The 69,802-nt window shown below is 39.4% G+C and overlaps 16 protein-coding genes across 16 annotated transcripts; 6 read left to right on the forward strand and 10 right to left on the reverse strand.

The window, feature by feature from the left end:
- Positions 1-800: 800 nt before the first annotated feature.
- Positions 801-3,454, reverse strand: MELLADRAFT_115570 (uncharacterized protein; the record flags this gene model as incomplete). The annotated part of the gene is made up of 8 exons (XM_007406536.1): positions 801-2,141; positions 2,225-2,250; positions 2,336-2,469; positions 2,545-2,588; positions 2,661-2,702; positions 2,807-2,833; positions 2,918-3,153; positions 3,238-3,454. 8 exons carry the CDS (start codon positions 3,317-3,319, stop codon positions 1,197-1,199), a joined length of 1,536 nt encoding a protein of 511 aa, XP_007406598.1.
- A 463-nt stretch (positions 3,455-3,917) lies between these two features.
- On the reverse strand, positions 3,918-6,344 carry MELLADRAFT_115571 (uncharacterized protein; the record flags this gene model as incomplete). Its single annotated transcript, XM_007406535.1, has 4 exons — positions 3,918-3,968; positions 4,226-4,671; positions 4,987-5,378; positions 5,474-6,344. 4 exons carry the CDS (start codon positions 6,331-6,333, stop codon positions 3,918-3,920), a joined length of 1,749 nt encoding a protein of 582 aa, XP_007406597.1.
- A 5,898-nt stretch (positions 6,345-12,242) lies between these two features.
- Positions 12,243-14,027, reverse strand: MELLADRAFT_103559 (uncharacterized protein; the record flags this gene model as incomplete). Its single annotated transcript, XM_007406534.1, has 5 exons — positions 12,243-12,266; positions 12,795-12,922; positions 13,003-13,065; positions 13,197-13,298; positions 13,997-14,027. The coding sequence occupies 5 exons, from the start codon at positions 14,025-14,027 to the stop codon at positions 12,243-12,245; spliced, it is 348 nt and encodes a 115-aa protein (XP_007406596.1).
- A 2,547-nt stretch (positions 14,028-16,574) lies between these two features.
- Positions 16,575-18,251, reverse strand: MELLADRAFT_94526 (uncharacterized protein; the record flags this gene model as incomplete). Its single annotated transcript, XM_007406533.1, has 6 exons — positions 16,575-16,591; positions 16,649-16,705; positions 16,770-16,839; positions 16,889-17,999; positions 18,070-18,127; positions 18,200-18,251. 6 exons carry the CDS (start codon positions 18,249-18,251, stop codon positions 16,575-16,577), a joined length of 1,365 nt encoding a protein of 454 aa, XP_007406595.1.
- A 1,932-nt stretch (positions 18,252-20,183) lies between these two features.
- MELLADRAFT_94527 (uncharacterized protein) lies at positions 20,184-21,570 on the reverse strand (the record flags this gene model as incomplete). The annotated part of the gene is made up of 4 exons (XM_007406532.1): positions 20,184-20,450; positions 20,549-20,668; positions 20,770-21,468; positions 21,553-21,570. The coding sequence occupies 4 exons, from the start codon at positions 21,568-21,570 to the stop codon at positions 20,184-20,186; spliced, it is 1,104 nt and encodes a 367-aa protein (XP_007406594.1).
- A 213-nt stretch (positions 21,571-21,783) lies between these two features.
- MELLADRAFT_103562 (uncharacterized protein) lies at positions 21,784-22,900 on the forward strand (the record flags this gene model as incomplete). The annotated part of the gene is made up of 6 exons (XM_007406386.1): positions 21,784-21,870; positions 21,942-22,077; positions 22,150-22,211; positions 22,318-22,450; positions 22,536-22,773; positions 22,846-22,900. The coding sequence occupies 6 exons, from the start codon at positions 21,784-21,786 to the stop codon at positions 22,898-22,900; spliced, it is 711 nt and encodes a 236-aa protein (XP_007406448.1).
- Positions 22,901-25,646: 2,746 nt separating this feature from the next.
- Positions 25,647-28,227, forward strand: MELLADRAFT_115572 (putative Lipase, class 3; the record flags this gene model as incomplete). Its single annotated transcript, XM_007406387.1, has 10 exons — positions 25,647-25,802; positions 25,886-26,168; positions 26,251-26,337; positions 26,412-26,741; positions 26,854-27,102; positions 27,171-27,258; positions 27,327-27,559; positions 27,632-27,732; positions 27,804-27,999; positions 28,070-28,227. 10 exons carry the CDS (start codon positions 25,647-25,649, stop codon positions 28,225-28,227), a joined length of 1,881 nt encoding a protein of 626 aa, XP_007406449.1.
- A 312-nt stretch (positions 28,228-28,539) lies between these two features.
- Positions 28,540-29,090, forward strand: MELLADRAFT_94530 (uncharacterized protein; the record flags this gene model as incomplete). The annotated part of the gene is made up of 3 exons (XM_007406388.1): positions 28,540-28,561; positions 28,612-28,751; positions 29,079-29,090. 3 exons carry the CDS (start codon positions 28,540-28,542, stop codon positions 29,088-29,090), a joined length of 174 nt encoding a protein of 57 aa, XP_007406450.1.
- A 441-nt stretch (positions 29,091-29,531) lies between these two features.
- On the reverse strand, positions 29,532-30,857 carry MELLADRAFT_94531 (uncharacterized protein; the record flags this gene model as incomplete). Its single annotated transcript, XM_007406531.1, has 4 exons — positions 29,532-29,562; positions 29,610-29,740; positions 30,227-30,231; positions 30,836-30,857. 4 exons carry the CDS (start codon positions 30,855-30,857, stop codon positions 29,532-29,534), a joined length of 189 nt encoding a protein of 62 aa, XP_007406593.1.
- Positions 30,858-31,763: 906 nt separating this feature from the next.
- Positions 31,764-34,939, forward strand: MELLADRAFT_94532 (uncharacterized protein; the record flags this gene model as incomplete). Its single annotated transcript, XM_007406389.1, has 12 exons — positions 31,764-31,803; positions 32,677-32,725; positions 33,059-33,066; positions 33,250-33,330; positions 33,494-33,566; positions 34,014-34,022; positions 34,152-34,230; positions 34,313-34,354; positions 34,423-34,460; positions 34,525-34,555; positions 34,773-34,829; positions 34,919-34,939. The coding sequence occupies 12 exons, from the start codon at positions 31,764-31,766 to the stop codon at positions 34,937-34,939; spliced, it is 528 nt and encodes a 175-aa protein (XP_007406451.1).
- A 1,841-nt stretch (positions 34,940-36,780) lies between these two features.
- On the reverse strand, positions 36,781-38,249 carry MELLADRAFT_103564 (uncharacterized protein; the record flags this gene model as incomplete). Its single annotated transcript, XM_007406530.1, has 3 exons — positions 36,781-37,357; positions 37,465-37,523; positions 37,974-38,249. The coding sequence occupies 3 exons, from the start codon at positions 38,247-38,249 to the stop codon at positions 36,781-36,783; spliced, it is 912 nt and encodes a 303-aa protein (XP_007406592.1).
- Positions 38,250-41,077: 2,828 nt separating this feature from the next.
- Positions 41,078-44,329, reverse strand: MELLADRAFT_71067 (putative Lipase, class 3; the record flags this gene model as incomplete). The annotated part of the gene is made up of 11 exons (XM_007406529.1): positions 41,078-41,729; positions 41,800-41,995; positions 42,067-42,167; positions 42,240-42,472; positions 42,541-42,628; positions 42,697-42,945; positions 43,058-43,387; positions 43,462-43,548; positions 43,631-43,913; positions 44,005-44,166; positions 44,234-44,329. 10 exons carry the CDS (start codon positions 44,155-44,157, stop codon positions 41,560-41,562), a joined length of 1,890 nt encoding a protein of 629 aa, XP_007406591.1.
- Positions 44,330-46,037: 1,708 nt separating this feature from the next.
- On the reverse strand, positions 46,038-50,711 carry MELLADRAFT_76966 (uncharacterized protein; the record flags this gene model as incomplete). The annotated part of the gene is made up of 10 exons (XM_007406528.1): positions 46,038-46,148; positions 46,217-46,348; positions 46,457-46,579; positions 46,663-46,766; positions 46,861-48,304; positions 48,370-48,911; positions 49,178-49,182; positions 49,345-49,603; positions 49,677-50,501; positions 50,576-50,711. 10 exons carry the CDS (start codon positions 50,709-50,711, stop codon positions 46,038-46,040), a joined length of 3,681 nt encoding a protein of 1,226 aa, XP_007406590.1.
- Positions 50,712-52,391: 1,680 nt separating this feature from the next.
- Positions 52,392-53,753, forward strand: MELLADRAFT_60626 (uncharacterized protein; the record flags this gene model as incomplete). The annotated part of the gene is made up of 3 exons (XM_007406390.1): positions 52,392-52,527; positions 52,602-53,426; positions 53,500-53,753. The coding sequence occupies 3 exons, from the start codon at positions 52,392-52,394 to the stop codon at positions 53,751-53,753; spliced, it is 1,215 nt and encodes a 404-aa protein (XP_007406452.1).
- Positions 53,754-55,801: 2,048 nt separating this feature from the next.
- MELLADRAFT_123537 (uncharacterized protein) lies at positions 55,802-56,268 on the forward strand (the record flags this gene model as incomplete). Its single annotated transcript, XM_007406391.1, has 3 exons — positions 55,802-55,970; positions 56,062-56,168; positions 56,197-56,268. 3 exons carry the CDS (start codon positions 55,802-55,804, stop codon positions 56,266-56,268), a joined length of 348 nt encoding a protein of 115 aa, XP_007406453.1.
- Positions 56,269-65,811: 9,543 nt separating this feature from the next.
- On the reverse strand, positions 65,812-67,071 carry MELLADRAFT_103569 (uncharacterized protein; the record flags this gene model as incomplete). Its single annotated transcript, XM_007406527.1, has 4 exons — positions 65,812-65,967; positions 66,052-66,136; positions 66,665-66,830; positions 66,918-67,071. 4 exons carry the CDS (start codon positions 67,069-67,071, stop codon positions 65,812-65,814), a joined length of 561 nt encoding a protein of 186 aa, XP_007406589.1.
- Between the last annotated feature and the right edge of the window lie 2,731 nt (positions 67,072-69,802).

Consider the following 69,802-nt stretch of genomic DNA (forward strand, 5'->3'; position numbering starts at 1 on the left):
GTCAAAAAAAAAACCAATTCTTTTTACTTTTGATCAATTTTTCATCGGATTTTTATGTGATATTTGGGTAATTGAATGTGATTAGTTAATCTGATTTATCAACTTCAAAAATCAACAAGAAGTTCTCTCTATATATCTTTTCTTATTCTACAAGAGATTCAACTTTCAACCTTCAATGGTTTTTTGGTTTTTTTTCAATTAATCTATGAGGATTTCTTATTTTTTTAAGAAATCCATGAAAGAAAATGGATTTGAAATCCAGGTATATATATCCAAGTTTTTTTGATTTTATGTACTAGGAAAAAACTCTCCTGAAAACTTTCTTTTTAGAATTTGATTTGAACTTTAAAATAGTTAACATGAGTTTTTCTTCTTAAAAGAATACTGGTCAAGATATAAACCAAAGAGAGGTTAAAAAAAGTCAAGTTTTTTTTTCAATTTTCAAATGGGATTCATCATTCATAAAACCAGAATGATTTCTTTTGTTTTTTTTTTCTTTCCTTCAATTGATAAAGAAAATCTTAATCCTTACCAAAATATCAAAAGAAATCTATAATCCCAACCTTGATTTAAATTCATTTTAGTTCAGATAAATTAAATAGTATATACTTCTCCTCTTACACTTACACACTTTTCATACTTTCTCTCTCTAACAACTTTTATTTTTCCAAACAAATTTATAATCATTAAAATGATTGTCTTTTTATCTTCACTGCACATTTTGTTATGCATCTCCAAGCCATTCAAAACACACACTCAAAACCTTTATAAAAATAATCATAATTTCAAAAAAAAAAGATATCACAGAAAACCCTTTTTCTTTTTTTATAAAAGCATTCAATTCCAAATTGAAATCATCAAGAATCAAACCAAAACCAAAAACCAAAACCACAACACCCAATCAACATCAACATTAAAATCACACACACACAACTTTTTTTCTCTCTCTTTCTCATTCTCTTTTTGTTTCCACATCAAAAACTCATTCAATTTTATCTAATTACTTTTAAACAGAAACAACACAATAATAAAATATATAAAAAAACCCTTTCATCATCAAACGCTTTTTGGTTTTCTTCTTCTTTGATTTGATTTGGTTTTTTTTTAAAAAAATTTCTAAACTTTTTCTTTGAATTCTAAACTTTTTTCATAGTTTTTCTTTCAACTTTTTCCTTTTCACAAATTTAATTTTTTTTTTATTCAGCTCCACTATACATTCCTCTTTTCCTAAATCCACCTCTAACAAACCCACCTCGACCACCTCCAAATCCGTTACCTCTGCTATTAAACCTTCCTCTAAAGCTTCCTCTCATATATCCACCTCTTCCTGCTCCTGTTCCTCCTCTCAATGGTCCACCAAACGTTCGTTTAGATTCCACTCTGACCCTAATGCCACTAGCTAATTCTAATCCGAGTCCTCCTTCACCTGATCTACTAGCCTTAATCGCTTCTCTAGCTCCATTCAAATGTTCAAATTCAAGTTCGACTTCTGTTCTCTCTTCTGTTCCTGTCTCATCTCGTCTCACAAACCAATGTTTCAATGGTCCAAACTCATGTTCGATCGTAGCCTTCACATCTGATAATTCTTGATGATTCAACGTCGTTCGAATATAACATCTCGGATTCGTAATCAATTCTGGATTAAACGATCTTTGTTCTTCTCCACTTCTTCTTCTTTCAATTCCAATCACCACTTCTGTACCATCTTCTAAATTCACAATAAACCCATCCGGTCCACGACCAGCTTCGAGTGCTGCATCTGCACTAGCTGGTTCCATAAAACGTGCAAATCCAATATGACGAGCTCGATCAAGTGTAAGTCTACGTAAGGCTCCATATTCTCTTAAAGCAGCCTTAAGTTCGACTGGACGTAGACGAGTGGGGATATTAGCCAAGAAACACTCAGTAGTCGGATCAATCGGTTCTTCCTCGGAAGAATGAGTGGCTGTTGGACTTTGAGCTCGATCGGTAGGTGGTCCACCACCTCGTTTAGAATTACGAGAAGATGGACGACTAGGTCTAGATTGTTTTGGTTGAGAAAAATTCGGATTCGATCGATCTTTCGGTTTAGATTCTAATCGCTTTAAGATCCTAGCTGGGATTCCTCCCATCAACACGTTTGCTGGCACATGACCTCTGACCTAATGATTTCCAAAAAAAAAACAAAAGATACATCAGTCAAGACTTTCAAGAGAAAAGGATAATGTGGTCAGAGTGTGCTCACCACTGCTCCAGCGGCAATTGTTGTACCTGTTGAATCCGTCAAATCGAGTGAACAGATCAATCAGTCTAGAGTTCTTGAGGAAGACTCAAGTTAAGATGATGAGATACATACCATTACCGATCGTGCAGGGTCCTAGTATGATAGCACCACCACCGATCCACACGTCATCTCCTACAGTCACAGGATAAGCTCTCTCTAAGCCTTGTTTACGTTCAGCTACGTCGGTAGAGTGAGTACCGGCATATCTATGAAAAAGGTAAGATCCGATTCCATAAGGTTCAGATGAACGAAAAGAGAAGTAGAAGTGATCGAAAGCTTACATTTGAACATTGGGTCCTACAATCACTCGACTACCGAAAGTGACCTTTGAAAGGATCAAAACAGAATCAGATCTTGAAAGATAGAATGAAACCAAAGAAGAGATGAGAGATCTTACAGCCGCACAATCCAAAATGTGACAATTGAAGTTTGAGTAAAACTAGTGCATTGAAAGTCGAAATGTCAAGAAATCAGTCAATCATCAGTAAGCCACATAAGCTAAAGTTTCAAATAGATTGATCAGATCGATGATTTCAAACTTACAGGACCTTTGAAAGTGATATTAGTACCCTATTTTCGCATTCCCAACCCGAAAAAAAAAGTAAATAAACCATCGGTGAAATCAAGATGACCAAAAGGGAATCAAAAACATACATAATCACAATAAAACGGAGGTTCGATCTCAATAGGTTTATTTTTAATATCATCTAATTGGATTCCAAACAATTCAGCCAAATAAACTCTTCTTTCATCTGGTCCAAAGTAATCGGGTTCAGGATCATCTACTTCATTTGATGACCATGGAAATTGATTATAACGTTGTAAAAGATTTCGGGCACGTAATCTATCTTTAACTAATTGAACATCACTGACTGCTAAATATGGTTGACCTATTGTTTTTGTTTTTAAGAAAAAAGAATCAGAATCAGTTCATTATTTAGTTCATTAGGTTTCGAATGTGATGATCGATTTACCTGATAACATTTTTTCTTTTTCGGTTAATGAATCTGATTGAGGAGTACTGATAGAACCAGCAATAGTATATTTACTTGACATGATGGTTCTGGTTGATTTCCTTTTGAGAGAACTTTTTTGGTTTTTTGGTTTTTAGGTCAAGTTGAAGTTGAAAATTGAAAGTTTTTGAATTCAAAGGGATTGAACTTGGGTTGATTACATAATCCTCACTCGATCGTCGGTCGATCATCGAGTATGTATCATCAGTATATCCACCCTCTTGTTACTGAAACTTTAGTACACTATGTAAGCTGTATGACCTTTACATATACGTACAGTCAACTCTCTCTAATGGCATACAGTTTGGCGGGCAGTTTTCTTATGCATTTAGAGGAATATGCCTTTACAAATCTTGTTTTGGCTGGCAAATCCCATTTTGGCGGGGAAAACCCCCGTAAAAACCTATGCATTTAGAGGGATTATGCCCATAAAAGGTATGCCTTTATGGAGAGTTGACCTGAGTTGACTGTATCTCCTGTAATATTTACACGTCTCATTGTAAGATCAAAACAATCGAATGAATCTTCATTCTGCTGCCTTCGCATCGTAAAAGAACAAGCACCTTGGAGAAAAGCAAGCACGCATCACACATGAACACAGTACACTCCCTAGATTAAAATACCAAGCTCAACCTCAAGAATCACAAGTAACACTGAATCTTACACAAAACACTGTCCTCAACTCCAACCATCTTTCAATTGTTAAAAAGAACTCAAAACCGAAGAAAAAACACACACACACTACACAAACATAACTGATTTCTGATTTCTGATTCTATTGTTGTATACAAATCTATGTAAATTGGTTTTCTATTGTTCTACTTAACATAATCCAAACTCACTCAAATTATACAAATTCTCAATCCAATGAATCCTTACAGAAGATTTTTTTTTGGCTGGCTTGCTTGATGGGTTTTGATTTTCTTCAAAGAAGATTATGTCGACTTACAAGAATTAAAGATTCGTCTAATTCGATCCTATCTTCTTTCCTATCCTGAAGTTCATTTTCATTCTTTCCAATTCCAATTCCAATCCCAACCCCACTTCCACTTCCGATTCCATTTCCGATTCCAAACTGTTGATCCGGATGAATTCCTCTCTTATTTCCCAACCCAACTTCTTCATCCAAACCTTCCTCAAGATCTTCATCCATCAACCCATCAAGCCCCACTCCCAATCCTCGATCCTCTTCTTCTTCTTCCGCTTGCAATCCTGTTTCCGATCCTTGATCTAATTTAATCTGTTTGATCCATTCAGTTTCTAATCTTAAAAAACACCAACCCGAACGTCTAAAGATCTCAAAGACTTCTAATCCAAACCCGATCCATTCTGATGGTTCTCTTAATGGTCCGATCAACCTGATCAACCATGTGAACCTTAGCATCAAATTCAATCCTATCAAGATGGGGTAGATCATCATCGGTTTCATCATCAGTTCTGGACGAAGAAATCGGGTGCTGAAGTGATGGGTTGGGTGATGGAGGGTCCAATTCGAAGTTGAATAATTCATCACCGATGATGGTACATTAAGAAACCGATGATTGGAACTTTCTTGAGGATGATGATGATGATGATGATGATGATGAAGAGTATGATCAGGTGTGAGAGGTACATAACTAGGTGAATGGGTTCGTACTCGACTCGCATTCGATAGTTGAAGTCCAGCAGGTGAATTCCGTCTAGGTAATCGTTCAGGTTCAAATGTCGTACCTGTGATCGATGGTGGTGGTGGTGATCTTGATCCATTGATCGATAACTTGAGTGATGGACTTGACCAGGCTGTTGGTCTGAGTAATGCAAATGACCAATCATTCGTGACATCCCACCAAAATGAATAAAGTGAATTGATCAAGATTGATAGTAGCCAAAATTGATAACTTGCTGGGATGCTGGTCATTGAAGGTTTCATGGATCTAGAACTTTCTTGATCAAGTTCAGGTGCATCATCTGATGCTGGTGAATTGACCATAAAGACTGATAAACCAATCATAGGGAAAGCTGTAGCGTATTTTAATGCATTCAGTAATGATCGACGTGGGTTTGGACTAGTACGTGAATAGTATTCAGCAAGACATTGTCGAAGTCGAAACGCGTATGGTAAACTGTCGATCACCAAAATTGTCAAACATCATGATGAAAAAAGATTGAGAGATCAGTTTGTTTTAAAGATTATAGATGATTTAAATTCAAAACATACCTAGTGATGAGTGGTACCATTAAATTCTTATAACACCTCACTTGATTACTTTGAGTAGCCAGTCCATGTTTAGCGACCGTGGAAAGACAAACCGAAAGCCAAAGATCACCCAAGACTCTAGCATAACTAATCAAGACATCAGCCAGCAAGATATCCTGAAAGACAGGAGGATCGTTTAAAGTACCAAAGATGATTCGATAGAGTGATTGACGAAATTGACGACGTTGTGATTTGAATTTAGCTTGAAATGGTAAACAAGATGAAACTAAAAGACCACTGTTTGATGAAATTGATAAGATCATCATCAATGTTAACCATAGTAATGGTATTGATGATAGATTTGATACTAGGATTGGATTATTCCCATTAGTTAGAAATCTAAATAAAATTAAACCAATCAAAGTGAGTAAACCGATTGAAAGAGCTGAATAATAAATAGGTGTATAAAGTTTTGTTGATGATGTTGTTGTTGATGATAATGATAAAGTTGAATGATTAGATGAGATAGTTGATAGTTTTGAGAATAAGTGTCTGTTTCTTTCAGGTGAAGATGAAGATGATTTTAAATGAAATGGTTTTGGAAATTGATTGATTTGTGAATGAGATTGAGATGATTGAGGATTGAAAGTTAATGGTAAATGTGATTCGTCTTGTTGTGGTGGTGGTGGTTGTTGTGGTTGTTGATCGATTGTATTTTCGAATAATAAATCGAATTGAAGATTAAATGAATCTAAAGAATGTAAGACTAATCCATAAAGTAATAAACCAATAAAAATCAAAAATAAAATTCTAAATGGTAATGGAAAGATTAAGGAAAATGAATCGGATTGAAGATATTCGATTGACTCTGATTTGGACATTGCTGGCTGAGTTTCTTGCTGAGTTTCTTGATTTGAACTTCTTGAAATGATAATCAGGAAGCATTTCAACTGAACCTTCTTAATTGTAACTTAACTTTTGGCTTAAGTCACTTAATCAATTAACTTCTTCATCTCCAATCTCGCAACTCTTTTGGGAACAGATTTCTTCAAGTGACTCCTGAGCTCAGGCCTATCAGACACAAAGACTATGGTCCAGTAAAAAACTCTTGCTCTTCATGCCCAAAAGGGAACATGTATGGTTTGGGTACATTTAACAGTCAAAGCTTCCTTGTCTGCGATTGTGGCCCATACATATTTACCCAGCTCTCACATTATACACAGGAGCTTTGAGTTTTCTTTATTCCTCAAAAAATATGTTGGATAACTCTTTAAGTCAAGTTCACCCTGACATTTATTTTCTACCAATTGTTATACGTTTGATGATCTATCATATCATTATCAAGGGTATTCAATTTGATCATAACCTCATCTTGCCTATTCAAGAAATCCACACTGCTAGAATGTTTGGTCACTTGTTCAGGCGGCAGATGTCTGCAATGACTGCAGGTTCAGGTGCGCTTTGTGGCTCTGAAGTATGAACTTAAAACACATCACATCCCAACTGATTGGAACTTCATAAAATGAAACTTATCATTTTCAACTTATATCTTTGAGATAGCCGCACATTTTGATGTGTTCTTTTGGATACCTGTTGCTGGGAGTTGAGTCAGCTGTTCACTTGTGACTATTTTTAAAAAAACAATGAGTATATTAACAGTGCAATGCTGTAGTAGATATAGTCTCTGCTACTCTGCAGAAGATTCCACATCATCATCTGTTTTGGAAGCCAACTCCTCTGGAACTGAGGTACCTGTTGTCCTATTTGGAAATATCACATTGCACTTATGGGTAATCAAACAGACAACTCAGAAATCACTAGGCCTAAACTTTTTGTAATTCAACACATCTCAAACAAACAACCACCTCATGAAAAAGAGCATAGTCTAAAGAATGGTGAAGCAGGGAGGAAGATGAGTAAAAAATGAACAAACAAGAAAGAACCCAGGTGAGCATTAGGAATTGAAAAATCCAAAAAAGTACCATATATATGATCAAAAGCATTTCTAACACCCTTTCCATATTTGAAGAAAAAACAAGAGAAAGAAATTGATTCTTAAAAAAACCCACAATTACGGAAATATAGCAAAGCCACAACATAAGAAGATAGCTGTCCAATAAGGTGATTCTAGGAATCTGATGCCCCCTGATTTAGATCTGAAAAGCCTCAGATGAACAATGGCCAGCTGATTAAATAAATTCCAAAGAAACTGCTGGTTGAGCAAGTACTGTTGTTGCTCCCCCAGATCTGAGTCTGAGAGAATGTCTGGAGAATCTTTTGTCAAACAAAACATGAAACCTAGACAAAAACCACAACCTTGATGGATTGGAGATACCACTTCAGATGTAATAATAATTCAGGGTGAGAAAGAAAGATTAAGTCTCTTGAAATAAGGTAAGACTTTGTAAGATTAATAGGATATGCCGGAGAATTTTTGAAATGTTGAAATATTTCTGGAACTCCAGCAAGTACTGAATCACTTTTTGAATATAAAGGGAGAATATATTGAATGTTCTTTGAAAAAAACAGAGAATTTAGATGAAGCATGTCAAATAAATTTTCTTGAGTCATATAACCTTGCTGAATCTGGAACTGTAATTTCACCTAAACAATGCAATTCACCAAACCCAACACTTAACAAAACTAACAATAACCTGTCATTGTGAGAACCACCAGATTTAGGAACTGGCAGTTCAAATTGGCCAACAGTGAGATGTTCTTTGCTTTTAACCGGTTGAGAGTACCTTTTTAAACAAACGCTCCCATTTCAGGATATTCCCATTGGTAAGTGAGGAATGACCTACTAGGATTCTAGCAACAGAGGCACAGGATAATTTTATTGTTTGCATGGCATGTGTGGTAATACACCCATCATGGATCCAGTTTCTGTTCTTTCTAAGATCATGATGTCACTTATTCTGTTGGATGATCACATCATACATAAAACCAACTCTTTCTCTTTTGATGTTCTTTTCTTCATTGAGCTTGATCATTGGTTTTCACAATCTCATCTTTTAGATTGTGTTTTGTTTGAGCAACCATCAGTCTCTTGTCAAGACTCAAGTCTGATCTTCATGATAGTCAGATGCACGAATTGCTCTGGTTATGAACCCAGGGCTTTGCTAGTGTATCATCACTAACAATGCTTCAAACAATATCTACATTTCATCATTCATTGATCATTGATCATTGATCACCTTATCATCAAAAAGTTTGAACATTATCAATATTTTCAAACCTCAAAAATGCCTATCTACTGAATCTGGCCAATTTTGTGTCCAAAGCTAGCCAAGATCAACCATGTTGAGGGCTCTGGTGATGTTTTGTCTCACCTTACAACTTTGAGTCTCACAGAGTTCATGGATCAGTATCAAACATCCTTCAGTCGTGCCTTTCGAGGCTCCTGATTCTGCAGCACCAATCACCAAATTTATTTTCAAAAAAAAGTGCCAGTATTCTCTATGGCTGAATCAATTGAGACAATCAAATTTTCATTGTTTCCAAGGAGGCTTTGAAAAAATTCAATCAAAATCTGGAAGACTTTGAATGACCATTGATAATTGTCTTCCAACAAAAATCAACTAAGAGCTTACCTGAAGTTCACCAATCTCACCTTCTCATGCCAATCTCAAGACTTGATCACAACATGATGGTATCTGAAAATCTTGTTTCCTTGGTATGATCACTCAGCACTTTCCTGGGGTCTGCTGGTACAACCTGATTGGGAGCCTTGGTGAGAGTTTTTCAACTTTTCAACTTTTCAAACTTGATTCCCCATCATCCTTGAAGTTGATCTTCTCTGTGAATGGCAAGTCATTTTCTTATATGACTTCATCTGACTGTGTCCCCATCCAAATTTTGCAATAAAATTCACGTCTTCAAGAACACTTTGAGAAAGTACCAGCCAATGAGTACAGCCTATCCTGAGTGGTTAGTAAGATCCAACAATTTGTATCCCTAAGGCAAAAATACACAAGGTCACTTCCACACTATTGGTGGCATATGCTACTGAAATAAGAAGTTTTGAGTTGGCTTTTTTATGTTGTCAAATTGTCTGTTGTTGTAAAATATGTATTGTTTTTTAAAATAGGACACATTGTTAGGTGTCCCAAATTACAAATATGTTGGTCTTAGATAGGTTCCTTTTTGAACAACTTCTCCAATTTTTTTTTCAAAAGTATGTAAAAAATAATCAAACTTAACACCCCTTACTGTACAACTTCAAATTAGCATATTTTGATAAAAAGTATCTCATCAAATTTTATAAAAAAAACTCACATAATTCATCTTTAAATCCACCTTGAGAATTTGTTTTTTTGTCCTGTCATAGACAAAATCTAATAAATATTGACCTGCATCACCTTTGCACATGAACAAAAGTGTATTTGATCCAATTCTCATGGAAACTATACCAAACAAAGAACATCAAATAACTATTGAATGATTCTGGTGAGTTTGAGTACTCATTCAATTTCTGGGCTTACATGTTTCTAATTCTTTCCAACCCCAGTTGTAGTATAAGCCTCGGTGAGCCATACGCACAAAGTCTATCCATTGATGATAAATGTTGCACAAATTCAATGTGGAGGTGATATAATTGAATCATCAGCTTTCACAGCACCCATGAATTGGTTTAAATGAGAATGTAATCATTTTTGGGCATTGAGAAAAGCACACTTTCATAATTCACCAGATCTCCATTTGAATAGATGATTGCCTCTTCAGAAAGAACACCCTTCAGGGCTCTTATGTCATGCATGTCAGGAGTAGCAATAAGGTCTGCTAAGAATATGTTAGCAGCATCAAAGGCATCCCGGCACCATGGTTCTAGATTTCACAGTAAGTTACTGAACCCAATAGTTTCAAGTCTACCACAAAACTCACCAATGTGGGTTTCAGGGTTGTATATAAATGAGCCAACAACCATTGATAAATGGATAAAACCCCAGAGCATTCTCTTCAACATATTTAGGTGTAAAGCACAAGCTATTTTGTGTTGGTTGATCAGAATGAAATGAAGTGGAAACCAAGTTAAACTGAAGTGACTTACAAATGGCCTTCCTTTATAATGTAGGCTCTTTTCAAGACTCCACTTGAAACCCTTCTTCATCAATTTTGCTTTTGAGGTTGTAATTCATTTTGATAAGGATTTTTGTATAGAAATACTCTGTGAAAATTGACAGATTGATATTCAAGAAGCTAAACAAGCCAGAAAGCACTAATTTTAAATTGTGGAAAGGTTATTACATGTCTTATCTTGAAAAGTCTTAGATGAAGGTCGCATCCATCGCATACAAAGTGGGACCACATGAGGGATTCCCATGATGTGAGATCTTGATGTATTCATGATTCACTACTTCAAGCTTGACAAATTACTTGAGAGATAAGGATTTCCATATAAAGAACACTTGATCCGAGTCAAAAGAGTGATACACAAAGAACTAAACAAGTCAGAACTCACTTGATTGAAATGTTTGGGATGTACATCTCATCTTCAAAGTCTATAGATTAGGATCCCTTGAATCACATAGAAATCTGGCCTGTATAGAGGTTCCCAGTTGTGTGAGATAAAGCTGTGATGTACTGCCTCAACGAACTATACAAGATAAGGCTTTTCATATAACCAATACTGAATTGAATTCACCAAATCTATGGCAAAAAGGACTCACAAAAAGCTAAACTACTCAGAACACTGTCAATTAAATTCTTGAAAAGTTACTGCAACTCACTTGCTGAATGTGTGGGATGAATCACCTCTCAACTAAATTATACAGTGGCAACCATCAAGAGGCAAGAAGCCATGAAACAGGTAATTTTTAATTACAACAAACAATCTGATTTTCATTTGGTGTGCCCTTGACCGTCGAAAATCAAAAAAACAAGAACTTTAAAAATCAGTCTTCTGAGGATATTTTTGAATAGCCCTAAAGGAGAGGAGCCCAAAAATATCTTCATTGTGAATTGAGTGATATTTGTGATGTGAGCCATCTTTTTTGAAAAGTTACTCAATTAAGTGGGGCTTGATGGTTGCCACAGGACCCCGGATAGCTCCTATAAAGCATACCGACAAAAAAACACCAAATATTCAGTCCTTCAAACCTGAATTTGAGGGTCTGGAGGGCCAAGAATACCTCTTTTGCTGGTAACATTTCGAATGAAAACTACCAAAATTTGCCAAAAAAAATCCTTGCAAGTCCTTAACACTCAAAAATAGCCTAGGCAGGTCTAGAAAAGCTACAAGATTTCCCATTCATTCCTCTGACGTTGCTATGATCCAATGCCAACGTGGTCAAAACATACTTATTTTGTTGCTTACATCGCCGAAATTTCAAACCAAAAAGATACCTTTTTGGTCGGTACCTTTAATAGAAGCTATCCGGGGTCCTGTTGCCACTATACAATACAACTTGATTAACCTTTCACAAGGTTTCTTTTTTCTGTGAATAAAAAGCCGTACATGGCTAATCTGCTCTCGGCCTGTGCAGTACTAGTAGGTTCAGGGTGGAGCTTAATTGGGGGAGCTTATGCGTGACTTGGCGGCCTTTCTTTGTGAGTCCCAACCAAGGTACAACTTGATGTATAAGTCTAAGGCTGAGTGGTTTTGTACCAATGTGGAAGTTTTGTAAGGGATTTATTCAAAATATTATCATATAAACATTTCCATACTTAGAAATTGCCAAAAGAAAATTAAATCCAGTAATAGGTACATCCCAGGACAAAGCTAAAGTCATTGTCATCAACAATGTAGATGATGCCATTGTCATTGAAAGTGACTCTGAAACCACCAAAATCATGGAACTCTCTGGCAGCACCACTACAAAACAACCAAAATAACATGTAGGGGAGACACCTCAACAGGATGTGATTACATCTTGTCCCTTGTCTAAGGCAGGTAACCTTTGCACACTTTGTAAAATAAATCAAACAGTTTCACACACCATGTTTTTGTCATTGTGGAAACCAGGTTAAGATGACACCTGAGTGTTTGATAAGATATGACAATTTGTATCCCTTGAAGGCAGAAATACACAAGGTTTCACACTATTGGTGTCAAATGCCAATGAAATAAGACGTTTCAAGTTTGCTTGTTTATGTTGTCATACACTACAACAACTTGTCTGTGGTTGTAGAATATTTGTCATTGTTTTCAAACAGAATACCTTGTTGGGGGTCCCAGATTATAAATATGTTGGTCTTACAAAGCTTCTTTTTTGGATAATTTACCCCATTTTCTCAAAAGTATGTCAAAAATAATCAAACTCAAGACCCCTTGATGTACAAATTCAAATCAGCATATATTGATAAAAAGTAAGTCATCAAATTTTGCATGAAAAAAACTCACATAATTCATTGTTAAATCCACCTTGAGAATTTGTTGTTTTGTCCTGTCATAGACAAAATCCAATAAATATCGACCTGCATCGCCTTTGCACATGACCAAAAGTGCATTTCCTCCCTCATTCTTGGAAACTATATCAAGCAAAGAACCTCACATAACTATTGAATGATTCTGGTGAGATTGTGAGTACCCATTCAATTTCTGGGCTTACATGTTTCTAATTCATTCCAACCCCAGTTGTAGTATAAGCCTTGTTGAGCCATATGCACAAAGTCTATCCATTGATGATAAATGTTGCACAAATTAAATGTGGAGGTGATAGCATTTACTCATCAGCTTTCACAAGACCTATGAATTGATTGAAATGAGAATGTAATCATTTTTGGTCATTACAAAAAAACTCACTTTCATAATTCACCAGTTCTCCATTTGAATAGATGATTGCCTCTTCAGAAAGAATACCCTTCAGGGCTCTTATGTCATGCGTGCCAGGAACAGCAACAAGTTCTGTTAAGAATATGTTAGCAGCATTAGAGGCATCCTGGGTCCATGATGCTAGATTTCACAGTAAGTTACTGAACCCAATAGTTTTAAGTCTACCACAAAACTCACCGCTGTGGGTTGCAGGGTTGTATATAAATGAGCCGACAACCATTGATAAATGGATCAAACCCCAGAGCATTCTCTTAATCATATTTAGATGTAAAGCACAAGCTATTTTGTGTTGGTTGACCAGAATGAAAACAAGTGGAAACTAAGTTAAACTGAAGCAATTTACAAATGGCCTTCCTTTATAATGTAGGATCTTGTCGGGAATCCACTTGAAACCCTTCTTCATCAATTTTGCTTTTGAGGTTTTAATTCATTTTGATAAGGATTTTTCACCGGGGGAATTTTTGTATAGAAATAATCTATCAAAATCAACAGATTGATATTCAAGAAGCTAAACAAGTCAGAAAGCACCAACTTTGAATTGTGGAAAGGTTATGACCCGCCTTATCTTCAAAAGTCTTAGATGAAGGTCGCATTCATTGCATACAAAGTGGGACCACATGAGGGATTCATATGATGTGAGATCTTGATGTATTCATGCCTCACTACTTCAAGCTCGACAAATTAGTGGAGAGATAATGATTTCCATATAAAAAACACTTGATCCGAGTCAAAAGAGTGATACACAAAGAACTAAACAAGTCAGAACTCACTTGATTGAAATGCTTGGGATGTACATCTCATCTTCAAAGTCTATAGATTAGGATCCCTTGAATCACATAGAAAGCTGGGTTGCATAGAGGTTCCCTGTTGTGTAAGATAAAGCTGTGATGTACTGCCTCAACAAACTATACAAGATAAGGCTTTTCATACAACCAATACTGAATTCAATTCACCAAATCGATGTCAAAAAGGACTCAAAAAGCTAAACTAGTCAGAACACCGTCAATTAAATTCTTGAAAATTTACTGCAATCTCACTTGCTGAACATGTGGGCTGATTTACCATTCAACTGAATCATACAATACAAGTTGATTACCTTTTCACAAGGTTTTTTTTTCTGCGGATCAAAAGTCGTATATGGCTTCTCTGCTCTTGGCCTGCACAGTACTAGCAACACCGAGACAGCTAATCTACCCGTAGCTGATAGCGCAAGATAGTGTAGCTAGAAACATGCCGCAAAGCTACAGCTAGCAGGAATTAGCATGAATGAATCCCAGCTACCCTACGCAGAGTCCCAGAAAATCTCCAGCTAACCAAATTTTGGCCCTGTAGCGTAGTGTAGAGGCACAAAACTCAGCTACAGTAGCTTGTAGTGTAGTGTAACTTGACAAGTTACACTATCATAAAGGTCAGATCTGTGTTAACTGCATACAGTTACGCTACATACAAAATGCATGGTAGCGTGTTGTAGCGTAGCTGTCTCAGCGTTGGTACTAGTAGGCTCAGGGTGGAGCTTAATTGGGGGAGCTTATGCGTGACTCGGCGGCCTTTCTTTGTGAGAACCAACCAACGTACGGCTTGATGTATAATCCAAGGCTGAGCGGTTTTGTACCAATGTGGAAGTGTTGTAAGGGATTTGTTCAAGATATCATCATATAAACATTTGTATATTTAGAAATGGCCAAAAGAACATTGGACTCAGTAATAGGTATATCTTACAACAAAGCCAAAGTCATTGTCATTGTCATCAACAATGTAGATGATGCCATTGTCATTGAAATTGACTCTGAAACCAACAAAATCATGGGACTTTCTGGCAGCACCACTGCAAAACAACCAAAATAACATGCAGGGAAGAATATCAGCGTCAAAGAAAGCCTTACTGATATCATGAATGACGATGATTTGAACATCAGGTGAACTATCACCAAACACAACTGATTTAATGATGATTAGATCTAGGAATGAAGGTAAAGGGACTGAAGGTAGTACTTATTTGATTAAGTTGATCAGTCAAAGTCTTGAATAATGAAAGTGAAAGTGATGACCAATCTATCATTCTCATCTTTTACAATCAAGGATTCGGTCCGAGCTCAGCCTCTGTACCGCTTCTCTCTTGTCCATTTCACAACAACACATCTCTTTGTCACCAATGAGAGACTCATTCACTGTTTGATTTTGACCTAATATATCTGAGGACATTACTCTTAAACCTCATCGTGTTGTTCTCTGACTCTCTTTCATGCTATCTTCAAGTGATACATTCACATACCAGTAAAATATTGGTGATGGCTAACACTCTGATAGGCGTTTGATCAACATAATCCACAAGTTATGATGCCTCGTGCAGGTTATAGATTTCCTAAATCATCTTGAGGCAGTTTTTATCTGACAAAAAGTTAGTGGATTGTAAGGTATAAGTAGCAATAAGACAACAGTGTATTGTATCAAACTACCTCCTGTGCTGCGCAACAAGCATGGTGAGGTCGAGCCAAATTGAAACTAAAGAGAATTAATCAGAGACTCCTGTTGATCAAGGGCATAAGTATGCTGAATCATGTGAGAAATGGAAATGTTGAAATGCTGGGTTTATGTGAAGTGGTGATAAGGCTAAATTTGTTGCAGAGGTTTGTACAAAATATTTGTATTGAGAGTAAGTTATACATAAATATCAGTAAGATTTACAAGTCACATTGACAGTTTAGCTGATAGATAATGGAAAATACATTTGAAAACAATTTATACGGCTTGATGTTTAGAATACCGCACCTGCATGTTGCTGAGCACCAGCATGGAACCCAGCACCAGCTCCAACACCTGCGCCAGCACCAACTCCAGCACCAGCTCCAACACCTGCGCGAGCACCAACTCCAGCTCCAGCGCCAACACCGGCACCAGCTCCAACACCAGCATCAGCTCCAAAGCCCGCACCAACATGTTGACGGGCATTGAATCCAGCGTCGTGGAAGCCACCTAGACCAGCACCGGCTCCAACATCAGCATCAGCTCCAAAACCGGCACCAACATGCTGCCGAGCGTTGAATCCTGCGCCTTGGAAGCCACCTAGACCAGCGCCTGCACCTACTCCAGCACCGACACCAGCACCAAATCCTGCACCAGCACCTAAACCGGCGCCAGCGTTAAATCCAGCGTCTAAACCGGCACCAGTGTTGAAGCCAACACCTGGGAAGCCGCCTAACCCAGCGCCACCGCCAACACCTACACCAGCGTTGAATCCAGCACCTAATCCAGCACCAGGTGCAACACCTAATCCAGAACCAGCACCTAGGCCTGCACCAGCGTTGAATCCAGCACCGACACCTTGGAAGAGACCAGCGCCAGGGATACCTAGGCCTTGACCGACACTATAGAAAAAGCATCAGTCTCATGATTTGATATGAATACAATATACAATTACTCACCCAAAGTCAGCTCCAACACCAAAGCCTGCACCAGCTCCAACACCTGCTGGACCAAGACTGTTCAAAAAGAGAATTGATGAGTGCCTTTTCATATTTCTGATGAAGAAAGTAAATAACTTACCCGACTCCTTGACCAACTTGTGCTCCAACACCGAAATGTGGGCCACCGAATAATCCTTCTGATGGGCCACCTAGTCCGAAAGCTGGTCCACCGAGTCCAAAGGACGGTCCACCGAGTACAGGAATGGGACCTCCAAAGGACGGTCCACCAAGTACAGGGACGGGGCCTCCAAAGGCCGGTCCACCAAGTACAGGGACGGGGCCTCCAAAGGCCGGTCCACCGAGCACGGGTCCAGGTCCTCCAAATCCAACTCCCGGTGCAATAAGCGGTCGGGCAGCGGTTGGAAGAGGAGCGTTACTTCCGAATGGAGTCGGTGTCCCTCGGGGACCGCCTGATGGGATGGGGATGGGAGATGTGTCGACGTCACCGTTGGGAATAGGCGTAGAGGCAGACAAAGGAAAAGGAGATCCGCCTGATGATTGAACGGGAGAAGCCCGAGTAATTGGAGTGGTAGGCGCCTTTCCGTGATGAGGGGGTCCAGATGAAGTACTAGTTTCTTCGCCATTGATAGGTGCTGGGACTGGGCCTTCAGATCCTGATGATGATGGTGAGTCTACGCCAACAGGGTGTTGAGAGGTAGGCGAAAGGATTTGCGGGCTGGATGCTGTGGGACCGCTTTCAACTGAACCGTTAGGAAGCGATGAGTAAGGAGGCGGTGGGATGGTGGCAGAGACGGGGACTTTCGAAATTGGCGAAACAATTGAACCTGAATCCGCTGGAGATGAGCCCCCAACAGGGCGTTGAGAGGTGGGCGAATGGGTTTGTGAACTGGACGCTTCAGGAGCACTTCCAGCCGAGTCGTTAGGACGCGATGAGTAAGGAGGAAGTGGGATGGTGGCAGAGACGGGAACTTTGGAAATTGGCGAAACAATTGAACCTGAATCCGCAGGAGATGGGCCCCCAACAGGGCGTTGAGAGGTAGGCGAAAGCATTTGTGGGCTGGACGCTTCGGGGGCACTTCCAGCTGAAGCGTTAGGACGCGAAGAGTAAGGAGGCAGTGGGTTGGTAGCAGAGACGGGCGCTTTAGAAATCGGCGAAACAATTGAGCCTGATTCCGGGTGAGATGAGCCCTCAACAGGTGTGTTGATAGGTGGTGTAGGCATCGCTGCCACGTTATGGACGCTTCCACTTCCCATGACTGGTTGAGCAGTTGCGGAATTGTTGGGGCCGCCATAAGCAGTAGCGGTGTGTGGAACATATCCAGCGGCCTGACGTTTATGTTCACGATGACTGAGGGGGAAAAGATGAGTCAGTCGAGATATTTGTAGCACTGGGATACGGATGAAGAAAATGTACTTACGCTTCGGCACCTTTGTAGCTCGTGGTCATCATGCGAGCATCGGCTTCACCAAGGTTTGCTGAGAAGCGAAGGGACTTGAGTGAGTTGCGCAAACAATAAAAGAATAAGTCAAAAAGGGCTGTGCACTTACATGAGACAAAGACAAGGAGACCAGCGACGACGTAAGCGATGTTGATTTGCATATTGTTAAAGAGTGTTGTAGGTTAAAAGTATGTAAGGATAATTGAGAAGAGATGAAAATGTTTTTATAATCAAAAAATGATATGTGCGTCAAAGAAAGTATATGATATATAAGGTCTGTGGTATATTTGTTCGAAGAAGTGAAAGTGAAGGTGATGTAGTTGATATGAAGAGAAGTTGAAAAGCTGGAAGGGAAAGCAGATAAGTACGGTGTGATAAACGAGCTGGATGAGAAACGGTAGGGAATAGGCAGTAAACGAGTCTTTTTATACTCGAAAGCGTTCCGTGAACAATGAGGCATTAATGATCGCAATACACGCCATAGAAGTCGGCCAATTTCTTTGGAAGGGCTGATGATCCTTCTGGGTGGGCTTGGAGTAGAGGGTTTGAATCAGAACCGGGCAAGAGTTGCATCTTGCGATGTAATTCAGCGTGGTTTCCTCGATTGTTCATCCCGGACTGGAATTGAGAAGAGCCTCTATTGAGAGAATTGATCTGGACCAATGACAGCGGTAAACGATATCAGGCCGTCTTCAAGCTGGACAGGTTACAAATCATTCAAGTAGATCATCTCAAGTCCAGTTCGATCGAGTCACCCCTTCCTTTGCAGTGAATATACCTTCATGGTGATGTCTCTTTCGCCTTGACTGGTCTGCGCACAGTTGACGACTTCTCAATTCTTCACCGGACAGTGGACTAGCGGCTTTGTTTGTGATATTTATCAAGGCCGACTCAGAACTCAAATCACTGCGAGCAGTACTCACAGCTATCAAGTCAAACTTGCGCCAACAAGGAGATATGTCCAACATGACCAACTATAGGCGGATGGACCTTTAATAAGGTGGATGCCAGCATGAAAGTTGTAAGCAACTCGAGTGAGTGCTTACAAGCGAACATTTTTGGTGCTTAGCTACTCATGACACGGTGGTAGTAGTACATTCACTTAGGATCATGTGGGCATGCGGCTCGCTCTGGTTCAGATTGGAGATCACGATTGAGCTCACCACCCACTGGGTGGTTTGCAATTCTTAGACTTGAGAAGCACTTCATGATCTGATTGCATTATCGTTTCAAGAAAATTCAGCTATTGGTTGTAGGGTGTCCCAGTTGTCCAGTTGATAGCATACGTCTGAGATATTGCCCGATGATATAAAGGCTTCAATCATCCCATGAAAGTGTACATTCTCACTACCAGACTACCTTCCGCACTCAAGCATAACACATCTGAAAAAATCTCAGCTCTCACCGCTTAAGATTGTCATCGCATTTTAAACTATCACCCAGCCCACCCAGGCAATGTCAAGACCACAGGGATTGTGAGGCAAGGAGTTTTTCTCACCCATGCAAAACCAAGCGGCCTCCGATGGCGCATCTCCCAAACAAAAATCCAGCAGCGCTTGTCAGACTTAGGCCACATTAGGTAGCGTTTATTTACACTAAAACATGAAACATCATAATGGCCTGTCAATACTTGAACTCATTGTTTGAACCCTGAACGGCCCTTTAGCGTCATTAGGATTGGCAAAAAGAAAATTGAAAATTATTGATATAAGTGAAATCTTTTATAGAATTACTCTAATCCAGATAGTTTGTTCAAAGGTAGAACAAATAGATGAATGTTCATCAATAGATTGAGAATCAGACCTTACTTAATTAAAGAATTCTTCTGCACAGGAGTTGATTCAAAAGAAGACTAATCTTTATGATCTCAAGATTTGAAATTTGTGAAACCTCATTCACACACTATAATCTCCCATCATCTTCTTATGATCAACTCTTGGATTGACGGTGTTTTAATCTATGATTTTTTTAAGAAATCTTATACTTTTAACTCTATATTCAAAGATTACAAACCAATTCAAGAAACAAAAAACTAAGATCCAAACTGCTTTTCAAATTTCTAAAAAAACTCTTTTTCAATTGATCTGTTTTTCCTAATCAAAGATTTCTTTAACATGACTACCACCATGATCAAGATTTAAATCCGAATGTTGATTATTTGAATTTACATTTAAAACTTTCCACCAACATTTCACCCCTGCTTCTGATTTCCAAACTTCCATTACATCATTTGCAATCTGTTCAAAATTGCCAGTTGCTAAACATAATATTGTAGGACCTGCTCCTGATAAACAAATTCCTAATAAACCTGGATGTGTGGCTGGAGTCATGGTACTGGTAAGTGTTGGTAATGCTGGAATCTGTTGAATTCGAACAAAAAGCAAAAAAGTCAATAGTTAATTTCATTGAGATGATTTAGGTGTTTTTTTCGAATGGATGGGGAGAAATGTAAGCTTACTAGAGTTTTTCTATAAGGTTGATGAATTCGATCTTGCATTGCTTGATAAATCAAGTCAGGATCAGGTGGTGATCTACCAAGTGCAGTAGTAAGAACGGCCAAACGTTGAAAGTTGAACACCTATTTTGGGATCACAACAAGGAGTGAGTGTCTTTGATGAAAAATCCAATGAAAATAAAAAACCAAACTTGATTGAATGAAAACCAACAGATCAAACTTACCACATCTTTCCTACTATATTGCTCTTTTAAAACATCTCTAGCTTTACTAGTAGAGACTTCAAATTCAGGTACGATGACCACACATTTGATTTCTTTAGACCAATCTAATCTGATATAATGACCAATCCCAATCGGAGGTTTAGGAGGATCATAACCCCAAGATTCGTTGGCATCGATTGGAAACTCAGGTAAAACTTCGGCTAATGGGATCGAGATTACATTTAAATCTTCGGGTGATAATTCTTTTAAATAAGATGCTACAAATCCTCCTAATAAGGCAGCTGTTACATTATCTGGATGTCTTTCGACCATCAATGCATAATCTAATTTTCGATTGATGGTTAAATTTAAATTTCCTAAAATGTTGCCTAGTTCCACTCCTGCAATCACTGCTGCACCTGATGAACCTAATCCTCGTCCGAATGGAATTTGATTTTCGATATGAAGTGTTAATCCATTTGGAAATGATTTGATTTGATTTGATCGTAAGACGTATAATGCTACTCTTGTGATTAAGTTTTGATATGGATCTTTGGGTGCTTCATTGGATCCTAAACCTTCATAAGTTAATTGAGTTAATTTTGATGTTGAGTTTGAATCGATTTGTAAGTTGATAGTTAAATAAAGTGATAAAGCTAATCCTAATACATCAAAACCTGGTCCTATATTTGCAGAAGTTGATGGAACTCGTATGACCCACTGTCAAATCAAAAGCAAATCTCAAGTTAGATTCCATCAAGATTTCAATGATGTGAATGGCTGTGAGAGCAAAGAGAAGTTTACTTTACGAATCGATTTCATTGTTTCTTCTTTGAATGTTGTAGGTTGTCAAGTTGAGATTGAAAAGGAAACTCAGAGTCGACTGTCTGATGAGATCGATTGTTTGAAAATTGAATTCGGTTGAACCAAAGTGTACAAACCACTTCCACAACTGTATTTTCTTTCTTTCTCCCATCGCATCCATTCACATCTGCAGTCTGGTCAACTGAAACCGCATACATCTCTACATACATCATGTCCATCACTTACCTTGATCAATCATCAGCACAATCTTTAGATGTTGAGCTTATGAGTCCAGAATATGGTTATACAATAGAACAAGTAAGCGCACTGCTCACTTTCTCTAAATAAGTGATCGATTTGAAGCGATCGTGACTTTGACTGCTTCATAGTTAATGGAATTAGCAGGTTTAGCTTGTGCACAAGCCTTACAATCAGTTTATCCTCCAAGTGATCATCCTCGTGTACTTGTTTGTTGTGGACCTGGTAATCAAGGTGGTGATGGATTAGTTGCTGCTCGTCATCTGTGTATGTTAATCAAAAACCTTTTCTGACGATTAGACCTGAGATTGATGATTTATGGTTTTGATGGTTTCACAGTTCATTTTGGTTATCAAGTTACGATTTATTATCCAAAACAAACTAACAAAGATTTATACCAAGTTGAGTTCATTTCAAGTCACAACTCTCACAGTCAGGATCAGATTTAGGTATTCAAAGATGATGTTGAAACTTATTCGATTGATTGACTTCTTGCTGAAAATCCAGAGACTTTTAAAACAATGTGAAACATTAGAAATCGAAACGGTTACTTTTGAAAAAGAGTTTAATGAAGAATCAAAAGAAGAAGAATTTAAAAAACTTATGAAAGATTCAAATGTGATCTTAGATGCAATCTTTGGTAAGTTATAATATCTTGATCGATTCCCAAAATAAAGAATGAAAAATAAAATATCATCATTGACTGACAATGTATTCTTTTGTAGGATTTTCATTTAAAGGCCTCCCACGTAGTCCATTCGATTTCATGATCTCCATTTTAAAAAATTACAAACCAAGACCACCGATAGTTTCAGTAGATATTCCTTCAGGTTGGGATATCGAATTAGGAGATCCAAACCATTCTTATTTCAAACCTGAAGTGCTTATTTCACTTACGATGCCAAAATTGGGTTCAAAAACTTTTGATGGAATTCATCTTTTAGGTGGAAGGTTTTTACCTCCGTATGTTTCAGATTTTCTTGCACCATCACCTTTTTGAAGGGAATTCTGTTGATCTTGTTTTGAAATATCTAGAAAACTAGCAAGGAAGTATAGATTACAGGTTCCAATTTACCCCGGTTCAGTTTAGTCTTTTTTCTTTATGATCATTGATTGATATGTGTTCTTGATTGACCTCTTCATCAAAACTGATGATATTTTGTTTCTTAGGCTCAAATTGTGGATATCTCAAATTTAATAAACTCTTGAAAGTTTGAATGAAATGTACACCGTTTGTTTATTTATTTAGATACTTTTCTTGAAACTTGATCTCAGATCATAGGTTCAGCACCAAGAAGGGAGTGTTTGATGAATGTAATTTTTTGTAAGATCTACTATTATGATAACTGGCAAGAAACTGTTGAAAGTGTTGCCACAATTTACTTACTTTTTGATGTGAATGAAAACCACCAATCCAATCTCTTGAGCTCTAAAAGAAAGAATGGTCATACATAACAATAAACATTTGATAGGATTTTCATTTAAAGAAATTCTGCGTAGTCCATTTGATCTCATGATCTCCCTCTTAGAAAATCATCAATCAAAACCACCAATAGTTTCAGCAGATGTTCCTTTAGGTTGGGATATTGAATTAGGGGATCCAGATCAAGTCAAACTTATACCGGAATATCTTAGTTCACTTACTTTGCCAAAATTAGGCTCAAAAACTTTTGATGGTAGTCATCGTTTAGGCGGTTGGTTTTGACTTCGGTGCGTTTCTTTGAGCTTCTTTGCTTTATTCTCCTTGATTTGAGAGTTTATGTTGATAATTTTTGCTTTTGTTGTAGAAGTTGAACGCTTGCAAAGAAGTATGTACAAATTGGATGTTCCAATTCATCTTGATTCAGTATAGTCTGTTGTTTCTTTTATGATGACTAAGGGTACTCAAAGCAAAGTATGTAGCGCTACATACTTTTCGCTACATACTTTTTTTGGCGGGGACAAAGAAAAAAAATATACTTTTGGCCTCGCCTTCCCCGCCAAAAAAAGTATATAGCAAAAAGTATGTACACGTACATACTTACTTTGAGTACCCTTACTGAATGATGTTTTTTATCATCAGAACTCATGATGTTGTGTATCATTAGAACTCATGATGTTTTGCATCATTAGAACTCATGATGTTTTTTTCTTAGGCTCAAAATGTCGATATCTCCATTGACAAAGTCTTGAAAGAAGTTTAGAGAAATGTATGTACAACAACATGTTTTTTTTGGTTTAGATAATTTTGATCTCAGGTTACAGGAGGTATTTTTTGGTAATTAGAACTTTGTATAAGATTAATCTAGATCAATCAAGAGATCGTAACAACTAACTAAATCCCTCTTAGGCTAATCCCACAGTTACTGATTTCTGTAGTGTGATTTGTTGATCTGGTTCCTTGGATACTAAAGATCAAAAAAGCATGGATTGATGAAGGCTTTGAGGGCACGCTCACATTATAACACATTCTGATCAGAATGCATTCCTTCAAGTGCAAAAATCGGAAAAATTATACCTTGAGACATCAAACCAACACTTTAAATTTTGCAAAATCCCAATTCTGACTATAGAATTTGCTCAAGTGAACGCGCCCTAAGGGTCAAACTTAACCAAGTCGTTTGTTAAGCTGTACCAAGCTGTACCATTGAGCGAGCTGGTACAGCTTGTCGGAATCGGATACCGTGGCATCAAATCTTTACCTTTCTCTTGCAATGCTTAACTGAGACTACTGAGACGGCTTTTTGACCCTTATTCAAGAATTCATGTGGAAACCTTTCAGTAGCATTATATCAAACTTGAAACCGAATGACTTTGAAGAAGATTAGCAAAGTGACGGTCTTGATTGGAGCATTTGCAAGATGGTGTCTGTGTATACGCGACGTCACGCCGTGAACCTCAGGCTGACGGAACTCCCGCTTGAGATTTGTGAGTTAAACCTAATTATGGCTGGTAGTATACATATGCGAATTTGGTCTGATTGAAATTCACACTTTAGCTGGAGTGTCTCGATTCCTCTTGACTCTCCCTGTCGAACCACGAACTTTCAAAATTCGTTAGGCTTCGGAGGATTCTCGCCGTAAGCGCACGATGCCATTCCGGGGACGTCGACGCCGGCTCCGCACATCCTCAGACGGACACGAGGGCGATCATCGTACTCATGTCGTGGAGGGATGTGCATTTATAAATACCATCAGTGTCAGTGTCAGGGTCATTTCACGATTTTGGGATTGCTAACGTTTTGGTCAGGTGTGAAGTGACTTGGCTTGGTCGAAATGATCGGTTACATTTTGCTGTGAAGGTGGAATCTAGTGAATCTTTATAACATAGTGAGCACGCCCGATGTCCGTATCAATTTGGCGCTTATGAAGTACATGCATCCCCCACAGTATAGGCTATCGCTTCTGAAAGCGGAAGAATGTGCAGCAAGGACAAATGATTTATGGGTTTGATTAACTTCAAAATGTGCAATTACTCGGCAACGGCTTGATTGTTTTCCAAGCTTTCTAAGGACAACGCTGATGATTCGAAAGAGGTCTCCATGAGATACGGCGAGCGCATTTTCACGTTCCTTGGAACGCGCCGCCTATATACATGCTCCACTTTATATATGGTGACCCGGTATTGACCATAACCTGTGTGAGGCAATCGGTATATAATCACCTATTCGATTGTTCCCCTGATCCCACATCTCTTCAGTAGTCCCATCTTTCAAGACTTATTGAATTAAATCAAATTCTTTGATTCCTAGATTCAGGCATTTCAACCTCTTACACCTTATCAGTTAAGCAACAAAAAATGATTGACGTTTACGACAAATTTAGTAGCTGATTCTGTACTTCCTATAGCCTCCCAAGATGAGAACTCTACCTGTGTCACTATCCTCAAGTATCAGTAAACGACATAGAATGCGCCTTCCACGAAAAGATTGTCCATACTTGTACCATGACTCCGAGGAGTGGAAAAACCTTGTCGAAGGTCGAGAAGAAGAAGTAGAAAAGTATTATATCCGTGTGGGTAATTTAAATCCTGTCTGGCATTGGTAGTAAAAAGGAGAGCATGATGATGAAACTTTTATTTCATTTTGATTTTTTAGATCTATGATCACTTATCACCGTTACAGCGAACAATCTTGACCCAACATGCAGCAGATGTTAAGAGCTACTCAGATGATCGGAAATCGATTGTTTCTAAAATCAAGGCCACTCAAACTTATCGTCTCGTCTCGTCTTCGTTCAAGATGCTTTTCCGTAGCTTCCTTATGATTTGTGGTAACCCCTTGTCTTTCTTCACCCGTCCATTCAATACTATGTACATGATCCTGTACTTTGGGGTCATCTATTCCGCGTTGTTTGTGTTGAACATCGTTTTCCTTGCGGGTCAGTCCGTCTTCCTTTCGATCTTTGACATTCCAGTGTATTTCTTTCATCCTTGATTACTAAGAGATCCACTATCCAATAGCACACGTTTTGGGCGTTGGAAAGGTCTTGAGTTACCTCGGGGGCAAGTACGGCGGTGGTTGGACTATCATCAATTGGGTCGACATCAGTACGTCCATGATACTCTAAAAAGATCTGCGGCCAACAAGGACATGAACTGACTCCAAGTGTGACTCTATTTAGACTTGTTTGACTCCAAGAAACATATTTTTGATAACGCCTTACCTGCTTTGGGAAGTGACCTAGACGAGCACCTCCTTACAGTCGAAGAACACCCTGAGATTGTCAAAGCACTGTCTAGCAAATCTCTCGAGTTCAATGTTGACATCGCCAGAGCAATCCTTCTAATGTGCTCAATCGTGTATGAGCGTGATACGGACTTTGTTCAAAAAGCTGCTCATGCCAGCAGCTCGAATACTCAACCTGATGAAAGCGTGTTGTTTTTGATCAAGGGCGAGGAACGCATGCTTCAACTCGCTGATGAGTGGGGAATTAGTTTTGTCTCAGTTGCGGGTATGTCCAAAATTTTGAATACGTCTATTGGCGTGAGAACCGATTGATCACGCTGTTTCGTTTCTCGTCAATTCCTTTGTTATATCTAAAATCGGCTTTTGTCGGTATCAAGACTTTCAAAAGTTGTCGGGTCCATTTGCTGCATGTTTCTATTCTTATGAAAATATTGGGCAATACGACAATCCTTACATAGTTTTGGTGATGAAAGGAACCAGTCCAACTGATTTCACTGAATGGATTCAAGATTGTGAATGCAAACTCGAATCAGCCGGTGACTTCCTTGCTACCGGTATGGCTCATGAAGGTTTCTACGACTCCCTTTTTCCACCCAAGAGCTTCTGCCATCAAGTTCTTCCTTACTGTAAGCATTGAGGTCCTGAGATTCAATCACATTGAACGCATTCTTACGACCATCCTTTGGGTCAATAGTCCGTATGATTGAGATGGTCAAAACTATTGCAGCGGAGGCATTTAAACATACCGGCAAGAAATGCAACCTTTTTGTAGGAGGACACTCGTGAGGTTTCTTGGCTAATACATTCTTTGTTGAGTTAATATGCTGATTCTTTATCTTTGTTCCGAAAGTCTGGGTGCTGGGATCGCATCTTTACTATATGCTAGACTGCTTGAAACTCCAGAAGATTTGGGAGACCAGATTGTCTTGCGAGACGCTTACACTTTTGGTACACCTCGAACTTGTGATGCGAGATTAGCTTCAAGAGTCGATTACAACTTGAACAAACCTATCAATCGGGGTCGGCAGATGTGGCGTGTCTGCAATCGTTCCCGCTCTCCCATCATTGGTGATTGCGTAACACGTGAGCCTCAATCACTTATGGTATAAGGTCTAGATCATCAAATGACTTTCTTCTCTTTGATCTTGTATAAAGGGGTTCCTCCTGGAATTGCCTCTAATAGGGGTGTCCGCGGTGCGGTTAAAGACGGAAGCTATTTCTCATACTCAACAATTGGTATCCAAGTAGACTTGAAGGTCAGAAATTCACTTTGCGCAGTACACTGAGATCTCTGGGAATGCTAACACATTGGAATATGTATCACCAGCCTTTCCAATTGGCTCCATTTTACTCAATCATGGAGATCCCAGCTGGTCACTGCGTGAATGTATGCAAACTTAGGGATGAACCTGAGATCGAGTTTGCTCGCAACCAAGAGATGTCGCAGATTGGCTTCCCCCAAGATATTGTTCAAATCAGTATGGAGCTTGTTGGATTATTCCTTCCGTTTTTACATGATCATTGTGAGGCTACATTTTACTTCTGTCTTTATTGCCCGTACCTTGGCTGACTATCTACACTCTGCCACACTAGTTCCGGCAAGCTACATGGACGCTTTGAACAGAATGCAGGCAATGATCGGTTCACAATCAAATATTAACAAGCAAGAAGAATCGAAGCAGCAAGAATCGAAGCTTAATGGAAGTACTCATATGTTAAGAGATGCAGTTCAAAACAATCGCCTCGCTTGACACTTGATTTGACATCATCAGTACTATTCTTCTTCTCATTTTTAGGATCTTCCAATTTTTTTCTCACAGTACTACAAAAAATGTGTGATGTCCTATCAATCGTACTGCAAAAAAAGTACATCAGATCCTGTTTATTTTCATGTCTTCAACTGATTATGTTTCAAAACACATTTCTGGCATCTGTTCCATATGTACTTGAATTCAACTCGATCAAAAGCGATTTAATGTTGCATAAAGACACTTTTTTGTAATCACCTGTTACAAATGTTTGTCATTCCATCTTCGCCCATTTTTTTCTACGCCTGATATTTTATGTTGATTGACTTGTCCTCAAGTCTGTCATACCAATTTCTGTTGAACGCATGTCTCCCATTTCGATTCAAGTCCATGCCGAAGCCCACAATGAGATCAGCTCTAATCAACGTCGGCCACCACTGGATGCACCATTGCAATGGGGGTTCAACTTTATGTCAAACGCAAAGCAAGATGGATATGGCTTTTCAAGTGGGTTCCAGGAATTTTGGGTTTGTGCAGACTCATCAACCATTCACTCCTAGAGTTACATAAGTGGACTCGCTCCACTCTACTGAGCGGCCAGCGCATTCACTCTGTCTCAAAGCTGCCGGTACTACCAACATAAACCGATTTTCTCGTGAGAAAAGTGATTACAATTAGAGCAAGTAATGATTGAAAATGCATTGAATCTGCATTGAAGCTGCATTGACTCTGTATCAGATCCGCACTCTGAAGTTGGCAATTTCAATCATCCAATGCATTAAATGTGATCATCTTTCCTGAGGGAAAATTGCTTTATGCTGGTAGTGCGGAATTTCAACACTGATTTTTGGTAGAGAAGCTCCTAGGATTAAGAGCATCCGCAGCGCTCACCCAATTGTGCGGGCTCTCAAGGATGTAGGGGGTGAAATATCAAAAAAAACTGCAATGGACCTTGCACAACTGGGGGTGAGACCTTGAGAGCCTCCAGATATTGACACGGGCCCTCCACATCTGCAAGGTCTATGTGGGCCCTTGATATCACGTGCAATCACTTCACATGGCAATTACACAACCTTGTACAACCCAATTTTGAGAAAACACCTGTATCACACCTCTGATATCTTCTTTCAAGAATATTTCATTCACTCAACTAAGTTTTGCCCCCCATTCTTAGGTCTACTCTGTGCACTCAGTGTTTTTTTGCCCCCTACACCCAAAACCAGGAATGAGGGTCTACTTTCAAGCTTGTACAATTGGGTAACCACTATAGATGCTCTAATAAGTGCTCTCAGAGCATTGGCAATGGGTCACTCATCTTGAGGGGTCACAATTGGACTGCTGACCTTGATTTTCAGATGTGGGGGTTGGAAGACAAGTGTGTGCACAATGTAGCACTCAAATCCACATGTGCTTGGGTTAAAAAACCTTGGTTCAACACCACATATGCTTTTCCCCTGATGTTGAGTGGATTGGACTCATTATTGGAGTCAAATTTTTCAATGTGTGTTCTGTGCTTCTGATGAGTGCATGTGATGTCAAGAGCCCCTACGGCCTCCATATCTGGAGACTCTCAATACCCCACCTTGTACTTTGCAACAGCTGATGAAGCACTTTTTTGTGTTTTGATCCCCTAAATGTGCAAGACCCCGCACAATAGGTGTACCATTATGTATGCTCTTAGAGCATCCCCAATGTGCCACAATCTGGAAACCCTGAAGTTGTATAGAGAAGTGCAGGTGTAAATATTCAAAGACATGATTAAGAGTGAGAAGAGAATCAGCAGTTTTGGAAGTATGCACTAACATATCAAGAGTAGAATGATAACAAGGTGAGGGTTTAAAAAGTAGCATATGAGCCAGGATACTAATATCATTGTCAATTTTGACTAAGACCTCAGTCATTCCATGAGTAATTCAGCAATACTCAGTGAGGAAAGAGTCTAATATTGAGTTCTTGGAGCATTGAAGATTGAAGAAATTTTGAATGATATAAGAACAATTACAGCTACTAAATATATAAAAGGCATAAAAATACAAATCTGTGTCGCACCGAGATTTAATACAAAAGTATAAAACCTGTTAAATCCGATCAAAAGTGACAGGTCTCCCGCAAGACATTGTTGAATTGTGTCCAAAACCAGGTTTAATCTAGTTTTGGGCTCTCAGATTTTACTTCGGGTGCATCACACAGACAAAGAATTCTGCCGTTTAATCCTTTAACGGCTGTACTTGCCTTGGTGGAAGTGTACAACTGAAAGTAGGAATCCCAGATGTCTTTGAGATCCTTAATGTTAGTAGCATTAATGACTAGAGGATGGTTCCCAGGACTTAACTTCATTGAGAGAAAACCGGCAGCTTTCTTACAATGTTTAAGGTAGTCAACTTTGAGAGCTTTGCTGGCATATTCACCAGGAGCTGCTTGAGTGCCATAAAAAATTCAGTCAAGGTCCCAGTCCATGAAATGGACTAGCATGAGAGGTGTCCAGAAATGCCAACCATGCTCCAAAGAAGCTATGTACCTGGCTTTGTTAACAGAGCGGTGATTGAACATTACATGGGTAATGTAAGGTTGATTGGTGTTGGTGATGGTATGAGTTGATGAGATTGCTGACAATGTTGTAGTCTGGTTGGCATGAGAAGTTAAAAAGACTTTTGCTCCAAAAGATTTGATGGTGTAGCTGTTTAATGAAGTGGACCCTGGGGTAATCAGGAACAGGTAAGTTAAATGGCACAAGCCACATAGGTGCTTTGAAACACAACTAAAAATAAAATAGACCTGGGTGTAAAGTAACAAAGATTGCAGGCAAATATTTGATGAGACAAATGTGGGTAAAAATAGTTATTAATCTAGCAAAAAAGGTATTGTTGTAAAGAGTAATCATTAAAAACAATGATTCATAATATAGAACAAGTGGAGACACTTACAGTTTCTGTTTGATGAGGAAAAGAAACTGAGTAGTCAAGAGGAAGAAGATTTATATAGATTAACAATGACACAGTAGGGTGGTTCAAGAAGTGCTTTTACAGCCCTTTTTTATAATTTACATTTTGTTTGGGATCCAGAAATTTTAAGTAAAATTTTCAGGTCGTGAACCACCTTTAGAGGTGGTTCACGGTTTTGCAATCTCGTAATCGGCCTTAAAAGTTTTAAATCCTGTCCCTGAATTTTCAAAAGACAGGGACAATTGAGCCAAAAAAAAATTCCTTCCATTCTTTGTCTGTTTTGTTCCTGGATTTCAACGATTTTTGGTCAGGAAAGGACCTTTTTTTCTTGTATTTTTTTTCAAGGTCTTCCTCTTTCATTAACAAAAAGTCTGCACAAAAACACAAGAAAACGTGAAAGAAAACAAGGCCAAAAAAAAAATTGGGACAGTGTTCCTGAATTTACAAAGCTGTAAAACTTAAGTTTAGAGCATTTGTTACTTTGCAATCAAGCTTTTTAAGGATTGAGCAACCCTAAAAAGACTGACCGCAACTCGGCGACCATGTGGCTCGCGGTTCTCTTCTTGAAACACCCTAGTATAAACACAGACATAAAAAATGATAAAAACTGGGGTCACATGTGACCTATTCCCAAATAGTGAAAAAGGGAACCAATAACCACATACTTCACACCAACCTGTCCTCATCTTCACACCAAACCATACTCATCAATGTCTTCTTTGTTATCCTCAACTCCACAGTCTGCGTATAATTCAACACTGCTAACCCAGATACCTTGGGTCAAGAAATCTGAGGCATCATTGGATTGGAGGCAAATCCTTGGACAGACCTTTTCCAAGGAGTCCAGCCAAGATATTCCTACACGGATACGGACACGGTGCTGTAGGTGTCATTTTAAAAAGCTTTCAGCGCCTACATTTATGATGTAGGCGCTTTTTTGTGGCAAACCCGCATGTAGGCGTAATTTGCCCAGCGCCTACATGGTTTTTCTACGGGCTGCAAATAGCAACAGCCTACAAAAAATATGATCCTTACTGGACGGAAAAGAAAAGTAATGATGTAGAAAAATCCTGAGACACCAGGAAGAGAGCAAAAAATCCAAAAAATATGTATCTTGTTTCTAGGTCTTGGAGTGTCATGATGAGTATTTTTTGTATTTTACATACAGGTATTGGTACATGTAATAACAATAAAGGTTGGAAATCATCAAAAGCCCACCTGTGACAATACCTGAAATTTGGCCCATGATTTTGAAGACAGTATTTTGAAATTTTCAAACATCCATATATCTTGCGGTTCTGAAGCAAATCCATTTAAAGTCAGATTCGTAATCTAGTTTCTTTATTTTTTATTTCAAATTAGTTTTAATGCTTTTTCAATTTCCAATTGTTTCTCTCAATGTATCATTAGCATTGCGCACAAAAATTCTACTTCAGCCATGAGACTTTTAGGCTAAATACATTATAACATGTTAATAACGTATTTCGCGTGTTTTGGGGGGGGCCGTCAGGCCGTAGGTCTTGGGGCCGAGTAGGCTCTCTGCGCGGCAGGGTGCAGGGGTGGGTGGGATGGACAAAAGAAATTATTTGAAATTAAAAGAAGAAAAGATTACTAGGATTGTTACCTCTTGCTTTTTGTCGCGAGGAAGAGGAAAGGTTGGATGAGATGATTTTTAGGATAATGTTTGTAAGAAAGTGAAGAGTAAGAAAGATGAATATATTTCTTACTCTGGAAAAAGCGTTGGGGGTTGGTATGCAATATACTTTTTCTGCCCGGTACCAAAAGTTTTCCTGTACCGGGTTCTTACCTATCCTATCCTCATCCATTTGACTTTTCGTGGAATTATACAGGTACCGTCGTGCCTTTGGGCACCTGTAACATTCCATTTAAAGTCAGATTCGTAATCTAGTTTCTTTATTTTTTATTTCAAATTAGTTTTAATGCTTTTTCAATTTCCAATTGTTTCTCTAAATGTATCATTAGCATTGCACACAAAAATTCTACTTCAGCCATGAGACTTTTAGGCTAAATACATTATAACATGTTAATAACATATTTCGCGTGTTTTGGGGGGGGCCGTCAGGCCGTAGGTCTTGGGGCCGAGTAGGCTCTCTGCTCCCATCTCTCAGGACTTATCGTCCGGAGCCTGCGGAGAGCCACCTCGGTACGGACTGAGAGTCCTACTGCCCTTTCTACTCACTCCCCTCCCAAAAGTCTAATGAACCTCATCTTTGACAGGCTAAGAAATTCACTACCTCCACACTTCGGCTTATCTAGAAAAACAATAACGCAAACAAAAGGATATCTCCACACTTCAACTCATTCAGAAAACAATAACACAAACAAAAGGATGAACTCGTTTCACAATCAATTTCCATCAACACCTACAAGCACCTCACAGTAAGTACTACTAATGTTTTTGACATATACCGCTCATTCCTACGGTTACTCATCTCTCTTTACCTTCGTAATACCCCAAATGTACAATGCGTCCTTAATTTCTTCATCAGAATATTTCCTCAGATAAACCTGATAGGCTTTCAACTGCCATCTTCCTAAACAAACGTATTTCTTCCAGCGGTTGTTTATCGTTCCAAACAATTCGTCGAATAATTGCTCTAGTGCTGCTACCGGGCATAATAAGGAATCGAGCCTTTGAAGTCGTAACCACTGGATTTCACCTGGTTTAGCGGTCTTCGCGTTATATATTGCTATTTCTATGTAAGTTTTCCCAGGATTGTAAATCAGGTCCATGCTTCTAACTGTTTGCTTTGTTGTATCATCCGTCACCAATTCACCTAATCTTGCCATCCCCCAGAAGGCCACTAAAGCGACCGTCAATGCTAGTCTTTCGATGTGAGTACCTTTTGACAACTCTTTCGCCAACTCCACTAAATGCCTTAACTGCACGGGCTTTTTCTTCCTTTCTGAGTTCCCTTTCGCCTTGACATCCGCTACACTTGACGCTTTTATTAACAATTTCAGGGTTTTATCATTTTCGGGGGGGAATGGAAGATCGTGGAATAGATGCCACGATCTGATGCCAGTTATGTATTTCAGCAAGGTTCCGGCTGTTACTTTATGAGTTGCGTGTAGGTGTTCTAAAATCTCTCTATCTTCTAAATTAATGTTATATTGCCTTCCAGCCCACACTGCGAAATCCCATAACAGGTCTTGACTTAAAGGTAGTAAGTCTTCACGTTCTATTTGATGTGTTTCACCAAATTTTTCCAATTTTGACATTGCTGAGCTATAGTTCTCTAAGGTTGATTGTGTCCAACTTCCACACAATAAGTGTGTTTTCAAATGACTCGTTTTCCAATCAATATCACTACCACCCACATTGAACGATTTCCAGTTATAGAACGAAGGGAAAGAAGGAAGGGAAAGTTAGCATCATAGCTGCCTAATTGTTCAGAAGGTATGTTCGCTTCTTTCTTATTATTATTATTATTTTTTTAACTCACTTTTCTCTATTTTTCAAAAACGTTTTGATCTTTCTTTCATCGTTCATTATGATCTTGTGAGTAAACCCTTTAGATCAGCTGATATCTCGATCACGACTTCTAACTGCTCACTCCCTTTTTCTTTGATCCCTCTTGAAAGTTGATCTGCGTCGTTATCTCCAGAGGTCACCCGTTTAACCGCAATGTCACAATCAAGGTGTTTAAGTTTCTTTTGTATGAGCTTCCATTCGTCGTTTACTAATTTATGTTTTGATTTTCTCTTGTTGATTACAGCTTCTGTTGTAGTATTGGCGGAATAGACTATGAAACGACGATTCGAGGTGGGTATAAGGGTCTCAATCATATGTAAGCCCAAGCGAACCGCAACAGTCTCCAACCAGGCAATGTCACGTTGTTGACATCCTTGTGAAATTCCATGTGATTTCCAATCCTGCACTAGCTCAAATTGAGACCACCTATCACCAATCGAAACTCCGATCCCGTAACCGGTGCTTGTGTCGCCCACCCACGTAATTTCCTCCGGTTCTAGATCGGTTACTATCTGCATTCTGTCAAAACTCTTCAAAGCATCCAGCCAATCTTGCAACTCCGTTCATGCTCCTTCTGGGAGATCCCTCAGAGCCTTATGATTGTACCAGGATTTATCGAATCTATACAGGTTCCACAAATATGCTTTCATGTTGGGTAGGATGGATGTCAAATGACTCAATTGCCCAGTAAGTTGTTCGATTTCCTTTTTACTACATTTCTTTCCTTTAGCTAGTAAGTTCTCTATTCCTTTCACCCGTTTGTCTAATTTTTCTGCTGGAAGTCTAACTGTTCTATCTCTTCCATTCCAGATAAAACCCAAATATTTTTGCTCTTCTTTCCAATCTGAGAATTTCTCGCTATTTGATTGGACTCCCATTTCCTTAGAAAGTTGAAGTATGTCTGTCATCTCTAAATTATCTCCTTTGCATTTGATGAATAAATTATCATCTACCCATCTAAAGATGGCTTTGACTTTGAATGTTGATTGTATAATATCTCTCCAGGCGTCTGCCAGCCAACCGAACGTACCGCAACCTGCCACACCACCAAAAGGTATTCTCGTATCAATCCAAACATTTCCTTTGAAATCCTTGATGGTGAGAAATTTCCATTGCGATATGTGAGTTGCACCTTGTCAATACGCTTTTTGCCAGTCAATGATTGCTAATAGCAAAACTATCCCAGGTAAAGTTTTGAAATAACTTTCCACCACTTTAAAGTCACTCCACGTTGTCTCAAAGTCTGCCTTATCTACAAACGAATTTAAGGACGGTATATCTTGTTCTTCATTATCGTAATTCAATGTTTTAAGTAACCTGTAAGTTCCATCTGAATATAATTCATCTTTGTCTTCTGAACCGTGATCTTCTTCAATGATGTTCTTCTTCCTCTTCTGACTTGGGTGTACATTTTTATTTCTAGTATAAGATAGATTGTTTATCATCCTTAGGGATCCATCATTGTTCACTACGCTGCCCATGGGGTTTGAGCGGAAAAATCCCCATCTTTGGTAAACTTCGTCGTGGGTAAAAGGTCCAAGTATTCTTCCTTGCTTCCTCTCTTTAAATAAATTATTCAAGATTTTCCCTTGAACCGCCCAAGCTGACCTATGATTATCTGGTGTAAACCATTTCCTTCCTCCTAATTTGTGAGGTGGAATACCTTGATGGAATCCTTTTGTAAGTCCCAACCACACCTTTTTCCACTTTTCTGACAAGTTGCACTCGTCTAACAGAAGCCTCCACTTTTCTATATTCATTTTGTTTTTGACTTCTTTGGGCCAATTCTTCAACATTTCGGGCTCATTTAATACGTAAATTTCTGACATTTCTGCTGGTTGCTCAAGTCGAACCTTGCTCTCCCTCTGTGGATCAATAGGACAATGGGGAACATTGCTTTATTGCGTTTCATTCAAAGATTTGAAACAAAGGATGGAAAAAGGAGATTCAATAACAAGATATATCAGTAACCATTTTTTGCGCACACAACAACAGTATTTGTTTGGTAAGCAAACTTTTTGGGTTTTTTTTTTTTTAACAACTTCTTTTTACTTCTAAATATTGAATAGGTAGGCAGGAGATCTTTTAAGGGGGTAAAACAAAAAAAGGAAAAACTAACTAGGAACCGGAAGGTCCTGGAGTTGTCACTTCTGGGCTCGCCACAGGTTCAATTAACAGTTTCTGAAAGCTGTTTGGTCCTATTCCTGGGCGGCCTCTACCTCTACCACCACCTCTACCACCTCCATTGCCTCCACCTCTATTTCCACTGAATTGACCACCTCTGGGTTGATAAAAGGTGTTTGGCTGATTGTGGTGATAATCGTTGGGATTTTGGTAATGGTTAGATGAATTTTGATAGTAAGTCTGATTATGGTGTTGATTACTGGTATCGTGATAAAATTGAGTGTTGTTATTAGGGTAAGGCTGATGTCTTGTCTTCTTCTTTTCATGATAAAGTGGATCAAATTTGTTCCCAAGGTATCTACTTGGTCTTTGGTTCGTATTTACTACTGATGTTTCCGGTTGAAAAGCGCTAACTGAGTGGTTTCCCCAAACCATCAGACCTCGACCAGTTAGTAACTCTGCGTTATTATCAATTGTGGTACCCATCGTATCCCAGGATGGGTTGATTTTCCCGTCAAGAGGGTTCATGTTCTGGTAAGGTCCCCCGATAACGAATGGATTATCCATATAACTGTCAAATTCAACCAGGAAAAAAAACATTACAAGTCATCAGGATTCTGTATCTCTTTAGGCTATCTAGACCTCTTTTTTTTTTGATCTAGGAAAGTCATTTCTTACTTATAGTCTCCATAGTTCTTTGCGTCTTTTTCTGATTGTTCCGCTAATTTCTTGTTTAGCTTTCCAACATCCGCCATAGATCCATTTGGTAAACGGTTTTCCCAAACATTTCTTCTATGCGCTACATCATAACGCATCGCAGGGGTCCACTTCCCATCACAATCAATCTTGATTTGTAGAACATTTTCTTTATGAGCTAAAATGCGTGGTGCAATAGGTGAATTCTTTTGTCCTTCCAAGATATCATACTTCATGGCCTGATATTTCACCATTAAATCATATCGAACTGTCCATTCTGCAAAACTAAGTCGAAATTCGTTTAAGACTGGGTATCCATTATAAGTTACAGTATCAGATGAGCATGAAGTTGATTTTGTTCTTTTTGTTCTCATATAAGAAGAATCCTGAATCAACCATTTTGGATCGAAGATTGATACTGGTACATGAGATGTTTTATTAATCATCAATTTTGCAAAGTAATCGGAGAGGTTAGTCATGGTGTGTCCAACGTCTTCGCCTTCCATCATTGTTGTATTGTATGTATTCTTTGAGGTTGATGATTCCGTTGTTTTCTCAATGATTTTTTTGACAACTTGTACTGCAGGAACTTCAATATTCAAATCACATAATAAAATTTTTCTAACAGGGGTATTTTCATCACGACACCAATCGGCATAGCCTTCCAGCATCATTTTATACAAAGGAGTGTTTGCGTTGGTCGCGGCTGTTTTGATATTATGCATCCACTTTTGGTGGGTTATCTTGATTTGAGTCGGTTCTGGCATATCTTTGACAATCACACCTATCAATCACACAAATAATATTAAAAACGAATCATTGGTAAGTCTCTTGTCTTTTTTTTTATGTCTCTTTTCAATTAAGGTCTCTTCCAGCACAGGTCTCTTTCTAGTTCAGGTCTCTTTAGTTCATGTCTCTGTATGTTTTTTTTGTATGATTCACGTCTCTTTCTCTTTTCTAGGTCTCTTTTTATTTTCTGGTCTCTTTTTATCATTCAGGTCTCTAATATCGTCGTTGACTTTTTATCATTTTTTTAGTGAATTGGACTTTGATGGGAAAGAGAAAAATAAGGAGAGAGTGGGGGAGTGTTTAAGAAAACAGTGAAACATATCTGGAGGTAAATAAAAGAAAAGGAGGACTAGAGAAAAATGACTAAAAGATAAAAAGTTTTTGAAAAGGATCACACTATTTGGCGACCGGTTTGGAATTCGATGCCCGGGTTTCAAAATTTCAAAAACTTTTGTCGCCCGCTCTGATTTCAAATCAAACCGGGCAAACCGCTTTTTTCAACTTTCACATCCCAATTTTGGTTGGCTCTGGATAGATCAGATGTTACTCTCACATAACTTGTCTCAAGTTCATTTCGGGTTTGACCTGTTTTTGTTGGATTCCTAGAACAAACGGCAAGAACGAACATTTCAATGGTATCTTAGAAAACGTGTTGTTCAAAGCTAACACCTCAAAAGACCCATCTTGTTGGCCCGAATTTCTATCAGAGGCTCTATTTTCTTGTTGAATCAACAAGAGCACGGTGACCAGATGGTCACCATTTGAACTACTATACGGTGTAAGTCCCCGATTGCTGGACAATCCAGCCAAATTGAGACCTATCTCACTTCCTGAATTGAGTTCTGATCAATCCAAGCGTTTGGAGAAGCTCCGAGCAAGCAGACAGTTGGCTGCGGATGCCTCAGTTCAGCGTGCGAATCCAAATAAGGGGAACTTCGATGCACAGTTCGAAACGGACAATAAAGGGATTATCAGAAGTAATACCAATGAAGGAGATGGTAACAAACACCTAGAGAAGGAATGTTGGTCAGCTCGGAGGCAAGAAAGTAAGAGAGGAGCAACACGAGTGAACAGGAGAATGGAGCTTACCATCTTTGGCATGTGCACGGTTGTGGTTCTTGAAACGTTTCCAATGTGTCGAGTTCGAGAGTGAGGCAGTGAGGTTGTCCAAATTGGGTGAGTGGTGTCATGCCATCAACAGGTGCCAGCGCCAGGCCCAGCATTGAGCGATATCGTTAAAGGTTGCAGGAATCGTGCAAGCATAGCCCGGTTTCATGAAATTGATGTCCGGCTAGGTGTTGTGTGAGCCCGAAATTCAATTCTTGTGCCCGGTTTGTCAAATTGCTGCGGCTGCGGCCAAATTTGGCCCATGAAACCGGGCATGGAGGATTCCAAACCGGTTGCCAAATAGTGCGATCCTAAAAGTAAAGTTGTGTAGTTGTTGAATAATGATGTGATAATGTGATTCTCCTGAAAATGGGTAGAATTTCAGGGTTTATATAGTCTCAACCTTGGATATCTTTGACTACAAGTGCACACAAATTGTGGTTCTATGGTTAGGTTAATTACAGTAACACAGTTACTATTGGGTTATAAGTACATTTGACTTGTTACATATGTGTTACAACTGTGAAGTATATGTAGCTTTGGTTTGCATCAAAGTTGTGTATGTTCACATTCTTTCATGTAAGTTCTGCACATGTGACATATGCTAAATAATATGTAACTTGACTCATGAAACTCTGCCTTGAGTTGTAATTGCTGTTTAGGTTTTTATTATACTACATCACCCATTGGTACTCTGGTTTAGTACTCAGGGGTGAAAGTTACATATTGAATTCCCATGGGCAGCAACATTATAGGGGAAAAGGCATAAAGAACATACAGACCTGATAGGAATTGCAAATTCATGATGAATAAGAGCACTGCGGCATCTATGAAGTCACTAACGAGTGATGAAGAACAATAAGCACCTGTTGAAAGTTGGCCAGATAAAGAGCAATAATGTATGAGTGAGCAAACACCAGCAATACACAAAACAATAGCTTTTTATACAGTGATGGCTCTTCTAGAGCCTGAGGTAGGTTTGACAAGACATGAGGTTTTGGGACAAGGTAAATGTACACAATAACAAAGAGAATGAGAAGTGAAATGTGCAATACTATGACCTATATGGGAACGGTTGGTATGAAGATCAGTGGGATGTTGGCTATTTCAGTCAGAGTTCAAAATTACATCCTCTTGAAATGGGAGCCAGCCTAAGCTTTCTGGGCAAGCCTTCAAATTTCATTGGAGGCATACAAAATACCATTTTATGTCACAGAACCAGAGCACTCCTTTCAGCTTGAACCACAGGTTAGGTACCAAGATCTGTAGAAAGATATGGAGAACAAGATGTCAAATTTCTCAAACATTTTGTGGACAGGGGAAGCAGAAAAGTTGGAAAAAGTACATAAGAGGGCTTGTTAATTGGAGCTTCTCTGCCCAAAAACAGTGTCAAAATCCCGGACTACCAGCATAAAGCAATTTTCCCACAGAAAAAATTATTACATTTAATGCATTGGATGATTGAAATTGGTGACTTAATACAGAATAATGCAGAATAATGCAGATTCTGTGCATTTTCAATCATTTCTTGCTCTAGATGTGATCACTTTTCTCACGTGAAAATCACTTTATGTTGTAGTGCCAGCAGCTTTGAGAAGGAATGAATGCGCTGGCCGCTGGGTAGAGCGGAGCAAGTGGACTTATGTAATCCTAGGAGTAAATGGCTGATGAATGTGCACAAACCCAAAAATCTTAGTACTCACTTCAAAAGCAAAACCCGACTTGTTTCGCATTTGACATAGTGCATCCATTGGTGGGGGACATTTATTAAAGCTGATCTCTTAGTGAGCTTCGGCATGGATGTGAATCGAAATGGAAGACATGCATTCAACAGAAATGTGTACAATAAACTTGAGGACAAGTCAATCAACATAATATATCAGGTGTAGCAAAACATGAGCGAAGATGGAATGACAAAGAATTGCAGCAGGTGATTAGAAAAAACGTGTGTTTGTGCGACATTAGATCGCTTTTGTTCAAATTGAACTCAAATACAAATGGAACAAATGCCAGGATGTAATTTTGAAACACAATTGATTGAAGAAATGAAAACGAAAAGGATGTGGTGTACTTTTTTGAATTGCGATTGATAGGACATCGCACACTTTTTGTAGTACTGTGAAAAAAATGTGAGATGCTACAAATGAGAAAAAGAATCTAACCTTCAAAGTATTGATGATGTCAAATCGAGTGTAAAGCGAGGCGATTGTTTTGAACTGCATCTCTTAACATATGAGTACTTTCATTGAGCTTCGATTCTTTCTCCTTCAATTCTTGTTGTTTGTTAATATTGGATTGTGAACCGATCATTGCCTGCATTTTGTTCAAGGCGTCCATGTAGCTTGCCGGGACTAGTGTGACAGGGTGTATATAGTCAGCCAATGTACGGGCAATAAAGACAGAAGTGAAATTTAGCCTCACAATGATCATGTAAAAACGGAAGGAATAATCCAACAAGCTCCATACTGATTTGAACAATATCTTGAGGGAAGCCAATCTGTGACATCTCTTGGTTGCGAGCAAACTCGATCTCAGCTTCATTGCTAAGTTTGCATACATTCACGCAGTGACCAGCTGGGATCTCCATGATCGAGTAAAATGGAGCCGATTGGAAAGGCTGGTGATACATATTCCAATGTGTTAGCATTCCCAGAGATCTCAGTGTACTGCGCAAAGTGAATTTCTGACCTTCAAGTCTACTTGGATACCAATTGTTGAGTATGAGAAATAGCTTCCGTTTTGAATCGCACCGCGGACGCCTCTATTAGAGGCAATGCCGGGAGGAACACCTTTATACAAGATCAAAGAGAAGAAAGTCATTTGATGATCTAGACCTTATACCATAAGTGATTGAGGCTCACGCGTTACGCAATCACCAATGATGGGAGAGCGGGAACGATTGCAGACACGCCACATCTGCCGACCCCGATTGATAGGTTTGTTCAAGTTGTAATCGACTCTTGAAGCTAATCTCGCATCACAAGTTCGAGGTGTACCAAAAGTGTAAGCGTCTCGCAAGACGATCTGGTCTCCCAAATCTTCTGGAGATTCAAGCAGTCTAGCATATAGTAAAGATGCGATTCCAGCTCCCAGACTTTCGGAACAAAGATAAAGAATCAGCATATTAACTCGACGAAGAATTTCTCAGCCAATAAACCTCACGAGTGTCCTCCTACAAAAAGGTTACACTTCTTGCCAGTATGTTTAAATGCCTCCGCTGCAATAGTTTTGACCATCTCAATCATGCGGACTATTGATCCAAAGGATGGTCGTAAGAATGCGTTCAAGGTGATTGAATCTCAGGACCTCAATGCTTACAGTAAGGAAGAACTTGATGGCAGAAGCTCTTGGATGGAAAAAGCGAGTCGTAGAAACCTTCATGAGCCATACCGGTAGCAAGGAAGTCACCGGCTGATTCGAGTTTGCATTCACAATCTTGAATCCATTCAGTGAAATCAGTTGGACTGGTTCCTTTCATCACCAAAACTATGTAAGGATTGTCGTATTGCCCGATATGTTCATAAGAATAGAAACATCCAGCAAATGGACCCGACAACTTTTGAAAATCTTGATACCGTCAAAAGACGATTTCAGATATAAAAAAGGGATTGACAAGGAGCAAAACAGTGTGATTGATCAGTCTCTGAGCTAATAGACATAATCAAGCTTTTGGACTTACCCGCAACCGAAACAAAGCCGATTCCCCACTCATCAGCGACTTGAAGCATGCGTTCCTCGCTCTTGATCAAAAACAACACGCTTTCATCAGGTTGAGTCTTCGAGACACTGGCATGAGCAGCTTTTTGAACAAAGTCCGTATCACGCTCATACACGATTGAGCACATTAGAAGGATTGCTCTAGCGATGTCAACATTGAACTCGAGAGATTTGCTAGACAGTGCTTTGACAATCTCAGGATGTTCTTCGACTTTAAGTAGGTGCTCGTCTAGGTCACTTCCCAAAGCAGGTAAGGCGTTATCAAAAATATGTTTCTTGGAGTCAAACAAGTCTAAATAGAGTCAAGCTTGAAGTCAGCTCATGTCCTTGTTGGCCGCAGAGCTTTTTGGAGTAATATGGACGTACTGATGTCGACCCAATTGATGATAGTCCAACCACCTCCGTACTTGCCCCCGAGGTAACTCAAGACCTTTCCAACGCCCAAAACGTGTGCTATTGGATAGTGGATCTCTTAGTAATCAAGGATGAAAGAAATACACTGGAATGTCAAAGATCGAAAGGAAGACGGACTGACCCGCAAGGAAAACGATGTTCAACACAAACAACGCGGAATAGATGACCCCAAAGTACAGGATCATGTACATAGTATTGAATGGACGGGTGAAGAAAGACAAGGGGTTACCACAAATCATAAGGAAGCTACGGAAGAGCATCTTGAACGAAGACGAGACGAGACGATAAGTTTGAGTGGCCTTGATTTTAGAAACAATCGATTTCCGATCATCTGAGTAGCTCTTAATATCTGCTGCATGTTGGGTCAAGATTGTTCGCTGTAAAGGTGATAAGTGATTATAGATCTAAAAAATCAAAATGAAACAAAAGTTTCATCATCATGCTCTCCTTTTTACTACCAATGCAAGTTATCAAGACAGGATTTGAAATACTCACTTGAAGATAATAATTCTTTTCTTCTTCTCCACCTTTGGCAACGTCTTCCCACTCCTTGGAGTCATGATACAAGTAGGGACAATTTTTTCGTGGAAGGGTCACTCTATGTCGTTTACTGATATCTGAGGATAGTGTCACAGGTAGAGTTCTCATCTTGCAAGGCTATAAGAATTGTATAAAATCAGCTACTATATTCTGCGTAAACGACAATCATCTGTTGTTGCTTAACTGATAAGATGTAAGAGGTTTGAATGCCTGAATCTAGGAATCAAAGAATTTATTTAGCGAGTCCTGAAAGATGAGACTACTGCACTGGTGGACTATTGAAGAGATGCGGGACCAGGGGAGCAATCAAATAGGTCATTATATACCGCTTGCCGCTCACCGCTCACAGCAACGTGATTGTCAATAACGGATAACCATATATGGCGTGGAGCATGTGTATAGGCGGCGCGTTCCAAGGAACGTACCAACGCGCTCGCCGTATTTCATAGAGACCTCTTTCGAATCATCAACGTTGTCCTCAGAAAGCTTCGACAATACTCGAGCCGTTACCGATTAATTGCACATCTGAAGTTTGATCAAACCCAGCAATCACTTGTCCTTGTTGCGCATTCTCCTGCTTTCAGAAGCGATAGCCTACACTTTGGGGGGATCCGTGTACTTCATCAGCACCAAGTTGATACGGACAGCGGGCGTGCTCACTATTTGAAGGATATTACTAGATTCCAATTTCACAGCAACATCCAACCGATCATTTCGACCAAGCCAAATTTCACACCTTGCCACAACGTTAGCAATCCCAATGACGGCATGATGAATTTAGCGCAATGACATTGATGATATTTTTTGATTCACATCCATCAATTAGTATGAGCCCTCGTATCCGTTCGACTTTGAGGATGCGCGGAGCCAGCGACAACCACCCCGGAATGGCATCGTGCGCTTAGCCCTTAAAAGGCGAGAATCCTCGGAAGCCTGCCGAATAATGAAAGCTACTTCGTGGTTCGACAGGGGGAGTGGAGAGCAATCGAGACACTCTAGCTAAAGTGTGAATTTCAGTCGAACTAAATTCCTATATCCAACCAGCCATAATCAGGTTTAACTCACAAGGAGGTGCGTGAGGTTCACGTCGTGAAGTCGCGTATACACAGACAACCTCTTGCAAATACTTCAATCAAGACCGTCACTTTGCTGATGTTCTTCAAAGTCATTCTAGGTTTCAATTTTGATGTGATGCTAATGAAAGGTTTCCAGATGCATCCCTGAATCGGGTTCAACAAGCGACCTCAGTATTGGAAGAGAAGTAAAAGGTACGATGCCGAAAGATCCGACCGATAGGGGAGCTACCCCGGTATATAAGAGGCGGCGCAGGTACCCGCTCGTCGTCCGGGTTCGTATATCGGCTAGTATGGCCGCCTCTCACGCGGCAGAGACGGGTTCGATTCCCGTATCCGGAATTTCTTTTTTACTCTTGGCCTTGCTGGCCTCGCAAATTGTAACATTGCAACTCCATAAGTCACACAACACCAACAACGTTGCAAATGGATTATTTTCATTTTGATGAAGTTTGTACCTTTTGGACTTGTAACCTTGATGTGGATTACTTTGGTATGCTAAAAGATTTAAGATAAAGCTTTATAAAGAAATTGTAAAAGATGAAAATGACTACAAACAAATCCAAAGATTCTCAACCAAAAATAATTGTTGTACATCAAGCAACCTTCAACTTTCCTCAAAATCGTCCAACAATCAAAGAACTCCACATGACTCAAAAACACTTTAGAAATCTACATCTCAAATCAAACTTAAAACTACTAATCGTTTAAAATTTCAAACCAACATCCAAGTAAACTTGATCAAATCATACATAATAGGAATCTTCATAAAACAAGTTGAACAAACAGACATTTCTCATATAACCCGACTTCGTAATTTCCTATAGAAAAACAACCCAAAGAACCCATCATCAAATACCTACTCCAAAGCCAATTTTTTTTATCAAACAATCAAACCAAAAAAGGAAAAATCTTTTACCTTCTAGGTTCATCGTTCTTTTCTTCTTCGTTTTCTACAACTTTCTTGGGTGTAGGACTTTCTGGTCCTTCTTCTTCTTCTCCTTCGCCATAATCTATATCTTCAAGCTATAAAACAAAAATACCCTAAGATAAGTACAAGAAAGACATTTTTTTTTGAAATGATTAGTACAAACCTTTTCATCAAAAGATTCTTCTTCTTCATCTTCTTCCTCGTCTTCTTCTTCATCTTCTTCATTATGTTGATGTTGTGTAGCTCGATTAAAAATATCAATTTTTCTATCAGTTTTCAATTCAGCTTCTTGAGCCTAAAAAAACCAAAACCCAATTCAAATTCAGATACAGATTCAAAAAAATCAATCACTGAAAACTAATCTAGATTTCAAAGGACTATAGCTATTAGAATGAAGACTTACGTCAAGTGCCATATTTTTCAAAAACATCTCTTCCATTTCCATCATTCTTTCTTTATACTCTTGCATCACTTCTTCTCTAACTTCAGCTTCAATCATAGCAGCGCGAATTTCAGCTTCGACAAGCTATAACAAAATATCAAAAAACCGTATCAGAACAGGGAAAAATCATTTTGTGATTCAGAATATTGAAAAGGATAAATGATTACCTTGACTTTCATAATTGATAATTGATCTAATAAATGATTTACGAATCCATCATCTTCTGCACTATTCTCAGTTTCAATCTCTTCAGTATCTTCATCTTCATCTTCTAATACGCAAACGATAACAATCTATCAATACATTTCTTATATTCCTTTTTTTCAAATCAATACAAGAAACAAGTTTGTCAAAAAAAAACTTACCAATGACAAGACTACATTCTTTAATCACGTCATCTTCACCAACTTTTCCAACAATAGGCTTCAAAAGTTCAGGATGTAAAAAATTTCGACCTTCTTTTATAGTTGAAACTTCACTTGCAACAGCCGAAAACTTCATCACATGAGAATTTTCTTCAAATCCAGTATCAAATGGATTTACATTTACAATCATCACCGTTTTACCTTCACCCGTAAAAAAACTTTGAAATAGTTCGGTAAGTTTACTATGACGAAATGGTACGATAGATTGTTTACGTGAATGATGTATAAAGTCTTGATTTTTTCTCAAAGTTTCCATACATTGTCCTAAAACCATTAAAGATTTATTGATATTACCTGCTTCTTTTAATCTTTCTCCTGTAGTTTGTGTATTTCTTGTTCTTTCAGATCCAGCTAAGTCTACAATTGAAAGTCTCGAAACTTGGGAATGTGATAAAATATTCTCATTTCCATTAACATGTTTTGAAATTCTTAAAACTTTGATTGTAAAGATCCCATGACTACGTGAACTGGTTCGATTTGCTAAAGTTGAAAAAACTGATCTATTTATTTGACCATGTCTCAATAATAATTTAGCTTCTTCTGTACTCTTGACTCTCATTTCAGTTAAACCATGTATATATTTATTTCCATTTGGTTTATCATGTTTAAGTATCAATGCCTTTCTTTTGATCACTCCACCTGAACTAGAAGCTTTATTATGTAACATTTGAGTCACGTTTTTAACTTGTTCTGTTATATTGGCGGTTAATGATTGAAATGTAGTACCAGATGATGATGAGGTCAAAAGTGATGAATGTGAATCAAGTAAATCATAAACTTTTTCATTATAAACTTCTGCATAAGAGATCCATATACCATACTCAGAATTAGGATCGATAGGTAAAACCGTTTCGTCTTTCAAGATGGATTGAGTAGCTGTTTCAAGTTGTGCATTTGATAAACTACAACGTTGAATAAATGTAGGTTGATCAGGTATCAGTGGTGCGATTTCTACCGCAGTAAGTCTTGCAGGTCTAACTCTCATTTCAGTTTGTTGATTTCCAATCGAATTGAATAATACGTCCATCGTTCTTGGTAAGAGTCCAGGATCCATTGAAGTACCATCACGAGAAGTATCAAGTCCACCTTGAACGGTATAAGTTTTACCTGAAGCTGTTACCCCATATGCAAAACACAAACTACTTTTACCCTCGAGCAAGTCACCAACGAGTGGTAATGTAGTACCCTGAAAGAATTCTTCTTGACTTGCTTCGGGACCATAAACACGTGTAAATTTGTACTTTGCACTTGAATCATGAGAACTGAAAGTCGTTGCAGAACTTTGAGTAGGTGGGGTGAGTAAAACTTCTGTATCGTTGAGAATCTCAATATATGGTGATCTTGCTGTCGAAGACGCATGAGGAGGTCGGATACGTAGAAAAGCCTAAAGATGAAGAATTCACTTAAATGAGGATCACTTATAAGTCCTTGAACAAAACGAGAGCTTACTTTGATTGGTTCTTTCTGAGGGTCATAACCAGCGATAGTCCGATCACTGAATCCCACTTTGGTTGGTGATGCGAGACTCTTGGCTTCATGAGTAGGAGTCTTACTACCCGCCATTCTTCCAAACCCTAAACCAGCCAGTATTGATGGATGCGATCCTTTCAAAGGTGATTTAGAGGGAGAAACCGGTCTTCTGTTTTCATCAAATCCACTAGCTGCACTAACAAAAGTGGTATTCGCAAATGACATATCACTTGCTTCTTCCCCTCTCGATCTCGGCAATGCTGTTCGTGTGCTCGCTCTAGTTGGTGTAGGTTTTGTTAAATTGAGACTTAGACCGCAATTTGCTTTCCCGCTGTTCCATAATGGTCGACCTGAAGTACGTTGTGGAGTTTTGGCAGGTGTAGTTGAAGTGGTTTTGATAGGTGAACGTGGGGTCGAACTAGGTGGGGATAAGAGAACACGAGAGCTAGGTCTTGCTGGTTTAGGGTTTGTTGATGATCCAATGGTTAGCCGGGTAGCGCGAGATGAAGAAGAGCTGGGAGCTGGAAAACAACACATTCAACGCGTTCATATGCAACTATGATCAGAAATGTTTCGTGTCAAATTGAGTTGGAATTGAAACTGACGATTCGTTCGTGAGTTGCTGGTCGTGGCTGTGGTACGTATTCGAGAAGGTGGTCGAGGCTTGAGTGAGGGACTAAAAAGTCATCAGGAAGAATAAAAGAACGGTCGGTCAGCTATTTATTGAAATTTGCCGCCTTTGTGGATAAACATGAAAGATGATAGAGAGGATCGGATTATAACTTACTCATCCTGTGTCATTTTGAGTTCGATATTGTTTGAATGAGGTTGATAGTTGATAGTTGATAGTTGGTGTGATGGCGAAGAACATTCGAAGCGAGTCAAATCAAGTGGAGGAATTTGAAAAAATTGTAGAATTACACACAACATGTCACAACCACTTACACCCATCACCTTCCATCCATTTTCTCATGATTTTGTCCCATAAGCTTGACTTTTTTTGTAGGACTATTAGATGAATCGCCTGATCGAGGTCTTTTCATAGTAAAACCAGGAGAAGTGGAATCTGAATCATATCCTCCTGTGGGTCCAGGTTGAGCTTCTCGGTCGTCTCGAACGATACCAACAGGTGAAGCGGGTGCATACTCAACCCGCTCGTTACGAATGATATTGTGCTCCTCTTCATGAACTCGAGCCGGAAGCGGGATAAAATCTACAGGCCAAAAGGTTCGCACTGTCAGTGTGACTGCTCCAGTTGAAGACGAGGTGAGCTAAACATGACTAACCTCTCAAGGCATGATCATGATACATCAATGGGATATCGTGATCAAGTGGGTCCTCCACTAAGTTGCGGTCATCCACATCTGCATCGTACCTCGATGGTGAATCACACCTAGAGCAAAGTGATCGAGGGCTTGAAGTCCCGTTAGAGTCGTACATCGATGATGAACCAAACACAGAACAACCCGAAGAACTTGAAGCCTGCGAATCCCAGACATCCACATCTCCATGATACCTTGATACTGAATCAGACCCAGAAGAATCTGAATCAGAGCTTGAACTTGAAGGCTCCTCGTCGTAATCACATCTTGAATCACAAGAACCATTCGAATCAGAGCTTGAACTCTGAGAATCCGAGTCATCCACATTGACATCGCATCTTGAGTCACTGTAACCAATTGAATCGGAGGTTAAAGTCTGAGAGCCCGTATCACTTTGAGTGTCCAAGGGTGAAGTATCATCAGTCCCATCTTCGTGATCATCATGTTCTACTTCTTGATAAGCTAAGAATTCATCGGAGCCGTAGTACATGTCAATGGGTTGATATATTGGTGGATTGAAGTAGAAGATGGGATCGGGGATCTCAATGAATAGACGATTCCAGCTGTGTTGGGCGAGTATGGGTTGATTGGTTGTGGGAGTGAAGTTGAAGCGGCTTTGGTGATATACGTGTTGGATGGGTGGAGGATTGAAGGCAAAGATGGGAGACTCAGGTCGAATGTCTGGGATGTCTTGCGGGACAGGGAGTCTTTGAATAGCAGAAGCTCCTGGGATGGGTCGTACAAGATCCGTGTACTCTTTGTGATGTCTAGATGGAAGTGCAATAGAATCTAAAGGCCATGAAGGTCAGACCGACTGTTTGATCGTGCTCAGGTGAGGACAAGGTGAATTGAACCTGACTTACCTCTCAGAACAGGCTGACTACGCAAAGACGGTATATTATGAGTGACCCGACTTGCAGACATTGGCTCAAGAGTGTTGTTACGAAAGGGCAATGATGAAGAACGGGATAGGAAAGTTGGTGAAAATTGTGGATACATTTTGAATGAAGATCGTTGGATAGGATCAAAATCCGAGTTTGGTCTCTCCTGATATGAGCTAGAAAGGTATGATGGTAGCAGTAGGTGATTTGATGAAGGTAAGTTTGAGATGGGTCTTCCCTGATATGAGCTAGAAAGGCTTGATGGTTTCAGTAGGTGATAACTTGATTGGCAAATTTTTGATTGTAGTTTTGAAGAACGTGACGAGCGAGGTGTAAGCTAACTAAAGATACGTTGGCGTTAAGAAATGTTTGATGAGGATGATGATGTCAAAGATTATCATACCCTTCACGTAGGGCAAAAGTTAAAAGGAGAAAATTGCTTGCAAATCATCGGTCACGTCCTTATTTCTTTCTATTTAAAATTTTTCTTTCTCGTGAGTCCTGCCGGTGGTCCTGCCTTTTAAAATGCGGTATAACGCATAAAAGAGGCTTCTCTACATTGGTTATGTTGTATTCCTCACTTATAGTTTTGTCTGACTTAATAGAAGATTCTTGAGAGGCCCAGATGGGCTGGATTCATCAGTGGAGAGCTCAACACCAAAACACTACAACACTGGAGTCTCTAAACTTATGACCTGCTATTGAGAAGTGAAAAAGACAATATATATCAATACTTCGAGGTATTGAGATGACAGGCTTCGTGAGCGCTCAAAGCTCGTCGACCTAGCCATGTTGGAGCCATGTTAAGTACATTCTGCGCAGCTTTCATCATGAATATGGTACAATTTTGTAGACTGAAAATAGGGCCCACATGATTGGTAAGCAGTCATATTCCATCACCCATCTGCCCTGAATCGCGCTTCTTGAGTGAATCAGGAGTAAAAATGGCAATTGATGTCTCATACGAGCCAGGCTTCAGGCTGTATTCTCTTGTGCCTTAGATTTGAGCCAGTAAGCGCTTTGTAGCCAGTCATGGCTTGACTATCAGGCTTTTAACTCATTACACATCTATCAAGACATGAATTCTCCATGGCAAATTATGAGACCTGCACAAGTTTGGTCAGGAGGAAATAATTGTGCATCTGTTGCTTACGAGATGTTTGAGGAAATGGAACATGAGGCGGGATCAACAAAGTACTATCATTGAAAAGCAGCACTGTGAATCAATCCCGCTTCTTTGAGGTTTGGCCACAAGATTGCACAAATTCAAAGGAGGCAAGGGTGTAAAAGAGAGCGTCTGTTTGAAATCAACGGATGAGGCTTCTATCAAGTCAGCCAAAACTATGAGTGAGGGATACAACATAATAAAGGTAGAGAAGCCTCTTTTATGCGTTACAACACGTTTCCAAAGGCAGGACTCACGAGAAAGAAAAATTTTAAATAGAAAGAAATAAGGACGTGACCGATGATTTGCAAGCAATTTTCTCCTTTTAACTTTTGCCCTACGTGAAGGGTATGATAATCTTTGACATCATCATCCTCATCAAACATTTCTTAACGCCAACGTATCTTTAGTTAGCTTACACCTCGCTCGTCACGTTCTTCAAAACTACAATCAAAAATTTGCCAATCAAGTTATCACCTACTGAAACCATCAAGCCTTTCTAGCTCATATCAGGGAAGACCCATCTCAAACTTACCTTCATCAAATCACCTACTGCTACCATCATACCTTTCTAGCTCATATCAGGAGAGACCAAACTCGGATTTTGATCCTATCCAACGATCTTCATTCAAAATGTATCCACAATTTTCACCAACTTTCCTATCCCGTTCTTCATCATTGCCCTTTCGTAACAACACTCTTGAGCCAATGTCTGCAAGTCGGGTCACTCATAATATACCGTCTTTGCGTAGTCAGCCTGTTCTGAGAGGTAAGTCAGGTTCAATTCACCTTGTCCTCACCTGAGCACGATCAAACAGTCGGTCTGACCTTCATGGCCTTTAGATTCTATTGCACTTCCATCTAGACATCACAAAGAGTACACGGATCTTGTACGACCCATCCCAGGAGCTTCTGCTATTCAAAGACTCCCTGTCCCGCAAGACATCCCAGACATTCGACCTGAGTCTCCCATCTTTGCCTTCAATCCTCCACCCATCCAACACGTATATCACCAAAGCCGCTTCAACTTCACTCCCACAACCAATCAACCCATACTCGCCCAACACAGCTGGAATCGTCTATTCATTGAGATCCCCGATCCCATCTTCTACTTCAATCCACCAATATATCAACCCATTGACATGTACTACGGCTCCGATGAATTCTTAGCTTATCAAGAAGTAGAACATGATGATCACGAAGATGGGACTGATGATACTTCACCCTTGGACACTCAAAGTGATACGGGCTCTCAGACTTTAACCTCCGATTCAATTGGTTACAGTGACTCAAGATGCGATGTCAATGTGGATGACTCGGATTCTCAGAGTTCAAGCTCTGATTCGAATGGTTCTTGTGATTCAAGATGTGATTACGACGAGGAGCCTTCAAGTTCAAGCTCTGATTCAGATTCTTCTGGGTCTGATTCAGTATCAAGGTATCATGGAGATGTGGATGTCTGGGATTCGCAGGCTTCAAGTTCTTCGGGTTGTTCTGTGTTTGGTTCATCATCGATGTACGACTCTAACGGGACTTCAAGCCCTCGATCACTTTGCTCTAGGTGTGATTCACCATCGAGGTACGATGCAGATGTGGATGACCGCAACTTAGTGGAGGACCCACTTGATCACGATATCCCATTGATGTATCATGATCATGCCTTGAGAGGTTAGTCATGTTTAGCTCACCTCGTCTTCAACTGGAGCAGTCACACTGACAGTGCGAACCTTTTGGCCTGTAGATTTTATCCCGCTTCCGGCTCGAGTTCATGAAGAGGAGCACAATATCATTCGTAACGAGCGGGTTGAGTATGCACCCGCTTCACCTGTTGGTATCGTTCGAGACGACCGAGAAGCTCAACCTGGACCCACAGGAGGATATGATTCAGATTCCACTTCTCCTGGTTTTACTATGAAAAGACCTCGATCAGGCGATTCATCTAATAGTCCTACAAAAAAAGTCAAGCTTATGGGACAAAATCATGAGTCACGATAGTCAAAAATTGGTCTTATATTTGGAATTCTCAATGTCGTTTTTCATGTCCTTTGATTTATATACCTCGTTCTTGTATATTTGATTTCTCATTTTTTGTGTTCTTGGGTCTCGGCTTTCTTTCTGTACCTCTTACATACGCTTCTTTTTACTTCATATTGTACCACTTACTATCATACCATATCTGAAAAAATCTGGGTTATTTAACCTTTTTGAATGTGGTGTTCGATTTGATTGTTGTTGCAAGAACCATCATTAGTGTAATTGGGTGTGAATATTTTTCTTGAGAGCAATCATTTTAGTAAGATCCAGAGTTGAACGATAAGAATCGACTAGCAGATTCTCGAGTCCATTTTTCTTGAAGAGATCACGTATGTTTTGAAAGATAGAAACAGAGTTAGACCAATAGGGCCAATCGAAGTTCTCTCCGGAGTCTGCTTTGGACAAGTGTTCTCACATCCTCACATTCCTTTGCTTGAGATATCACTTGCAAAATCGATACTTTTTGAAAAAAAAATTGTACTGATACATATCAGTCTCGTTTTGATGAATAGATCTGACTTTGACTATGTACTGATATCTTTCCTTGATGACAACACTCTCGAGCTCATCGTCTTTCAGAAGAAGAAAAGAAAGGTGATTGAGGACTGGGTCAGGTGTAACTTGTTGTGACATGTTGTGTGTAATGTATGATTTTTGAAAAAGCCTTCGATTGTTCCTCTGGAGTCTGACCACCATGATCTTTGTTGAGGTGTAGTAGGAACAGATTCAAAAAAACCTCGACTTGGTTTCAAAAAGACCCCATCAGAGCCCTGATAGGTTGACTAAAATAGTAAAGCTGATGAAAAAACAATATCATTCGCCAACACTGGATAGTTGGTTATACATTTTAGCTTCTCCTCGTTGCTTGCCTATCATTTTTTGTTGTCTTATGTTTCAATCATTGTCTTAATTCTTGCTTGGACTTGCTTTGTGTCAAATCTTTCATCTGATCACTATCATGCCCTGAATTCAGAGGTTTTTTCTCATACAAACATTTGGATATAATTTCATTTTTTAAAACTTCCTCAGTGTTGCTTTTGGACATTTCGATCGAACGGGAGAATTTTGGTATACCAAGACTTTTGAACACGCAAATAATGAGTCTATCAGATCTAGGAATTCCATATGCTGAGTTCTGAATGAGGAGATCACATATGTCTCTGAAAGATTGATATCAGGAGTTTATATTTTGCGTAGTGAAGGAATTAATATCAATACCTCGGGGTATGTAGATAAGAGTTTTCGTGAGCGCTGAAAACTTGCCGACCTCACCATCTTGGAGCTCTCCTTGGAGCCATGTTAAACTGTTCATGCTACCATATTCATGATGAAAGATTCTTTCATCTTGAATATGGTAACACGTCTAGATGTAGTGCCCACATAATTGGTAAGTGTGCTTATGCCATCACCTATCTCCCCTGAATCACAGTTCTTGAGTGAGTCAGAACTTGCACCTTGCTATCTGAAATTTCCTTATAACTTGAACAAACTAAGGTTTATTGGGATTTTTTTTCTTCAAGACACCCACCCTGTGTCCCAAGGAAGAGAAACCCCTCTGCGGGTTCTCTCTCACCCCGGTGAGGCGGTTCTGCCCCGGTGATTTTTTGGCCAGGGCATATGGATGAGTTTGCCAGCAGCCATAAGTTAAGTTTGATGCTTCAGCGGTTTTTGCGAAGTCAAGTGGGTCAGTGCGCCTGCAATATAATCCAAGAAATCGTATTCAGAATTAATTGAGCAGTGGCTGATAACCTGCCGTGCACGGGAGCAAGTTAAGCCACCAAGGCCTACCAAGGCTTCCCAAAAACTGATGATTCAACACTCTAGTCGCCACAGGAACTCAATGGACGAGAGCTGAGGTAGAGATTCCTCAGGGTCCATATAAAGTAGGGAGCTCGTAATGCTAAAGAGAGTCAATTCCGTCCACCCATCGAACTTCTAACGCACCATCTTCGAAAACTTTCAAACTTTCTCTACGTATCAGCTACAGAGAATATTGCAAGTATTTGAGCATGTACAAATTAAATCTCTTAGCATTGTTGGTGTTGCTCCTTGCCGGCATCGATTCTTCGATGGCATGGTATAGTTTTTTTCCCTGCAGAGGAACTCGTATTCACGCTGTCTGTGCTAACTCATGGAGTACACTGTCCTCGTCCAATACTTGTGAAACAGTCCAGGGTGGTGAGTCTAGAGGTCTCAACAGGTCACAACCCTAGATCAAACCGATCAAAAGATTAATTTCCTCTCCTCTCACGAACATCTCGGTATATAGCTTCCGCGGCCGAAAACACGGGTGGCACAATAGTCAACGGTGTTGTGCGGTGGTCATGTGATTATCAAAAAAAAGCTGGCTGTTTTTGTTGTGCATTTGAAGATCTTGTGAGTAATGTTCTTTTTCGTCATGTAGCATTGTATGATTCTCAAGCTGATATATCACCTCAATGATTTTATTGGACAAGAAAAACGGTCAAGCCACTAAATGCATGAAGGTCGACCCTATTGCAGAAGAATCATAAATGTCGGAATAATCATCTCAATCATTTTCTATGCCCAGCATACCTGGTTTCTTCAAAATCTGGGCTCTACCCATTTGAATTTTCGTACTATAGATGGGACTTGTAACATGCCTTTGCTTTCCCGTAGTGGTACGACAGTGCTCTGATCGTTGATGAGATAATTATCTTCTCATGATTTTCGGAGACTTTTGAGACTTCGCAATACAAGACGAACAGAAATCGAACTGGTATGTGAAACAACTAGGGAATGGAAGATCGAGTCATTGTTATCAATTCCTGGCTTTCCAGAAGACAGCTCGAAAACCTTCATGGTGATCCTGATATGCCCTTCATCTCCCGTGATTGTTACAGGCCTCCTCGCGGGAGTTCTCTACATTGGTGGAGGGTGAGACGCCCGCGTGTAGAATATTGCACAACAACGATATGTGCCGCGGTTATTTAACTTGTGTAATTCGTCAACAACATCTGAGGGTGGGGACTGGGATCGAGGTGCAGTCTTAAAAGTCAAAAATAAGGAGATTTCATCAATCTGGTTTACAATTGAATTGATTCCTATAAGTTGAGCACCAGGTTAAGATAAGAGTTAGTTATGGTCAACGGTGAAAAACAAAAAAAATCCCCCATCATAATAAAATATTTTATGTTAGTGTGAAAAAAATTGCCATGCCCAAGTTGGCATGCCTAGGTTCATTGACTAAAGTTAAGTCTCCAAGCCATGTTACTTTCAGTTCTATATTCATTTAAAAACTGCCATGTCTATGCATAGTACATACTACATAGGCAACCTCTTAATTACCAGTATGGGTGTTCAGGAATTTCTTCTCCAACATTTGAATGAAGAAAAGATGGAGAATCATAATCCCTCTAAATCAATATGATATTTAATATACTGTTGGAGAATACATTCTTCTGACACTGATAATGTATTCTCAATGTAGTGTTTTCAAAACCATTGATGAAGAGTGTACTACATATCCTTCTGGACGGATTGGGTAAGGATGATAATCCAATTCTGGTAAAGAGAAATGTAGTGGTTGAGTTTATAAGATATCATCAGAAGAAGTTCCACATTCGGATGTGATTAAGGGTTGGCTTGTTGATTGAAGTGTTTGGCATTTATGTCTGTGCTTTTCTATTTGATGTTTGTTTTCTCTCATAAACCTCCCTCTCTTTCCCTTCAGAATCTTTTCCCCTCATTGAGGAATAAGATTCTAAAGGTGATATTCTAACAAACTAATCCTCAATAATTAGCTGTAGTGATCTTTACTAATATTCATTTCTTATGTGTTTACTTTCATTCTATTTCATACTCTTTTCCACTCTATTGTACATATACATAGCATGCCAAATGAATCTAGAACACCAAAATGATTTGGTAGGTCCTCTCCAGAAGTCTTAGCTTAAAGAAACAGAAGGACATTTTGAACAAGACATTTGGCATTGAAAGTGTTCCAATGTCTTTGTATCAAGCATAAAACTACTGACCAAGCAATCCATAACAAAAGTGCCAACAATCAATCTTGATAGGCTAGAGTGGTTTGTCTCCCATCTTTGCATATTCTGCCTAATTATGTCTCCATTGGAATGGAATGGAAGCCATTGTTGATACATAATTCCTACCAAGACTATTACTCAACACTGTCAAGCTCAGCTTGCTGACCGTTCTGAGCAAGATTATTAGTTCATCTACTCTGTTCACATCTGTTCAAGACAATAAAATGATAATAGTCCCATCCTACTATATGTGCAATTCCCTCTTTATCAAAGATGTTAATTTTATTTCAAATACTTTTGCTTACCTCATTTGGACTCAGCATAGAAATGAGCTTGTTCAACTTATTTCTGTGTAAAAGAAGCTATAATTCACAATCCAAATTGTATATCATTTTTAGACATTAAACAATTTATCATTTTCAACAATTTGTCTTACAAGAATCACTTCTTATAATCTACAGGTATCCTGACTTGAAGGCACAATTTTCTGCTTGTCCTTGTTCCTAGGCGCCACTAGGCATGCCACAGTGTGTTTTTCAAAAAATGCTTAACATTGTGAAAGTTTATTATTTTGTGGATACAACAAAGAAAGTGATGTAGCCATTATGTATTTCAATTTTGATCTGGGACTACAATGATGACAGCAGAAATGTCTTATCTGAAGTACAAATCAAAATTGCACAACCACACCATCAAAAAAAACCAAATGCATGAGCAAAAGGGTATTGATTGGTGTGTTTTCTACTGAAAATTTTCCAATATCACCTTCTACCAGTGCATAAGGTCCCAATGAAACTTTAGAGTTACCCCCAGCTGGTTTTAACAATTCAAATATGGTTGAACTTGTGGTGATAGACTTTTTGGGTTTGTGGTGACATCTCAAAAGGCACACATACCCCCTTTCTGGGATTTATTTTGCACCGCTCCCATAAGTTTGACTGACCCAATACTAATAGTCATCTTATCATCTGGCCCTAAATCTGTAAATGCAGCCTTGGTAGCACTGGCAGTCTTGAAAGTACATCAACACAAGTAACCATTGGTGTGTGTAATATGACAAATCAAGAGGTGAACTGCATGGCTCCAGTAGGGATAGAATGACTCCCACTGGAAATGGTAGTGATTCTTTTGGGGTAAATCCTTGAAGTGGGAGTAGCCTGGTAGGCCAAGATCAAGAAAAAATCTGGGCCCCAGTAATGACACAGAGGATTAAAAAATGTATCCTTGAAGAAGTATCAAGTAAAAACTTTCAGGTGATGATTATCAATCAAGGTGAACCAGTATGAGGCTCCAAGAGTTATAGAACAAAAATGGTAGAAATAGCCATTATGTAGAAATCATGAGTGTCTCAAGATTTTTGTAAGTGTTTCCAGGATGCCCCTGCTGTGGATTTATAGATAAATAAAGTTTGAGTATAAAGAGTATTGAGGCCAAGCCCCACATCAAGGCTTGATGTAAAAGCCAAGAAGTGTGCAGTGAATATGATCTGAGAAGGATCCTTATGTTTTGATATTGAAACACAAAACAAGAAGTAGAAGAGACATGGTTGGAAATGATGAAGTGATAAAAGATCAAGGTTAAAATAATGATGGACCTGTGCAAGAGCACATTGAAAGATAAGATGATATCCCTAGCTTTCCAGTGGGGAATTTCCCCTTGCTTTGGATTTCTCATTGATGGTATCACAAAATTCACAAGTTAGCCTAAATTTTCAATATGTGTATGTCATGGTCTTGACCCAGGGACAACATATGTTTTTGTCTTACCCCAATTTCTCACAATGAACTCAAACTTCTACCAAATCAAAAGAGAGGAATTTGCCCTATAATCAAACACAAATATATCTTAATTAAAAAAGCATTAATATACAATCACAGTCATGAGTTGAATGCTGTTGTTATAAAACAATGACAGAAGTTAACAAAGTAAGAGCAGACACAGAAAAGATATCTCACTGCCAGGGCCAGAATGGCTCACACTTGGATGTATTGCATGCACTTTGATAATCTTTTGGCCCCAAGGGTCTCATATCTTTTCTGTGCCTGCTTGTACATTGTGCTTAACTCTATCTTAATTTACCAATATTTTGCCTTGAAGACTTTGACTTTCATGACAAAGGGCAATTTAAAAATTGCATCCTGTCTTCTGCCACACATAGCACCATAAAATTATCTCTGGTGAACTCTTTTACAGAGTGGACGGTTCTTTGCATGAATATAAACCACAATCTTTGGGATCCAACAATGTTTTTTATATAAGAACTTGATGGAGGATTTCCAAATTTCCAGAGGATATCTTGATTGAATAGATTTTGGGAATTCTGGATGAAATGTAACAATCAACAGTCTTTCAAGAAAGTCCAGCAATCAAACAAAGAAATGATTAAGTATGATCACAGTCAAAGCCATGAAAATTCATGTTTTTTGAACTGCCTCAGAAAAACCATAGATACTTATGGAACCAATGATGTGTCAGTGCCATTCTCTGAAAATTCTCAATCTATGTCTATATATGGTGACTTCATCCAACAGCACTACATTTTTGTGATTTGCATTGGATCTGCCCAACAAACACAAACTCCTACATGTATCAAGCCTCTGATGGTAAAAGTAAGTAAAAATGTTTCATCTGGTCAAGGAAAGTTGGATTTGTTGTATTGGCATACATACAAATATCATTCCTCATCCTTCATTCAAGCGGCTTCACTCAATGAACATAATTGTATTCAAAACCTTCTGGTAGTAGCATATCCTGCTGCACTTCAAGGCTCATTGAGAGGGTGTTTTTTGTTTTGGCTTCATATGCAAAACAAGATCCAGATAAAAGCTTGATTTCTTTGAATTACATTGTAGAAATTTCAAGGTTAGGATCACAGATCACAAGAAAATCAATTCCGCATCAGACCCAAAGGTGAATTATTTGCAAAGACTTGGTAGTAGATCAGTTGAGACATGTCTGAAGCTTCTCAAGATAATCCCCTCCCATGTGACTTCTTTGGTTGGTGAATGTGCATTGTTCTTTGCTTCTTTGTTGGCAGTGTACTTCAATCAATTAATTCCCATACATCCATTCCCATTATCTATGAGCAGCTCATTTCTGAAATAGCAGTTACCTGTTGTCACCCCATTCTATTTTGCTCTCTATCTTCCTTTCCTGGCTGAGGATCTCGAAATCATTTTAGAATGATTCTCTGATTAATAAACCCTCTTTTCCCAGAAGCGGAATATCAGATCAGCTATGAATCATGAGGTCACAGTAAGCCTCAACCTGTGGAATTGACTTGATTGGCCCTGTTACATAACAAGTCTTTCTATATCTTGGGTCAGTGTCCATTTACCTTCTGTTGAAGATGAAGGAAGAGAAAAAAGACACAATGATGAAGTGGTATCAATGAAACTGAAAGTTTCATTGACAGAGTGTTGAACAAATGCACTGAGGATAACAAAATTTGAAGTGACTTGTGTAGTATTCTCCTCCAACCCTCTGTATTACTGAGCTGTCATTTTGGTAAATTGATGAATCATGTGATCCTAATTAGAAACTATATTGCTTATTTCCATTAGTGTATTGAGGACTCTACTCAACCATTGTCTTCTCATTACAAAATCAAATTCATGTGAACTTTCCATCTTTTGAGCAACAGCTTGAAATAAGATTGTTCAGCACCAGTGGGAGCTAAGTAGGTTGGGGCCAGACAATTATTCGAGGAACAAAGAAATGATTGTTTGTATCATGGTAGAGGAGCACCTCTCCTATTATGTAAAATAAAAACAACACAGCTTGGCACAAACTCCACAGCAATTGCCTTAGCCTTTGGTTTGATGAGGAAAAGTTTATAAACTGCAAGGGGATTCAGTATCAATGGCAAGAGCATGAAAGTTGTCAGTTGATGTGGCAGATAGCCGCCTAATATCTAGTATATACTTAAATAACTATCCATGTCAATGGTTCCAATTCCTACTCTACTGTTACTTTCCTTTATGCATGGTTACCCTTTACATTCTGAACGCACACACACTATACATAAGCTGTGTCCAAGCCAAACCGGGTTGCACAAAAACCCAGTACACCTGGTTGACTTTTTGGCTGTAATCTGTCAAGAGCTGTCAATAGATACACAAAAGCCGCAATTGGGTGTACCGGGTGTTTGTATCAACTGGGTCAGGTTTGACATGGCTATATTACATATGTACCATACCCTGTACTGGACTGCTGCATAGCGTCATTTCAGCCTAGCAACATTTATAGCCTGCTCAATTGTCAAGTCACACCCCAATTTCTGTCCTACTTTACTCCATCAAGGTACCACTTTCACCTTGGCCACAGCACCAAAACATCTCACTCTCATCATGCATCACAAAAACTAGGCAATATCTCACAATGACTCCAGTGTCAATTTACCACCAATGACCTTTCAATCAGATTATCAAATCAATGCAAAGATCAATCAGCAAAGTCAACTACTTTGAAGTCTCTCAATAGGGGGATATTCAATTTTTGGACTTTGCAGACCCCAATCCAGATTTCACAAGTTGTTAAGAAAGTGAAGCCGAGAGACACAAAATAAGGGTGGAACCCCAATGGCGTACCAATCACTGTGTCCGGGTAGTGTTTGCTCGTCGACGAGCGTGCACGACTTCCCTTTCTGCCTCAAAGGGAGTTGGTGTGCGCTCGTTGACTAGCAAAGCCTACACAGACACGGTGAATCTAACACAGGCCAACCCAAGTCCACCCAAGACACCCACATGATGTTTTTTTCTGGTTGATCCCTTTGTACCACTATATACAAAAGCAAACAGCTCAAAGTTTGAACCTTGGCAACGAAGTGAGCAAAAAGCCAATGATTTTTTTGCGTTACATGTTTCTCAAGTGCTGAGTGTATTGTTTAACCGACTTGAGAAACATCCTTGAGGAACACATCTCATCTGTTATCACGTCACGTACAATACTTGAACCAAATTTGTCTTTTTTATTGGGCTTGTATGGCAACTTTCGATTCTTTTGCAGAGGTTTGAAAATGTAGTTTGGAGACCAGCCAAGTGGGCAGTCTACAGGCCGTGTTCAGAACATTCAGAGCAAACAGACCATCAGAAGCTGGTTATGCGGTCTGAAGACAGCCAATAGGCCGAATTGCAGCCTGGCGCTTTTCAGACCATCTCAAAACAAGCGTGGTGGCGGCCTTGAGACCGCTTGTAAGTTGTTGGTCAGCAGGCCGCTTGCATACGGCCTGCAGCCTATTCTCAAGGCCGTGCTGTGACCAGGCCATTCTCAGGCCAGGTCAGTCCATTTTCTGACTTGAAACCCCCCCGTGGTGTAGTACAGTACCTAGTCTTGAAATACTAGGAACAGTGGTACTCAGTACAGTCCTAAGATCAAGGTACTGTAAAATTGCCCCTCCAGTACAGTACTGCCTACCATCAGAAGGTACTGTACAATACTAGTATCACAAGGTGACACATAGGTACGGTACTATACTGTACCTTGGGTAGGTACCATACAGTATTGTACCGTACCTGTCAAAGTACCTGCAAACTCAAGAGTAACAGAAGTAATATTTACAGATAAAGTATATGTATTACTAAAGAACAGTGGAAAAAAGAAACAACTAGACAAGAGACATATTATTAAAGATAAATATAATGCATGAAAGGAAAAAAATTGAAATATTCACTGGTAAACCAAGGTGAGATGGAGAGGGGGTTAAATTAGGTACTCAGAGCACCCACTATGGTTGCGGTAACGAGGTGATTTATCGTAACTCTACCGCTAAATTGCACACAGGTCCACTATGGGCCTGTTTTACACTTGCGGTCCCTACGACTGCATCAAATTTTGCATTGCACTTGTTCAAATCTACAAAAGCTTAAAACTAAACTTCACAGCTTCACACTTCAAACTTTAAATCTCAAAGCTCAACCCTCAAAACCACAACTTCAAAGTTTGAAATTCAAAATTCATCCTCAAAAGTCAACATTGAGACATCACACTCCAAAACATCACGGTCCAAATCAAAAGAGTTGGTGACCACGAGCAACACAGCCTCGATCTGTGTGTAAAAGACTATGAGGGCATTCAGGAGGTGGAGGGAGCCTGCTGAAGAGACAGTCGATGACCAGTTGGTCATAATACTGCTGCTCATCATTGTCATTTGAAGACTTCAAAAGGACATTGAGTTGTCTTTTCAAGGAACTTGTGGCAGGGTTTTGATTGATTTTTTTGGATGAAAGTTATGAGAAATAAGGAATTTCATTTCAAAATCATACCACTGTGAACCTGGTTGATTCACAGTGATTTACCGTAGTTAAATCATATCACTGCGTCTGCCACTGACCGTCTCAACGTCGAGACAGTCAGAAGGCATGCATATTGTTCTTCAGAAAGTGTGTCAATTGTTCCCTGCCCCAGTTCAGCAGCTTCAATCTGAGCTCAGAGCTTTGATCCGAGCTACCTTAGAGGGCCGCTGCGTTGTTTAGCAATTGGCAAGTTCAGCCAAACCTGAGCACACCTCTAAGATCAACAATAAGTGTAACTAGGCAGTGCACCATTAAAATCATGAGCAAGTGATCTAACGAGCTAGACCACTAAGTAAGAGACTGAATCAAAATTGTGTATAGGAAGACTCTGGTACGCTTTGTGTTTCGGTCTTGTCAATTGACATTGAGAGACAAATCATAAGGGTATATGGGGTTCAAAACCTGTGCTTTATTTGCTGGCATAATCTTGCGCAAATAGCTTGAGGGAGATCTTGGACCGATACAAAAGTTTTACCATGTCACGCTGCTCAATAAGGTGTACCAATGAACAGACGGGTGATCCGAAGGCCTCTGCCCAGATACAATACTGGGTATGGCCACCCAGGGACACTGTACAGCTCCACTAGTAATCAAATTAGAGAGACATTCGATTCGAAAACCAGTGTACTTTTCGTTTCAACAGCATATGGTGATATGAAATGTATATCCACTCTGTCAAAAAACAAGATGGCTAAAATGAAATGATTCATTACCTTTGAAATTGTCAAAAAAACATTTTTGTATCGTTTGATGTGGACCCATATCCAATTAACATCCCAGAGTTGTGAATCAAAGTCAGTTTTAGATGCTTAGTACACCGTGTCTGTGTAGGATTTGCTAGTCAACGAGCGCACACCAACTCCCTTTGAGGCAGAAAGGGAAGTCGTGCGCGCTCGTCGAAGAGCGAACGTCCCGGACACGGTGAGTAGGACTGATTTTTTACTCCAAAAGGATTTTATCTCAATGAAATGAATAAGTGTAAATTAAAAGAATAAAAGAGAAGGTTCTCACTGCCCACTGTTCTATCTATTCCAATACTTCTAAACTCTATGAGTGATGTGATGAACTATTCTCTTTCCACATCTTGTGAGTTTTTTTAGGAGGGAATCAGAGATTTCATCTAGACTTTTGTGTTCAAAATTTCCCTCAAATTCATAACATCATCGACTTTCTTATGAATCACACTGAAAAATCGCTCGGAATCTTCATTCTTTAGATTCTTAAGCAATCAAATATTATAAAGGAACTACACCTAATGCCATTTGTGGTGCCTCATACTACTTTTTGAAAAAAAGGTATGCACAAAACACACACAATCTATTTATCCCCCAAAACTGACTGGTTTCACTTATTGAAATCGATCACAGCCTCAGTAGAGCCAGCAAACCAATGAGCCAAATCTTTCAACCAAGAAGGAAACACTTTGATGATTCAGATAAACTTATGAACCTAATGTTCAAATGTCCAGTTTGGCTAGATCATGAGGTACAACTTGTGGGAATAAAAATGGGTTCTGTGGTCTTACTTCTTAATGAGAAGTTCTAGCAAAATTTGATTAGTTTTTTGGATTGGAAGTTGAATAGTTCGATAGGTCTTAAATAATAATAAAACTTACAGGGTCCAAACATTTTGGTTTCCAATCTACCTGGACTTACTTAAGTGGCACGAACCCCTGAACACTGATATTCATTTTTTTGGTTCATGTTACTATCTTTCTGTTCACTCAATAAAGAAAGATACAGTGGGAATGAGGATATTTAGGAACCTACAATCTAGTTCAAGTGATTCATGTAAACTCAAAACAGCTGCTTTTGAAGTACAGTAATCTGAAGCTTGACAGACGCCAAAAGTGCCTAAAATTGAAGCTACAGTGACCTGAGATGACAAGAACAAGTAGAAACAGATGATCGCGATGAGTTTAGTGATGATATCAAGATTCACAATAGAAATCGTACTGACGATGTATCCGTTCTTTAGTTCAATTAATGTTGGTAAGAAAGCCTTCAAGAGGTGAAAATGAGCCATTATATTCACTCCAAAGCTCCTACAAAGTGGTTAAGAGGTACATCGTGATTGTCAGTTATGATTTCCAATGAGATTGTTTATAAGACAAAGTGGCAAACCGCTGAATTTCACTAGGATTAAGATCGATGATAAATGTTCCATTCGCTACTTCAACGTTATTGATAATGATTGTTGGATCTCCTACTTCGTTTTTGACTCGATCAGCTACAGCTTCTACAGCTTTCGCATCCGATATGTCGCACTCATAGTGATGGACATCTAGAGATAAAGACAACCAAAGTCAATGACAAGCTTGATTTGAATAATAGTGAGTCCATAACCAAAAAAAGCTAACCTGAGTCAGATGGATTTGCAGTAAGAGGTCTAATATCCCAAAAAAACCTCATATTCTTAATAGCCAAAGTTTCAGTAATTACTCTACCTAAACCATCGGAGCCACCAGTAACATGTATGATTTGATGATCCCAATCAATCCTATCGGACCCAATTCTCCAAGTTTCATTTGACCAAGCAATTGAAGAATAATTTAATAACCATCGAAACAAACTTATTATTAGGAGACTGATCAAAGATTTTTTTGATGTTTTTGATCCTTGGATAATCATCATTACTAGTATCTTCTAATTCCATCTCTTGGTCAACCATCTGATGTCGTGCCATCTGCCATGGTCTTTCTTCCCTTTCTTGTCCATCCATTGATGCATTCGATAGACCTGGATCCGAATGAATTGTTTCTGTCCTTGTTCAATCTGATTTTACTTCTGAAAGCACTGATCTTGAGATGATCTTTGATGACTGACCCAGACTCAGAGCTGCAAGACGTTTGGACTTTTCTCTATGCATCACTTCCCGAGACGCTGGGTACCGAGAGCCGGGTAGACAATCAGGAAACACGAGGAAGACCGTTGTACCGCCTCCCTGTTCATCGGTATTCAAATATATTTTTGAGGACATAGGCAATGTGCAAATTCTGATCAAAAGCGTTTTCAGAAGTGAATGAACAGGTTGAACTCTTGAATTCAAGCATCTCAGCCAAGAGTGAGTCTGGGACTGAGGCCCTAAGGATCAAGCAAGCCTCAGTTTGAGAGCTTCACGATCAAGTATTCCTCAGCAATTGCTAAGGCATTTGTCGAGTGACAAAGTTCTGACAAAGTTCTGATAATTTGTGGCCTTTTGACCGTCTTGACGTCAAGACGGTCTGATTTGGACGCGGTGTATGTTACATCATCCCATAGTGGATTTCATGTGGTTACCAACATAGGTAAAACACGCATGATTAAATTTTGCGCTCAGGAACGCAAAATTTATGATAAATCACCCTCATGATAGTGGGTGCTATTAGTGGTACTTTACTGAGTATAGTACCTAAAATTTGGATACCCGCAATCACAGTAGCGGTATTGTACCTCAATGTGAGGTACTATACCATGTACAGTACCTCTTAAAAAATACTGAATTTCTGGAACCGTAGTAAAGTACCAGTCTGCCAGGTACTGTACACGTCCCCGCGCCTAGGAATCATAATCATTAGGTTCAGGACAAACCCTGGCTCTGTCACTGCAAAACTTCTTGGAGGGGACTGTACTGACAAAAACAGGTACTATACTAGGACCCCCAATAGCACCACCAAAGCCCCATTGTCTTGCTGGAGCCAAAATTCAATTCTTAGCGAATATGTTTGTTGCAAAATCTGGAGCCAAAAAGCCAAATTTTTGGATTTTTCTTGTTTAAGGTCATTGTCCCCTTGGAGCCAAAACTACCTCTTTTTTATTCTAAAATTTTATATATTGTTTCCAACGAGCAATCACACTGGGCAAAGTGAGGTCATGTAGTGAATACAGGTTGTGTGGTCATGTTGAAAACAGAATATATTTCCACACCCTTGGTCATGTCACAGCTACATGACATGTCTTCATGTAGCACACCGCTGCCACTCATACAAGTGAGATGTGTGTGGGGCCTACAAGAATAGTGTGATACAGATTGTGTGAGTGACATATGGGTGTGACACATGTACCCTTCAGTGTGTACTCAAATACATGTGATTGGTATGAGTGGTACAGAATGCGCACAGGATGAAGAATCCTGCATGCCTGACAGGTGCACCCAGTCCAGATATGCATTCAGGACCGCACAACCTGTATGCACTGCATGACTTCAATTTTCCCAGGGTGAATTCCATGTGGTCATACTGGCCACAGTCTCAGTCCATCCAAAAACTCAAGAATCACCTAGCCACACCATTTTTAAGCACTTTTACTCTCCACAAAGTCACAAAGAATTGTCTACCAGCCAAAGCAGACCCTTTGACACGGATACAGTACTCTCCCAATGTCCTTGAAACCTGTGTGGTATCTGTAAGATAACAAAGCAAGGAAGTTTGTTTTATTCAATTTGACATTGCAGTCTTCAGAAGAAACAAAGTAAACTCCAAGGTCCATGTAGTTAGAATGCAGAGGTACACTGGGAATCCAGTGTGTATAATCCAGCACATTTCACTTAAATTACAAAGAAAAGTCTGAATCCACCACAGTCAATCTGCTATAAGCTCTTGGTACATATGTCATATATAGCCATGCAAGGAAAAGACCAGACTTATGGGTCCACTCATACCAATCAGCTCAATTTGACTCAAGCAACAAGCAACTTTTGAATCTTCTGCTCCACATTAACCACCCAAAAAATACAAACGGAAACAAGATTTTTCAATGTCTAAAGGCTGTGGACTTTCTAAATTCTCATTTCTAAGAATATTCTTTTTTCAACCTTTTTCTCCAATTTTATTGTTTCATTCAAGGCTCTTGAAATACCCAAATCCAAGTTTTGGATGTTGGTTGTCTCCCTGGAGGCCAAATCAGGCAAAATTTGGTGTGTTTTTCAAATGTATGTGGGCAAATTGGAGCCAAATGGGATTTTGGGCAAAAGCCAGGGGATCTACTCAGAGCTGAAAGGGCCAAAAATTTTGTTTTGACACAATGGACCTTTAAAGGGACTATCAGGGGTCCTACTATACTGTACTATACCGGTAATAGTACAGCAACTGTTGCTACGTTGGTTGTAGGACTCCTTTTTCCCCAGGAAAACAAGTAGTAGTTCCAACCTGAGGAATTTCAGGCCAACTTATGAACTCATTGTATCAACAGAGTCTTCATCTCACAGTGTCTCTTCTTAAGATCCTCAGAGACACCTGTCCACCCCCGACCAGTTCACCTATTACTCTAATTTCAGTTACTCCTCTCTTTTTCTCTCCATCAATATCAGTTTTAAAGTTTTTTAAAATATATATATTGTTAGAGTTCCCAGAACTTGTGGAGGTAATCTGTAGTCCATTCTCAAAAGGGTGGACAAGTAACAGACACTGACTGAACCGGACTCAGTGTGCCCGGGCCCGCAGGACAGGTGTGATATCATATGTCACAGGGGACACAGAGTGCGGGGAAGTGGTGTAGGGAGAGAGTAAGAACTTTTCACTTACCTCTCCATAGCTCCACTTCTGACTCTCAGTCTGCGCTCTGGGATTTCTCTTTAGTCCTATTTCTCTTTTTCATATAAAATCTTTTCATTAAACCCACCCACCACCCGGGGGTTGAGAAGTCCAAAACTTCTTAGGCACTGTTCTCGTCCCAGAGGTCTGGTTGGGTTATGGTAAATAACCATACCCCAGAATATCAGACTTCTGGGACCC

The sequence above is a fragment of the Melampsora larici-populina genome (assembly GCF_000204055.1).
Source record: "Melampsora larici-populina 98AG31 unplaced genomic scaffold MELLAscaffold_6, whole genome shotgun sequence".
Classification (NCBI taxonomy): domain Eukaryota; kingdom Fungi; phylum Basidiomycota; class Pucciniomycetes; order Pucciniales; family Melampsoraceae; genus Melampsora; species Melampsora laricis-populina.